Source organism: Psammomys obesus, unplaced genomic scaffold (genome assembly GCF_907164565.1).
Source record: "Psammomys obesus unplaced genomic scaffold, mPsaObe1.curated_primary_1811, whole genome shotgun sequence".
Taxonomy (NCBI): Eukaryota; Metazoa; Chordata; class Mammalia; order Rodentia; family Muridae; genus Psammomys; species Psammomys obesus.
Genome location: NW_026596079.1, coordinates 28087168 through 28159256, shown reverse-complemented (window position 1 = coordinate 28159256; position 72089 = coordinate 28087168).

Genomic DNA, 72089 nt, shown 5'->3' with positions numbered 1-72089 from the left:
CTCTAATGGAGGGAAGGCTCCGCCAACTCACCTGCAAAACTTTAACCCAAAATTTACACTGCCTATAAGATGGGCAGGGATAAAGATGTAGCAGAGTTTGAAGAAATAGCCAACCAATAATTACCCCAACTTGAGACGTACACCATAGAAGAGAGCTAACCCTGTCACTATTAATGACACTCTGCTTGGCTTGGACACATGAACCAAGCTAAATGTCCTCTGAGAAGCTCAACCCCGCAGATGATCAAAACAATTGCTGAGACGCACAGCCAAACATTAGACAGAGATCTGGGGATGTTGGGGAAGAGTTAGAGGGAAGAGTTGTGGAAGGATAGAGGGCACCAAAGCGGACAAGAATACCACAAGAACAAGAGAGTCAACTTATCTAGGCCCACAGGGGCTCACAGAGACTGAATCAGCAACCTACGTACATAGGAGCTGAATGGACAGCTCAGTCTTCATGTGGGTCCCTTAGCAACTGGAAAGGAGGCTGTCGGTGACATGGAATCAGCTGTCTGCTATTGGATCATTTCCTTTTTTCTGGGCAGCCTTGTCTAGCCTCAGTGGAGGAAGATGTGCTTAGTCCAAATGCTCCATTAAGTGGTTGGTTGAGATTGCACATGGTGAGGGTGGGGAGAAAGTTGGAGGATGGTACTGGGAGAAGAGGGGGGATGGGGATGCAATTGGTATGTAAACTAACTAACTAACTAACGAACTAACTAACTAACTAACTAAATAAATAAATAAATAAATAAATAAATAAATAAAAGAGAAGAAGAAAATAGTATAAGAATATAAGTTTTGAGATAAGAGTTATCACTTAGTCAAGGATAAGCAGTTGAGACAGAACAAACCCTTGCCCTCTCTCGACATCATTCTCAGACTTCTTCCTTAGAAAGAATGAATTAAATTTGAGATTTTTTAGGATAATTAATTCTATACAAATTTTATACACTTGTTCTAAACTTTTGTATTTTTTGTTTTAAATTATAGAAATAATTTGCCTAATAACATTAGACTAACAAGTGATAGTACCCATTAAACACATCAACTCCTCTTGCAACTCTTTCCTTCAACCCTCCTGCAACTCTTTCCTTCTTTAATCCTTGGCTTTCTTCTTTTTAAAACCTTATTCTATCACTTCCTTAACACTTATCTATAGACATAAGGGTATTGTGTAATTCAAATGCTGATTTCTGTGCCCTTCCCCATATCTGGTTGCAATTTCTATTCTAAGAATCTTCTGTCTCAATGTTGTGTAAACACTGCTCCCCAGTTTCCCCTGATATGACAATAGAGCAGCTTACACCCAATCGCTGAGCAGGGGAGAGAATAGGGCTGGACTTCCTGCTAGTCAGGAAAGTGGGAGTTGGAGGGAGAAGAGAAGTCAATTATGGGCAGATGTCCAAGAGGGATGAGGAGAGAGACCTCAGCAAAAGCAGGTACAAAGTGCAAGGTACATCTCTGGGATGTATGCTGGGAGGAACCGAAAGTAACTTAGAGGGTTAAGAAAGAGTAGTACTCCTGAGTTTTTGTGCTATAAAGCTTGTTAAAATAATATAATAGAGTCTCAATTATTTATGTAATAGCTGGGTTAAGAAAGAAACTGAAAACCAAGCACAGTGTTATAAAAATAACTTTAACACTTATTCCTTATTTTCTTTTCCATTTATTTTATAGATTTTCTTGCCTCTCTCCCTTTTCTACTTCCTTCATTATTATTTCTGAATATATATGAATATATTGTCATGTAAGAATCAACATCATAAATATTATTTAGACTAGCAGACTTTTGCCTTGTGAAATAGGAACCAAATCAGTGATTTAACTCATGATTACATTGTTACCCCTTTTCTTTCCTTCTTCCGCCTTTTCTAATGTACCATGTCTTGCTCTTTCTTAAATGCATTACCTCTATTTCCTTAACTTTCATAACCTAAATATATATACTTATTTACCCTAGACAAAGAAAAGGGGCAATTAACAACTTCTGCGGGCAGGAGAACTATTAGTCTTACAAGTTGAAGAGGCCCCACTAGATATTAAGACAATACCAAGAGGTCAGTTCTGAAATCATATGAAAACAATGTATATTATACGTAATGAGTAGGTTGTATTTGTATATTTAAGGAAAATTCACTTTTTTTTTGTTTGTTTTTAAGACAGGGTTTCTCTGTGTAGACTTGGCTGTCCTGGACTCACTTTGTAGACCAGGCTGGCCTCAAACTCACAGATATTCACCTGGTTTGCTTCCCTACATTCTGGGATTACTGATTTATACTTTCAATCCAAGACTAACCTGAAAGGTTATTGCAATAATTTTAATGAAATAATTTGTTGAAATTGCTATTAAAGCGTTAAATATATCTTGTTTTTCAGTTGTCCTTTTATGTATACGGGTGTTTTACCTTGCATGTCTATCAGTGCACCACCTGTCTGCAATAGACTTGGAAACAGAAGAGTGTTGGATCTGCCTTGGGCTGGAGTCACTGAAGGTGATGATCAGCACTGTGGGCTCTGAGGATCAAGTCAGGTGCTCTGGAAAAACAAGCAGTGCTCTCAAGAATCTCTTGAGCCTTCAGATTTGCTCTTTATATATTGTTTTTTATATCTTCCACATATTCATTTGTACAGAAGCAATTTTTCTAATTGATAAGGTAGCAGTATAAGTATGTCTCCTTCATTATTCCCTGATTTATCTTCTTCATTATAATCATCACAAATACTGTGTGTGTGTGGAGGGTGTGTGTTCTTGAGGTCAATCCCTGGACCTCATAAATACTAAACATGCACTATTCCACTGATCCACTTCAAACCTTTAATTGAGACACCCTTAGTCATTATCTTTCTTATTTTAATTTTCTTCCAAGTGAAATGTAAACTTAAGAAGACCGGGGACTTATAAGTATTTTATCTTTCAGACTGCTGACTCTTAGAATTCTGAATAAATCATAATTGGATGAATAAATAAATGATTATACAATTTTAAATTCCCTATGAATTATAAATGAATTAGTGGTTTTAAATGAGCAACAAACTCAAACTCTTGTCTTGCTGTATGGTTTCACTACCAGAGACCCTTGTATTAGTTTTTAAAACTTTATTTCTTTCAAGAGAGTAAGCTTTTTCAGTGGTGACAGCTTTCTGTGGTCGTGTAAGAGCGGCAGATGCAAGGATAAACTTTCAATCCCTTTATAGACACTTTTATTTATATATAAATATTTTATTTCATCAAGGTTTCACTTTGATATTTGACTGAATAGCATGAATACATTTTTTAAAAGCTAGCATTAATATTTAATGTTCCACCAGCAATATTTCTTCACAATAAACATATATTCACATAACAACTCTTTTGTTTTTTTTTTCTTTTAAAACTTATACTCTAGGTTTTTCAGTTTTGATTTCTAACAGTTTTCTTTCCCAACATTTTTTAGCTGAACAAGTTCCTGTATAGATTTTAGCACAGGTCTTTGTTTTTATTTGGGTAGAATCTTTGATTTGCTTAAAAAAATCAAGTTCAAATGCCATGGCCATATATATATATATATATATATATATATATATATATATATATACTTTTATAATCTGTAGACATTTTCAGTACTTTCAGACATTTTTTTTTCAGCTTTTAGCAGTGTGATTAACTAGTTTCCACGGTGGCCTATGATCAGCTCATAAAGATTACTGAGTATGTTTCCTTCCAGTCTGTGAAGTTAGAAAATCTTAGGAGTTCCTAGTCAGACTACTCAGACTAGATGACTGTGCCTGTTCTGCTTATGTCAGCTCTAGGACCTAGGGGCTTTTGATAAAGCTTTTGAAAAGCCAGCCAAGGGTATACAAAAATTGTAATGTTTATTTTATCAGTATAGATTTAATCATTTGTGAATGCTGTTCTTCCTTTGATAATTTATCTCAAATTCTTTTTCCAATTCCCAAATAAATTTTTCTAGAGTACTTCATGGTATTCATTTTGTACCTTCAACTAATGTAATTGTCCATAGATTTCTTTTTCAGAGAAACTACTCCTAATAGCTTTAATGGTACACAAACTCACTGGCTGCCAATTTTATACAATACCTGCAGGATACTGAGTAAATGTGTGATTACAATCTCATTCTTTTTGTGTTGCTTTATAGCAGATCATCTGGCGTTGTGAAATATCTCTTTGATTAGGTAAGGCAGCATTTTACCTAAGCTCCATGATGATTTCAGATACTTGCTGTGTGTTAAAACAGAAATTTAGGAGATACACATGTCTAGGGTTAAATGGAAATAGCTGGAATGTAGAATAGTTTAATAAAAGTGGAAAGTCTGTAGATTTTCTGTTCTATCTTTGTTCTCTCTTACACATCAAGACAACATAAATTCAATCTCTTTGACAAAACAGTATCATCTTAGTTAGGGTTACCGGTACTGTGATGAAACACCCTAACTAAAAGCAAGGTAGGAAGGAAAGGGCTTATTTGGCTTGCACTTCCACATTGTAATCCATCACTGAAGGAAGTCTGGACTGAAACTCAAACAGGGTTAGATCCTGGAGGTAGGCACTGATGCAGATGACATTGAAGGGTGTTGCTTATTAGTTTTTATCCTCATGGCTTGATCAGCCTGCTTTCTTATACAACCAAGAGCCAAAATACCAGGAATAGAACTACCCACAGTGGGCTGGGCCCTCCCCATTAATCACTAATTAGGCAAATGCCCTACAGACTGTACTACAGTCCATTCTTAAAAAGGCATTTCCTTAACTGAAGCTTCCTCCCCCCTTTTGACTTTAGCTTGTGGCAAGTTGACACAAAATTATCCTGCACAACTTGTACAAATACACCACCATTAAGCCATGTGGTTTCATTTCTCATCCACTCCCAAGTTCTCACATTAAAATTAAATAACTTTAGAAGGTGATAGTCTTTACAAATTTAAACATATTAAATGTTCAGTCCTGTCAAATATATCTATCTTTAAGAACCCGAAATCTCTTTTCAAAGTTCAAAATCTCTCAACTGTAGGTCCTATAAAATTTTAAATTAAATTAAATGCTTTGTACTTAAAGAGGGAAAAACTCAGCCACAATGTCAATCAGATCAAATCAAAACCAAACTCCCAACAGTGTAAATAACACAATGTCCAATGTCTGGGATCCACTCACCATCCTCTGGGCTTCTCCAAAGTGTTTGGGTCACTTTTCCAGCTCTGCCCACATACAGCTAGTCTTCTAGGCTCCATCTGGCTCTGCACCATTGCTGCTGCTGTTCTTCGTGGTCATCCCTTGGTACTAGGTTCAACAACATGATGGGGTCTTTCACTGAAACTGAGCCTCAGTTTCAGATTTTCCTGGGAAATTTTCATGATGCCAAAGCTTCAACTTCTATTCATGATCCTTTCAATCCTGGGGCTTCAACTGCTACTCAGGCTGTACTTTCACCTAGGGTTTACTGTGGCCTTTCACAGTGCCAAGCGTCATCTGCTCTCCATGACCCTTTCGTGCTTTCAAAACCATTATCACCTGGTAGTTGAGTCATCTTGTAGACTCTTGGACAGTACCAAGTTCAGCTGTCAGCACAAGGTACAACCTAGGCTACCTCTAGAACATAGTCTTTGTGGGCTTAATATGAGGAACCACTACCTAGAAGACTTCTCTTCAATAATAGTGGACTCTTCCTAATCACACCTGGTTCTTCTGCCCCATCTGACCAACACACATTGTTCCAGCAAAGCAAATGTTTTATTTTAGTGGTTCTGGTCTCTTAATCACTAATACAAACCACATGGAGCATGCTGCTTGCTGGTTTTCTCCCTCTGGTTTGTTCAGCCTGCTTTCTTATGGAACACAGTACCACCATCCAGAGATGTCCCTACCCACAATGGGGTGGAGCCTCGCCCATCAATCACTAATTAAGAAAATGCCCTACAGTCTTGCCTACAGCCCAACCACAGCCATTTTCTCAATTGAAGCGTCCTCTTCTCTGATGACTTTAGCTTCTGACAAGTTGACATAAAACTACTCAGCACTATTAACAGGATAACCATGCTACAATCCACAGGCCCAAAGAAACAGAGGAGGGCCCAGGTGAACATGCTGAATCTGTCTCAGAACAGAAAATAAACTAGACATCTGAAGTAGATGGAGGGGGGAATAACAGGGGTGAGGAACAGGTGTGTGGAGAGCAAGGGTGGGGAATTGTGGGAGGAACAGGAGAGAAAATGAGAATTGGGGGCGGAGCATCACTGGGCAGGGGAGGCTCCAGGAGTCTTTGGGAGTGACCCTAGCTGAGACTGCTAGCAGCTAGGTTTAAGAAGCCTGAAGTGGCCACCCTCTTTTGCCAGGTAGGCCTTTCATTGGAAGGAGGCAGACGCCACCCATGAAATCTTAGACCTAAAATTTGTCTTGCCTACAAGAAGTATAGGGGTAAAGACGGACCATAGATGGAGAAAATAGCAAACGAATGACTGACTCAACTTGATACCCACCACATGGGAGAGAGCCAACCTGTCACTATTCATGATACTCCGCTATGCTTTCAGACAGGAGCGTAGTGTTAACTGTCTTCTGAGAGGCTTTATCCAGCAGCTGATAGAAACAGATGCAGAGACCCACAACCAAACAATAGGCTGAGCTCATGGAGTTCTGTGGAAGAGTAGGAGGAAAGATGGAGGAAGCTGTAGGGGTTAAGGACACCTTTTGAGAAGACCTACAGAATCAATGAACCTGGACCCATTGGGGCTCACAGAGATTGAACCACCAGCGAAAGAGCATGCATGGACTGGACCTAGATGCCCTACACATATGTAATAGATGTTCAGCCTAGTCAACATGTGGGTCCCCTAACAATGGGAATAGTGGCGGTCTCTGACTCTGTTGCCTACCACTGGATCTCGTTCCACTTGCTGGGCTGCCTTGTCAGGCCAAAGTGGGAGAGTATTCGCTTAGTCCTGCTATGACTTGAGATGCCTTGGTGGGTTGATACCCCTTGGGGACCTCCCCTTCTTTGAGAAAAAAGTAAAGTGGAATGAGGAAGAGGGCATGAGGTTAGGACTGAGAGGAGAGGAGGGAGGAAGCTAGGACTAGGCTGGAAAAAGACTAAATTAATAAATAAATGTAGAACACCATTCAGCACAATTATCTATCATAATAATAAATGCTAAAGAGACAGGAAGGTAAAATCAGTTTCAGATGGATATATGTTGTCATTTAGGTGATTAAACTTTATTGTTTATCATGATTTTATATGAGCTGAAGAAGGAAGTGGTGACCTTAATATTATATCTCATTTCTCCATTTTATAAAGATCAAATTAAGCAACAGGCTTTACACTAGAAGATGTGTAACAAATGATATTGATTGGGGCCTATTCAAAGCTTGCACTTTAGCATCTTAATTACCTGTTCCTCATTTGTTGCATACTGGTTCACTATGATAAAAAAAAAGATGTTTTTTTGTTTGTTTGTTTGTTTGTTTTTACCCAGAAATGTGATTGCTTATGCCTCCTCACTTTAGTTATGTATTCTTGACAATATGAAAAGTTAAACATATTCTCACATCATCATCTCATTAAATGATTTGAATTTGTTGATAACTACAGTTATGATTTTAAATAACTGTCCTATGAATCATAGTAGGTTGTTTTACAGCAGTGTACCTTCAATTGTTACATTAGGGGTGTGTGTGTTTTGTGTGTGTGTGTATTTCTTCCTCTTGATTTCCTTATTATAATGTTTCACAACAAAACTTAGAGTTTATTTCTTACTAGTTGAACTATTGCTTCTACTGTGTAATGTATCACATCATGAAACATAATTCTTGTTTTTATCTATTATTCTTCTATTTCCACTACATTCCCATGGTATCTCTGCTATGAGTAACGATGACAAAAGTTTTGAAAGATAAGCAGCTTACACAATATCCCCTGATAAAAACAGGCAATGCATAGTGTCCCATACATTTTTAACTAAAAAATAAATTTTAAAATGCATAAAAAGATTAAAAATCATCTTCTGTATAATACAGAGATTAATCCAACTCTTCACTTGGGAAAAATACAGAAATAAAGCATAGATTATGCAATATCTAGGCGTTAGTGTAATCTTAAGTAGCTATACAGAATGGGATTGTTGAACAGTGAGTAACAATTTGAAAAAAATGGCTTATAAAATTATCTTTATAAAGTGTCCTTCCATGAAGCTATGTTATTAAAGGATTAATAAAAAGATAGTCATTGCATATACCATTAATAACTATGTTTATTTTTATAAAGCTTAACTTTCTAAATTAAAAAATTTACAATTATTAGAAGGAATTTTAAAAATTTTATTCATATAACATTATTCAAGTGACAAATTTATACTACATGTATAAAATATGTACAATAATCATATCTTGGGGGGTAACATTAGATTGAATTACAGTTTAATGCCTTAAAAATAAAAATAATTTTGAAATCTCAGCATCCTATAGGCTATGTTACATGTAGCTTAATAAAACTTTAAACATGATACTTATATTAACAAGAAAGTATTATCAGTTCCAATGTACAATAAACACAGAAATTGTCATTTTGTATAAAATAAGAAAACTGTCCAATAGTGTAAAGATATTTAAAAATAACATTGTTGATAATTTTAAGTACGATCAATAATAATGAATTATAACAAAATAATTTTCTATGAAGAATCATGTGATGCATATCTTTAGTTCTGAAAAATCTTTAATAACGTCTAAAGAAAATAATCATTAAACTTTTTATTTTGCCTAACATTTTTCCGTACAAAGCATGATTTACTCAATCAAACAAAAGGCAGTTTAACAAGAAAAGTCCTGTTATTTGAGTTTTTCATGAAATAAGTATGTAAATTAGGATTTTCAAAGTAATAAAACATGACTACTACAATTAGGTAGTCTTTTAAATAAATTACTGAACTTATGAAAACAGTAATGCCTCTTCTATATCAGGACATACGATTTACAGTTGGGTTCAAAATCTATGCTTCAAATGACTATTTTGTCAGTATCATGTCCTTAGTGTAGTGCTGGACTGTTTGTATGCTCTGAAATTCATAGCTTAAAACAATAGCCTCAGTGTTACAGTGATAGGGATAGGGTTTCTGCCTTCATGAGAAAAGTTTTCATATTGGGATCAGTGGCTTTATACAAGGGAACTACAGGAAGCTTTTGCAACCTCTTTCAGCCTTCTGAGAAGTCAAGGCAAAGGTGATTTACAGCCTAAATGAAGATACTCGCTAGAACATATTATTGCTGCATGGTGCTTTTGTGCTTGCAACCTTCAGACTGATTCATATAATTATTTTTCTCTTCAACTCTCCTTTTCCCCTTTCTCATAAAGTTGCTATGTTGCTTTGTTGTCTCGAACAAAATATATTTGTTAGTTTGTAATATTGCCCCATTTCTCCACTTTATCTCTCCTCATCAGAGAGATTATAAGTTGAACCACCAGATCTGGGTAGTTATATCACATGCCTTTAATCCCAGCACTCAAGAGACAGGCAGGTGGGATATCTGAGTTCAAGGCCAGCTTGGTCTCCAAAGTGAGGTCCAACAGCTTGGGCTACAGAAAGAGACTCTCTTGGGGGAAAGAAGAAGAGGAGGAGGAGGAAAGACAGAATTTTAACTTTTCTCCTAACACACATACAAACACTTAAATTACTTCTTTAAAAGGAAGTAGCATTTAAACAAAATCTTAACACCTAGAAGCATATACTGTGTTCACTGCTGGAAACTTTCATCTATATTGAGCCTGTATAGAACCTTCTATAGCACCTTGTATCTTCCCTAAACCTTCAGTCTCTGGAACTATGTGGATTCTTATGTAACAAAACTGTTTTTATATAAGCAGGACTAGGCGAAGATGGTCTTTTGGTAGTAGATAAGTTTCTATTTATTATTTCAGAGTGGACAGGGATGATGTGGGTTCTATAATCTTCTAATTGTTATTTCACTGTAGTATCACCAGTAATATTAGGCAATATTTAACATTTGTGCTACATCATCTGAACTTTGTGTTTTAATATGAACATGCCACCTTAAGGATGAAGTATTATTATTCATATATATACAACATGTAAGGCAACATGCCCATAACACCTGTAAATAAGGAAGAACGTGTTTGATTCTATCAAGTTATTAGTAAAAAAAAAATCATTCAGTTAAAAAGATCAGTCTTATTAGTACTGAATGCTGTTTATTTACACGGAGTTAAAAAAAACTCATTAGAATTTTGGTTTGGGCTACATGCAAGAGAAAAGAGCAAATCATGTTGAGTAGAAAATGATGGTTTTTTATCTACAACGTTTCTGTCACTTCAACAACAACTGGCAATCAAAGACCACTCATCCAGAGCTTAATTCAAATAGGCCCTTGCAAGATTGCATCTCAAAGGAAAAAACAATCCTTTTGTGAACACAAGTGGCATCCATAAAAACTAGCTCTGTGTTGTGGATGGGAAAAAAATAAAGGAGAATGGTATTCAAATATAAGAAAAAAAACATATAAAATTAAAGTCCAAATATTAAAGCATAATTTTCCATAAAGAAATGGATTCAGGTGTTCATTTAACAAGATCATTAAGGGATTGTAAGCAAAGAAGCCCATTTAACACCATTCAAATGAACAAATGCACTTGGACCACTCTGCTAAAATACATTGTAACGATTTGTTTTCTGTTTACAAATACTTTTAAGATTTACTTTTAACTTTATGTGTGTGAATGTTTAGCTGGCATGTATGTGTGTGCACAAGTGGGAGTTGTGTCTGCAGATGTAAGGAGGGCGTCAGGGCTCCTGGTCTGCAGTTACTGATGGCAGTGAACCACCAGGGAGGGGCTGGGAACTCAATCCAGATGAATTTCCAGAGCAGCAGTTGCTCTTAACCACTAATCTATTTCTATATTTCACAGCTTTTCAGCCGTTTTATGTTTTCCTTTCCCCCCCCCGCTACTATAATTACTTTTAACATTATGAAATTGTCTGATTCTTTTATAATTTGAAGTTCTTGCTCATAGAAAACCCTTCTTTGTGTAAACTGATTCAAATATCAAAATATATTCAACACCAAAATCTCTCTATTAACTTAACATATTCTACTGCAGGAATTCCTCTGTGCTAGACAAATGAAGCTTTTGTTGTGTTTGTTTGTTTGATTTGTTTTGCTTTGGTTGCCCAATAAAATCTGGGGTAAGGTGAAGACTACTTCTCTTGCCTTCAACATTTCTTAGTTCTGTGTAGTTCTTTGTCTAGGGGTGGGTCCCTGTGTGATTTCACCTCTATGTAATAACACGCCTATTGGTGGTGTTCCTGTTATGTAGCCATAATTTTGATTTATCATGGGAATATTTCCGTATGACTTCTACAAGACAGATTCTCGGCCCATGTTTTCATCCCCTGCCATTTAGAATCTCATCATTCACAGTTCCATGATATTTCCTCTTAAACCTTGAATGGAGGAGTTATGTCGTAGGTGTATCAGGTTCGATCTGATATCGCACATCCCGCAATCCCTTGTTCTCTGTATTTTAAAGTTCACATTGAAGTTTCATGGAAAAGGGATGAAAAGTTCACTTATCTGTCTTCATGAGGTTCAGCATGAAGTTAGAGCATGGTTTTTTGGTAAATAGAATCTACGAGAAAAGACTATACTCTAAGATCTATCCCACCATCCCAGTGAGCAAACCCTTCTGTTGAGCTGCCTGTAAGTTCACTTAGAAAGCATCTGTCATCACTAAGTTATCAGTGCCTCCACTGCACCTTTAGGAATTTCTCGTCATTTTGATCACTTCTGTGGTTTATAGGCATCAAACCTAGATAGGTTATTTACTGTTTCTCTCCATTGGAACTTGCTTTGCGCTTTGCGGTTCTGTGATAGCTTATGGAGGAAGCTTTCAGCTCAGACACAGCTTATATGCCCAGAATCCTGTTTTTGAAGTGTATGGTTTCTTCAGAATTTGTGCTTACCACTCACCTCTTTGAGACAGATAACAAGAGCAACAATGATAGCCTGTAGTGTTTGAAATTGGATACCCTAGTCACAATGGCAAAATTCATCAAAGTAGCCATGAAAGTGCTGTTTGATTAAAAAAAAAAATCACATTATTTGTGGGACTGCAAATTAGCGCAGTCACTGTAAGTCAGTGTTGACAGTTTTTAAAAAGCTAAAATAAACCTTCCATATGATGCAGCTCCACCACTCCTTAGAATATGCTCAAATGACTCAAAATCATAACCCACAGATACTTGCTCAGACATGTTCATTGATGCTCCATTCAATAAAAACAATGTATTTATTTCTTTTATTGAAAGTAGATATTTCCTTCCTATAATATATCTGATTATAGTCCTATCTCTACTCCTCTCATTTCTTCTTCACCTCCCTTTCCATTTAGATCCACTATCTTTCTGTTTATGATTTAAAAACAAACAGGCTTCTAAAGGATAGTAACAAAGCAAAGTAAAATAAAATACACTAAAATAAAAACCATCACCTGTTGAACAAGACAAAACAAAATGAAAAATAAAAGCAAATGAGACCAAAGGAATGCACATTTGCTCATACATTCAGAAATCTCATAAAAACACTAAGCCGGAAGCCATAATACATATACAGAGGACAGAATGCAGAACCCTGTAGGCTCTGGGCATACTGCCTCACTCAGGGAGTTCAGATGTGCTTTAATAATGTTAAATTACAGAGCTTTGTTTTCCTGGTGTCCTCTCTCCCCTCTGGCTCTTATGCCTTTCTGTTTCCTCTTCCCTGGAGTTTCGTGAGTCCCAAGGGATGGACTGTAGGGAGACTCCCAATTTAGAGCAGAGTGTAGCCTCTCTTTCTGTGTAATATCTGTCTGTGGGTCTCTGTATTTGTTTCTAGTTGCGATAGGAGGAAGCTTCTCTGATGAGCTGAGCAGGGCACTGATCTATCAGTACAGCAGAATATCATTAGGAATATCTTCATGGTATGGGTACATGTTTTTCAAAAAATGGAATTTAGTTTTACCCTGGGATCTTGATCAGGTTGGGTATGTATTTTATCTATAAGAGCTGGCCTTAAGCCAAATCAGATATTGGTTGGGTACTCCCTTAAGCTTTGTGCCACCATTACACTAGAATATTTTGCAGGCAGAACACCAGTGAGTTTGTGGCTGAACTGTTGTTTATGTTTCTCTCTTGGTAGTCAAGAGAACCTTCCTGTTCAAAAGACTCTAGCTGTGAAGGCTTTATTTGGATACTCATTCAACTTCTCTGTTTAATGAGTTCTGTTTACATGTTGTTTTCTGCAATGTAGAAGGCAAATGCTTTGTCTTCAGTTGTGGAGATCAACCTATTGTTTCAGCAACTGCTTGGGTTTGTTTGGGATTCCTGTGGGACTCCTTTGGCCAAAAAGTTAATATGATGTAATCCAGTCCATGTACTAGATGTTTCATTTGATAACAAGAGATGGACAGATGGTACTCTTTCTTCCCAATTATTTGGTGATTTCATTTAGATCACCTTCATATGTGTATATATTTCCTGAGGCTTTTACTGTATTAGGTTTCTTCAGATGGCTCTAAATTCCGACTGTCTCTCCCACTAATCACTACCCTGCTCTCTCTCACCATCTTCTCCCCACTTCATCCATCTATTCTGGTCCTTCCCTTATTCATCCATAACTATCTATTCTATTTCCCTTTACTAATGAGATCCATCTATAACCTCTAGTACCTTATTCTATATCTAACCTTTGTGGTTCTATGATTGTAAATTGATTATCACTAACTTAATAGAAAATATCTACTTATAAGCAAATACATCCCATATTTGTCTTCCTGCATCTGAGTTACCGCACTCAGGATAATATTTTTCTAGTTCCATCTGTTAGTCAATGTGTACATATACCACAATTTTTTTTTTTTCATTTTGCTTTCAAGGGACATCATGGTTGTTTCCAATCTCTGGCTATTATGAGTAGAGCAGCAAAGAAAATAGTTGAGCAAATGTATCTCTGGTAGACTGAAGGATCCTTTAGGTGGAATAGCTTGACCTTGAGGTAAATTAACTTCCATCTTCCTGAGAACTGCCACACCAATTTCCACACTGGTTGTAAAAGTTTGCACTGCCACTAGCAATCAATGAGTGTTTCCTTTTCTCCACACCCTTGCTATCATGAGTTGTCGCTTGTTTTATTGATCATAGCCATTCTGAAGATAAAATTTCAAAGTAATTTTGACTTGTATTTGCCTAATGGTTAAAGGTGTTGAACATTTCTTTAAGTGTTTTCAGCTATTTGAGTTTCTTCTATTGAGAATTTTCTATTTAGATCTATATTCCATTTCTGATAATGTTAATTGTTTTATTGACACATCATTTTTGTGTTCTTTATATACTGTGGCTATTAGCACTCTATTGTATGTATAGTTGGTAAAAATTCTTTTCTTTTAAGTAGAATGCTTTTTTGTTTGAATGACAGTGTCTTTGCTGTGCAGAAACTTCTCAGTTTTATAAGGCTCCTGAAATGGAAACGATTTAAAATCATTCTATTAGTAAATGAATAATGAAAACATGATGCATATACACTACAGAATTCTACTCAGCCTTAAGAAAAAGATGAAATAAGAAATTGGCAGATAAGTGATGGAAGTAGAAAATATTTTATTAAGTGAGGTGACACCGAGCCAGAAAATCAAATGATACCTGTTCTCTTTCATCTATGGTTTGTAGATCCAAACATTTTTCATGTAAATGGCTAACCTGTAGTAACTGTAGAAACCAGAAATGTTAAAATAATACCAGTAGAAGAAGCAGCACTGGAGAGGGTAACAACATAATGCCACTGACATGAATGAGTAAATGAGTAAACCATTGGGTGAGGCTTTGGTTGGGGAAGGGAGATCAAGCTCAATACAGAAAAAAAAAAAAAAAAAAAAAAAGAAAGGAAGAAAAAAACCCCAGAGATTTCAAAATATCCATGAGTAAAAATTATTTTTAAGTGTGTGTCTGTACATATGTACTTTAAATGAAGTTATGGCATTTATTCTGGCACCTCTCCTCAAAGAGCCATAAGCTAACTAAAAAAAACCTCCAGACCAAGCATGAAAAACCTCTTAACTTGATAATCAGAGTAATCCAAGAAAATTCCCCTCAAATAATTAATTTAATTGCTTGTAAATAAACATAAGCATTTGCACATTACTGTTTTGCAATGGAGTTTTAATTAATATTAAAAGAACTGTATAATATTAGCTCTAATAATTCAATTTACCTGATATAATGATTTCACATTTAATCTTGGCTTTATTATTTCTAGTCATTTAGAATATAGCTTTTTTCGTATATATTATATATATTATTTAGGCATTTCTAAATAAGCATAAAAAGTATGTGTAGGACCAAATTAAATAATGACAATTATGTGCACAGCAGATTTTATATGAAGAGATTTATTAGATGGAATTGAAGAAAGAGATACAGAAGACTAGATACAGAAGCACTAGACATGATAGAGGGAAGTTGGGGGGGACGCCCTAACAGAGAAAGGGGAGAGGGTAAGAGCCAAGAAAGAGACAAAGTGGCAGGTTGATCCTTTTAAGGAGCAACATAACCATGTCTGCCAGGTGTGGCTACCTGGCTGGGGACACATGATGACATCATAGGTTGCTAGGCAACCCAGAAGCAAGCTGCCAAAATACTAACAGTATATTTCTCTATGGATGTTTTAGTTTTCCAAGTCCACTGGTAGGGGAGGTCCTCTTCCCCTTCCATCTGACCCTAGTTAGCAGTGGACTTGAAAAGGTGCAGGGAGGAGATGAGGGAGGAAGAGTGGGATTGGGAGGGAATAAGAGAGCAGGCTACAGCTGGGATACAAAGTTAAATAAGGGATATCACACAAATGTTAAATAAGATTAATAATAATAACAACAACAACAATAATAATATGTGCTAGAGAAGTCTCTAATTTCTGAAGTCAATATCTATGAGATGCCTTATGTTTCAGTTTCAACTTTGGGTCAGATCAGTAAGACTGGTTATATGTTAAGAAATGTGTATGTTTGGAAGCACTTTAGCACATTAGTCTTCAAATGTATTTTAAATACCAATCTATACTATTCATGCAAAATGAAGTAGACACATGTACTGGCCATTTTGAAGTTCATAAATTCTGTTTTATAGATTTGTTTTATGGCCATTGCAACCGCTTCATTCAACAAACTAACATTACATCCCCAACTCTTATACATCAGCAAAATGCCAATTCAATGGCATATGCTTCACTGGGACAAAACTTGATGTAGAAGAGGACAAACAAGCCTAAAAGCTTCATTTTTAATAGATTCAATAGTTAATGAGAGTTAACTGTGGAATCTGTGTTTTCTTTTTAATACTGTTTTATAATATTGACATTAAAGATGATCTTGCTTTATACATCTTCAGCTGAGAAACTTACAAGAAAAATGTTATAAATAGAAAGAAATTCATTATATTTTTACGTGAAAAAAAATGACAATCAGGGAAGCTAGATGGCATTATGCCTGGGCTGGAAATGTCTTCGCAGATGAAATAATAAGGGGTTCACATTCAAAATTAAATGGATAATAAAAATGAGTGAAGCTTTTGTGTGTCATCAATGACACAGTTATTCTATCATTTTGGCTTTGGAAATTCTGTATTTACTACATATTCCAGCAATTTTAACTGATACATTTTACGTGAATCATCTTAGGACTTCTGCATGATTTACAATAACCTCTATCCCTTCATTTTTTCATTTACATAGTATAAGAATTTGTTTAACTTTATTATTTTTTGTAATTTTACCATATTCTAAATAGTTTATATTTTTTTCTTTCAAAATTCTCCATACATCTTTTAATATTATTTCCCCAAAGTTTCTTGGTTGATTTTTTTCTGAACTTGACACAAACTACACTTCTGTAAGAAGAGGAATTTCAGTTGAAAAATTCCTCCATAAAACTAGCCTATAGATAAGTGTGTTAGATATTTTATTGATTAATGATTGATACCGTCTTACTGCACCATAGATGGTGCTAACCCTGGGAAGTTGGTCCTAAGTGTTCGAGAAAGCAGGATGAGTCTCTGGTTCCCCAATGCAACACCTCTTTCATTCCCAGCTTTGCAGCAAAGTACCCATGGAAGCATTCCCTAAAATCCTGGTCCCATTTCCTGTGAATTATACAGATTTTCCCCTTTTAAGCCCTTGTTCCCACTCTTTGCTTTGTCCCAGACCCCAACCCCAGCAGGCACTGGGATCTTAACCCCTCTAAGGAAACAAGTAGGCTGAAGGCAGATCCACACATCTCCTACTGTTTGAGATCCATTTTCTCCCCACTCCCTACTGCCCACCCAAGTCACATTCCCAGGTCTGAAGCAGTAAACCAGCTGCAGTCAGTCTACCTTTCCTTTCTGACAACACACTTGATGAATCACAAAGACCTTCTCCCCTGCATTCCTTTTTCTAATTCATTACACTATCGTAGCCTCCAACACCAGCCAGCATCTATTGGGAACACATCAGCTAAGTCCACAGGGAAAAGGCAAGCAATCACTGGGGACAAATCAGCTAAGCAGAACAGGGAAATGAATTAACTAATTAAAGGCCATCACCACTCCTCTCTCCCCTGCAAATCTAATCTCCCCATCTAGTCCAGAGCACCGCAACAGAACACCAGCTGCAGCCTTCCTTCTACTCTGTTTACATCTCTTGTGGATTCCACAAGAGATCCATCTCCGTTTAATCTCCCTCCCTAAATTTGGCTGCTTTATCTCAACAGGCAAATTCAACAGGCACCCGGCACTAACTCAGAGGTCATTCCTGCCAGAAAATCAGGTAGATTGCTGTATACCTTCTCTTTCCCACTCTGTTATTCAAGGTTCAATCCCCCAGTCTCATGCCCATCTCTGTAGCAGAACACCCTTGGTTGTCTGTCCTTACACCTGTTTCCATCTTCCCATCTTTGGGTCCCACAAAATTTCCCCTTCAAATGTTCATCACTGCATTTATTGTTTTTAACAAGACTATAACCCCAGCAGGCATCCGGATTAACCTAAGGGGCACTCCTCCCAGGGAACAAAAACTAAGATAAAGGCAGAACCACACCTCTCTTACTGTTTCTGAAATCCAGTTCTCACAGAGTCACGGTCTGTTCTGTAGCAAGAACCCCACTGTGGTTCCTGCACCTAGACCCATAATCATCCCAAACCAAGATGCCTATTTGACAGTGTAAAAACACAATGAATAACAGCCAGGACAATATGCCTCCACTTGAACCGAGGTTATCAGAGCAGGCCCCAAATATTCCAACATAACTGAAGCTTAGGAACATAATCTTAAAGCTCAAAATAATATGATGATAGAAGTCCTTAAAGAAGAAATGAATAAATTCTTTTTTTTTCAAAAACCAGGAAACTACTGGAATAAATGAATGAATCTCCTAAAGAAAGCCAAAATACACAGTTGAAGAAAACAAAACTGTTCAAGCTCTGAAAATGGAAATACAAAAAATAAAGAAAACTCAAACTGGGGGAATTTAGGCATCTGAACAATTAATACAGATGCAAGCTTCACCAACAGAATACAAAAGATGGAAGAATCTCATGCGTTGAAGATAGGATAAAAGAGATGGATACATAGACTAAAGAAAATGCTCAATCCCCCCAAAAAAATTGATACCAAATGTCCAGCATATAGGAGACATGATGAAAAGACCAAACAAAAGAATAATAAAAATAGAGAAAGGAGAAGAAACCCAGCTCAAAGGCCCAGAAAACCTTTTCAACAAAATCATAGAAGAAAAAAATTTCCCAACCTAAAGAAAGAGATGCCCATAAAAGCATAAAAATAAAGAACAACACTTAGATTTGACCAGAAAAGGAAGTCCTCTCACTAAATAACAATCAAAACATTATACACATTTAATAAAGGAAATATTAAAAGCTGAAAGGAAAAAGACCAAGCACATTTGACTACTCAATGGAGACTCTAAAGGCCAGAAGAGCCTAGAATGATGTGCTACAGACTCAAAGAGACCACACATGGCAGCCCAGACTACTATCCTCCGCAAAACTTTCAACCACCATAAATAGAGTGTTAAAATTTAGGCAGCCTGGTTCTGGATCGCCTAGCAACCTGTCATGTCATCATGTGTTGCCGGCCAGGTAGCCACACATGGCAGGCACGGTTACATTGCTCATTAAAAGGACCAACCTACCATTTTGTTTCTCTCTTGCCCCCTCTTGCCCTCTCCTCTCCTGCTTTCTCCCCTTTCTTTGTCAGGGGGCCCCCTATCTTCCCCCAATCATGCCTTGCTCTCCTCCCATCTCTCTCTTCATCTCCATCTAATAAACCTCTTTCATATAGAATCTGCTGAGCACATCATCATCAATTATTTGGTCCTAACATAGAGAAAAAAATATCCAGTAATAAAGCCAAAATTATGGAATATCCATCATCAAATCTAGCTCTATTGAAGATCCTAAAAGGAAAACTTCAAGATAAAATACACCCATGAAAACACAGCAGATAATCTCAGATCAGCAAAATCATAAGAAGGAAAGCACACACACACACACACACACACACACACACGCACACATGCACACACGCACTCTCTCTCTTACACACATAGTACCACGACCATGAAAAACAACAAAAATAATATAACAGCAATCAACAATTATTACACATTCATATCTCTCACTATTGATGATCTCAACTGCACAATAAAGAGACACAGACAAGCAGAGGGATGTAAAAACAGGATCCATATCTTCACTACATCTAACACCACACCACAACATCAAGGTTAAATATTTCCTCAAAAAAAGTGAGGAGGACAGTTGGGAAAAGATATTCCAAGCAAATGGACCTAAGAAAGAAGCTGGTGTAGCTATTTTAATATATAACAAAATAGACTTCAAACCAAAACTAAAATAATAAGAGATAGAAAAGGATACTACATATTCATTAAAGGGAAAATTTCAACAGAGGAAAAATCAAGATGTTATTTCAATTCATCACATCTATGTTCCAAACACAAGGACATTCAAGTTTGTAAAAGAAATACTACTACATCTACTTTGTAGTAAATCATATGTTAACCCTCACATACTGATTGTGTGAGATTTCAATAACCCATTTTCACCAATGAACAGGTCATCCAGACAAAAACTACACAAATAAATACTGGAGCTGAGAGACATTATTAACCAAAAGGACATCCCAAATATTTACAGAACATTTTACCCAAACACAAGTAATATATATTCTTCTCTGTACCTCCTAGAACCTTCTCCAAAACTGACTCTGACTGAACTTGGACACAAAGCAAGACTCAGAAGATGCAAGAAAATGAAAATTTCCTGCATTTTATCAGAACACCACAATTGAGTGTAGGTATCAACAACAATAGGTACAATAGAATGCTTATAAACTTGTGGAAACTGAACAAGTCACTCCTATAATTCCAGCACTTGGGGAGGTAGAGCCAGGCAGATCTCTGTGAGTTTGAGGCCATCCTGGTCTACAAAGTGAGTACAGGATTACCAAGGCTACACAGAGGAAACCTGTCTTAAAAAAAAAAGTCTTTACTGAATAAAAAAAATGAGTCAAAACAGAAATAAAGAAATAAACACTTTCTAAAATTCAATGAAAATGAATACTCAACATATCAAAACTATAGCATCCAATAAAAGCAGCACTTAGAGTAAAGTTTATAGCACTAAATGCCTACAAAAAAAGAGTTCTCATATACTTGCAAACTGAATCCAAGAACAAAGCTAAAAGATCATCCACCATAATCGAGGAAGCTTTATCCCAGAGACAGAGGAATGGTTCAATACATGAAAATCAATAAATGTTATCCATCATATAAATAAATTGAAAGAAAGAAATTCACAGGATTATCTTATTAGATGCAGAAAAGCAATTTGACGAAACTGCAACACCCTTTAATGATAAATGCCATGGAGTGACCAGGGGTAAAAGAGACATACCTAAATAAAATGAAAGGAATTTACAGCAAGCAAGCAAGCGAGCGAGCGAGCAAGCGAGCGAGCAAGCATATAGTTTACATCAAAATAAATGGAGAGAAACTCTGGGCTGGAGGGAATGGCTCAGCTGTTAAAAGCACTGAATTCTTTCAGAAGACCTGGGTTTAATTCCCAAAACCCACATAGCAGCTCACAACTATCTGAAACTCTAGTTCCAAAAGATCTGATACCTCAACCAATAGACACAAAATAAAATTAAATAAATCATTAAAAAAAAAAAAAAAAAGCTGGTCACAATGTAATCAAACCTCTAATCCCAGCACTTGGAGAGGCAGAGGCAGGTGGATTTCTTTGCGTTTAAGGCCAGACTGGTCTACTCATATGCTGGCCCTCAAGCTTGTCAAAGATCTGTGGAATATGACATTTTAAGATGTGTTAAACTTACTAAGACAGAGAGTCCCAAAATCCTGGCAGTAGCTACCCAAAGTCTCCGAGAAGATTTGGGCATAATGATGGATGACTTTGACTCTGGATTGTGGTATGTTAACCACTGGGCCACAATGCCCCAACTGGCCCATCTCTAGGACCCAGTCTACACTGTGGACAATGCTGTGGACACCTGGAAAATCATTGTTTTATGTTGAGGTCAAGTGAGTTGAGGTGAGATCAGTCTCTCATGTTCTTTTTCCACAGAAACAGTTTCTCATCTTCTGTGCCTCGTGACCTGACTGTCTCTGCTCATGATGCCATGAGACCACAGGAGCCAGGGACAACTGCCAAGGTGGTGGACTAACCAGTCAACTCTATCATTTTGATTGATACAGAGATTTATTTAGCTTACAATTTATCCTTCTCCTGTCTCTGATCACATTGATGGCTAAGCTATGCTAATGGTAGCTTTGTAGCTAAAGATCAGACAAGTAGATCCACTGTTAGTTCATTGGTCATTTCTTTAGCTAGTAAGAACTACTAGGTATTAGATCTTTTAGTTACAAAGGCAAAAAGGTTTTCCTAGCTTACAGACTTCCTGTTAATTGCATGTGTCTTACGTTGAATAACTGAAAGATGTAAAGTTTATGTTAGGTCTGAGGATATGAAAGTTTTAGTCATAAGGATCTAAAAAAAAGGTTGAGTGTCTAAGAAAATGTTTCAAAGTTGGTTAATACAGGAAAGATTGGAGGGTCTATATAAATATTTAAAGAAATATAAATGTATAAAATTGTAATGATATAAGAAGGTAATTTAAGGCATATTAAAAATAGGCAATATTTTAGATTTCTCCCCCTCTCTACTACTGTTGTGCTTAAGTTGTTACAAGATTTCAGAAGTTCAGAATTATGACATTGATCAGTAGAGTTCTAATAAGCTGATAGAGCACTGACTGCCTGTTATCTAGTCACAAGCTCAATATTTTAATTTCCTGTTGGTTATCTTCGGGAGACTTAAAGGTGCTTCTCATTATGCTAAAAACATCTCTGTCTAATATGTTTATCTCTGACCCCAAAGCCATAGCTTTCATTAAGTCTTAATGGCATGAGTCTACTCTTGCTGTCTTGTAGACACCTGTTCCTTGCTTTTTCTAAAGTATGGATCTTAATACAATGGTAATACTAATATACTTCCTTTTGTAAACTAAAAATTCATATGAGTTGCAGGAAATCAAAGTCATGAGACCTGGATCTGGCATAGCTCAAAAAGATCCCAGATGAGTTCCTCACTTTTTCCATTTACTAGACAAATTTTAACTTCTGTCTCTAGTCTGATTTTGTCTCAGCAGATTTTCACCCGACTGACAGACCCTATTCAGGGACTGGCTATAGGCTTCAAGCTGAAATATGGACTTGCTGAAAGATTAAGTAAAACAGTCCAGTGAAAGTGATGTCTCCCTGTCTCTTCAACTGGATCACCTATTAGATGGTGCTCTGTTGCCTAGCCTTTGACTTTTCAGCCTTCCAGAGTCCCCAATGTCTCTGCCCCAATGTCAGCCTAAAGAAATTACAAAAGAAAGATTCATTGACCTTTATCCTACCTAACAGGCTGAAATGCTAATTCAAAAAGGGGCTCCCTGACATTAGCTTATTGTCTTGGGGACCTGCTTAGCTGGAGCAGAAACTGGTATTGCACCACTGGCTTTACAAAGCTAGAATTACAACAGCTTAAGATATTGAGGAAGATATTCAATGCCTTGGGAATTCGTTCACCCATTTAGAAAAGAATGTTGATTCCCTGGCAGAAATAATGTTGCAAAACAGAAGGGACTTGGATCTATTGTTTTTACAGCAGGGTCAGCTATGTGCAGCCTTCAAAGAAGAATGTTGTTTTTACACTGACAACTTGGGAATAGTCAGAGAATCCTTGGCTAAGGTTAGAGAAAACCTGGGTAAATATAAAAAGAGTACAAAGCAAACCAAAACTGGTTGAAATCTTGGTTTAGTGCTTCCCTTTGGTTTACTATTTGTTTTCTGCCTTAATAGGACCCTTGCTAATATTGTTACTTATGCTTACCCTTGGCCTCTACATATTAAATAGATTGATTGCCTTTATTAAAAAGGTTGGGAACTATTCAGTTAATGGTATTGAGATCCCAATATCAACAACTCAATACTCAGCTATCAGATCTTTAAGGTACACAAGATTCGCCTCCATAGTCACTAGAAAAATGGGGGAATGAAGTAACTGAAGATAATAGGGCTAATTCTATTTTGTCTTTCAGACTCTATCTTAAATTGACTGTTCTTAGCGTGATTTGGCCCCCACCTTAGGGTTCCAGAGAAAAACCACCTGGCCTTCCACCCCACAGACTGTAATGAATACCACAAAATGTGTTAATAGATAACTAAAGTCAGGCCTCATAAATACCACAGAATGTGTTAATGGGTCCTCCACCCAGCAGGCTGTCATACCGATACCTTGCGTTTTGACCAGGTGGCTCAGACCAATCAGCTAAAGGTCACCTGGATGAACCCTTACCCAATTTTACCTAATCTGTTGGAATTCCCCACTTGCAGTTTTTCCCTTTAAGATCTCTGCCTTCCTGAGACTCAGGGATGCTCTTTTCTGAGCTGCTGCATCAGGGATGATAGACAGACCAAGCTTGAACTTGAATAAAGACCCTTGTGTGTTTGAATCAAACTCCTGTTCCAAGTGGTCTCTTTGGTGTCTCATGATCTAGGCATAAGAGATCTGTAGCAAAAGCCACAGGGAATTTGCATAAAAACAGAAAAATTGATCAATAGAATCAAATTAAAGACCCAGACATAAATGGAAAAAACAATGAACACCTAAGTTTTGATGAAATCAGAAATACACACTGAAAAAAAGTAAGCATCTTCAACAATCAGTGCTGCTCAAACTGTACTTTTGCATATAAAAGAATGCAAAGGCCTCAACATAAAGTCAAATACACTGAACCTGATAGAAGAGAAAAGTAGGGAATAGACTTGAATGTATTGGCATAGGAGACAACTTCTTGAATAGAACACTGATAGATAGTTCAGGCACTAAGATCAATTAGTAAATTGAAAATCTTTTGTAAGGCAAAGGTCACTGACATTGGACCAAGGCTGCAAGTGACAGAATGGGAAAGATTTCTTAATTAATTAAATAATTATTTGTTTTTACCAACTCCATTTCTGATGGATGGCTAATATCCAAAATATATAGCAAATTCAAGAAACTAGATATTATAAAATCAAACAGTTCAATTTAATAAAGGGGAACAGATCTAAAAAGAGAATTCTCAACAGAGGAGTCTCAAATTACTGAGAAATGTTGAAAGAAATGTTCAACATTTCTTAGTCATCAGGCAAATGCAAATCAAAGCTACTGTGAGATTCCATCTTATGCCTCATGGAAGGTCAGTAACATAGGTGACAACTTATGCTAATGAGGATGTGTAACAAGGGAAATACTCTTCCATTCTACGTGGGGCTACAAACTTGTACAACCACTATGGAAATCAATAGAAATTTCCTCAGAAAGTTAGGAATCAATCTATCATAAGATCTAGCTATACCATCTTTGGGCATATACCTAAAGAACACTCATCCATTCTACCAGGAAACTTGCTCAACTTTGTTCGTTGTTGTTTTATCTATAATAGCTAGAAACTGGGAACAACTTACTTGTCCCTAAACAGAAGAATGCAAAAGAAAATGTACTACACTTTTTACAATGGATTATTACCCAAGTTTTTAAGAAAATGACAGCATAAAATTTGCAGGGAAATCAACAGAACTAAATAAAACAAACCATCCTGATGAGGTAACAAAGACACAGAAAAGTAAATATTGCATATATTCACTTATAAGCAGGTATTAGCTCTTAAGTAAATGATAGCCAAGGTACAATCCATAGACCTAGAAAGTTAAGGTAAGGAGGAGAGATCTAGGAGGGATGCATGGACCTCCCTGGGAGGAGAAAACAGAACAGATTGTATGTAGGCTAGGAATGGTAACATGGGCATCAGTTTCGGGGAGATGTGTGGAACAAGAGAGTATAGGAGAGATGGCTGGGATGGGGGGAACATTTGGGCAATGTGAAAAGTTATTATAATGTAAACCTCCTGGAATCTACTAATGTAATCCTAATGAGGATTCCTAATAATGGGAAATGTGTAGTCTCACTTGACCATCTCTTTTTTTGATCACAGGAGTCTTCCAGTGGTTTAACTGGGCTACATTCAAGTTGTTAGCCAAGGCTGTCCTGTGAAAGCTCCAAACAAACTAGACAGTTTCTAAGGACAAGGGTTGCTCCAAGGAGAACATTCACACACTTCATTGAACATGAAGAAGTCGAGCTGATGCCTGCATGGAACGTTCACCACTAGGGTCTTTGGTGTGGGAAGATACTCTGCAGGCTATTGAAAGAGAAATGTTGACACTACCTGCTCACAAACCCTTTGACCTGCAATCTGCCCAGCCTGTAAAATATGCTAAGACAATGGTGTCACAGTCCTTGTGGGGGCTGCCAAACAATGTATGATCTGACATAAGGCCCACTCCATGAGAAGGAGGCCATACCCGACAGTGCTTGAATAACCAGGAACCACTAATAGAAAGCCCAGAGACCAAGTATAAAACCAAACACCAGATCCTTCACAGACCTGTCATTCTGGTCATCTTGCTGTATGAAACTGAACTCCTATCTTCTGGCTTCAGCCTGGAAGATCCCCAGACGCATGCTAACTGGATTTACAGAATGATCAAGCTTGGTCTAGGTATTGATGAGAATGATTCCACTGTGGATGACAGCAGTGCTGCTGTAACTGAAGAAATGCCACCCCTGGAAGGAGACGATGACACATCACACATGGAAGAAGTAGACTAAGCCTCACCAGAAGAACTATGTGTTTATACTTACCCTCATTCCTTCTGATAATATATTTTCCAGAATTTTTGTTTATTTTTGTTAACATTTAAAGCACCTATGGCATAAAAAACTAAGGGAAGATAAAATTCCTTTTTACTTGTAATACTGTAATACTATAGGCTTGATTCTACAGGTTAATAGAATGTTTAAGACATAATGTGCCCTACTTTTTGGTCTGAAGTGTTTGGCTGTTGAGCTGGATTCCTTAGTAGACCAAATCATTTGTCACTTTAAGTGTTCTGAGATACACATGTTTAGAAAGAACAAAAATTAAGATGGCTTAGGTTTTATCTTATAATTTTTTTCATCCCCTATAGTTTTAATTCTGCATGTACTAGTCTTAGAAGAACAGAAGTTAAAACAACTTGACAGTAATTCCTCTTGTGGCTTGTGTTTTAAAGTACTGAGAACAAATTCTAAGCTTCTTCCCTAGGTCTTGTAACTCAGCAAGGTTTGTGAATGGAAATAGTGCCCAACCACATTCTGCTTTAAAAGGTAAACACAGACTGGATTAAAAACAAAAACAAAAACAACACAACTGCAAATCTTAAAAAAAAAAACCTTATCAATGAAATGACTTCTAATGATTTAATGCTATACTCACAGATCTAGTCATTTTCAGAGAGCTTCTCTGACTGAGATAGGAATTGAAGCAGAGACTCACAGCTATACATTATATAGAAGAGAGTCTAAATGAGAGGTCTCTATAAAGTCCCTCACAACAGAATTCATGGAATCACATACAAGAGGAACAACAAAGGTTTAAAAAGTCAGAGGGAATAAAGAATACCAGAACAAAGCCCTCTGAATTAACTAATCAAGGCATGTATGAGTTCACAGAGACTAAAGCAGCAAGCACAGGGTCTACATGAGTCTGTACTAGGTCTTCTGCATATATATCATAGCTATTTGTTTGTTATCTTTATGGGAATCATTACCATGAGAAAGAATGGGTCTGTGTTTCTTCTTTGTACTCTTGGGACTTTTCTCTTCCTGTTGGGTTACCATGTCCAATGTCAATATGATAGACTTTGCTTCATATTATTTTATTTTGTCATGTTCAGTTGTTGTCTCTTTTCTAATAAGAAAAAGAAATGAAGTTTATTCAGTGGGAACTTGAGAAGAAACTTGGAGGGTTAGAGAAAAGGAAGAATATAATCAGAATATATTGCATAGGAAAAAAAATCTATTTTTAATAAAAGAAAAACAAAAAAAATAAGGGAAGGAATGAAGAAGGAAAGAAAGAAGAAAGGTGGCAAGGAAAGAAAGAAGGAAAGAAGGAAGCAAGGAAGAAAGAAAGGAAATTGGCTGAAAGAAAACCAAGAGGAAGAAGTGAGTATGCAGAATTTCTCCAGAAATTGTGTTCTCCTTCAGTTTCTGCCTACAGTTCTGTCTGACTTCCACCAATGATGGACTAAGATTGTTAAATGCAAGCCAAATAAACCCTTTATTAGTTACTATTTTATTGCTGTGAAGTGACACCATGACTAAGGCAACCTATTAAAAAAAAGAGTTAATGGGAGTTACAGTACCAGAGGGAGATTTTATGACAATCATAGTTGAGACCATGACACCCGATAGGACTGTAGCCTGAAACCTCCTTGAAATCTTATTTACATGAACTTTGATTTGTTACATTTCTTTGTTGAATAAGACTTTCTTTGTTTTAAGAGTGGATATTATTTAGGTATTTCCTATTTATATATTTGAAGTTTAGCTAGATGGCGTCTTGGACTGAAGGCACAACTCTTTATTTCGTTTGAATCTTTAAACCTCTCATCCTATTGAGCACAGGACTTGGCTCCAACATTAAATTTCCTGGTGCTCTCTTCCTCTTCAAATTTTGCATTTTGATTTCTTCTTTTCCTTATTGATCTTTTCTTTGTAGGTCTACATAAGAGTAATTACTAATAATTATGAGACAGAATCAATATTAAGCTGTCTTGGAATCTCTGCCAATAGAAACAGTTCATAATTTTTTAGCTTAGCATCAGGCATATTCTTAGGATGAGGACAAAACACAGCCACATTCTTTGCTAATATATCATAAGAATGGTCTCTAGCCCAGTTACTATGGTTTCCTCCTGAAACCTTTTGAGCTGGCCTTAGCCTACATTTCTCTCACCATGCTTGTCTTCCAGTATCAAGTACGATGTTGTTTTAAGCCACAGTTAGACTACTAAAATGCTTTTCTTGTCCAAAGTCCTAAAGTCTTTCACTTGTCTCCCAAGAACAGCATAGTTATGCCTCTAACAACAATAACCCACACTCAGTTACAAACTTCTGCCTTAGTTACCTTTGTATTGCTGTGAATAAATACTGTGATAAACAGAACTTGAGGAGTAGAGTTCATTTGGACCTTTCAGTTTAAGAGGGCTAATCTATGATTATCTTCGTGCTGATGATGGCATTAGGGAGGCCAGCAGGCAGTCTTTGGATCAGTCACTGAGAATGTATACATTGAAAACTTACACAAACCAAGAGAGGGAGAGTGAAAGGAAGAAGGGGAAGAAGAGAGGGTATTTATGAGAGAGAGGCCTGACATGAGCTTCTGAAGCTTCAAAGCCTTCAAAGAGAGAAAGCATAATTCAGAAGGGCATGGACTATGGACTGTAGAAACCTAAAAGCCCACTCAGGTGACAGACCTCTTCCAACAACGCTACAGCTAACTTCACCAAGTGGTAACCAAGTCTGTGGTCACATATATGAGCCCATGAGGCAGCCAACAACCTTTCATCCCGAAGGTGTTTTGGTCTTGCTTTTTTTAAACAATAGGAATCCTAACTATATTACAATGCCTATTGTAAAACACTTAACATTTAGACAAAAACACAAACAGCATTCTAGGATAATTGCACCCTTTACTATTATTCTCATGTATTAAAAGCAACATAGATCACTGTTAGGGCACCAACATTCTTGGCAATATAACATATAAACCTTGAAGTGTATATTATACATAAATTTAAATGAGTGTCTTTTGTAGTGATATTTTCACCATTGCTCTCATTAAATTCTGTCATAATTTAAAAACATGTCAATCATGGTGGCACATACCTTTAATCCCAGCATTAATAAAGGTATTTTTCACTACATTTATCAGAATATTTTAGTTATTTTGTGATCTTTATTTTTCCAGTTTTCTGAAAGGCATAACTTACATACATAAGTCAAGTGATTTTTTTTTTTGAATGTATGTCTGTAAGTCTCTATTCTCTAGTAATATTTGTGTGTGTGTGTGTGTGTGTGTGTGTGTGTGTGCATTTGTTATCACTTAATTAGTACCTGTTCTTTGGACTCTGACTTTTTAATTCATAAAACACTTGACTTTGGTCAACCATGTAATACTTGTCTTTGCCAATATATCTCACTTGTTCTCTACTTATTGATTTTTCTCCTTTGAAGAACTTAATTTGTGCCAAAAAGTTAATGGTTTAAAATCAGTGCATTAAGATATTCAGATAAACTCTCAATTTTCTCATCATGTTAAGTACCTACTTAGCACTTTTCCAATAAAATCAAATTATATCTTAAAAACTAACTTGATATCTAAAAGGAAGGCATGCAATAGATAATTTTGGAGTTTATACTAATATGCCAATAAACATCAGAGTAAGTATCTTGAGTAGTGAGATGAAAACTATAAGAAATCCAAGATATAGAGTAAGAAGACAAAAATTGATAAGAAATCACGAGCATAGCTTTCTTTCAGTCCTTTTGATAATTGTCCATTTGTATCCCCATTCATTGTTGCCTTCCATATACTAAGGACATAGATTGTTAAAGTTGTAGTGACTAGACATACTTTCTGTAAAAAAAAAAACAAAACAAAACAAACAAACAAAAAACCCTGCTATGCTTTGAATAGACCATTGATTGTTTCCTCATACAGTCCAGAACCACCTGCTTAGGCAGTGGTACCAACAACAGTGTGATGGATCCTGCTACCTCAATACAGTCAAGACAATTCCCACTCCATGGTCATGTCCAAAGGCCAATATAATTGGGTATTTTCAGGTGGCACTTGACTGTGTGGAGTTGTTGGTTTACTCTAACTAGGACAATACATATACAATGTGAATATGTTTATCCTGTGGAAATTTTCATTTGAGGCAAATTTCTTATCTGGTTTGAATATAGAAAAATACAACTTTACAAATTGTTTCTATCTTTCTCTCTGTCTCTTGATGTGACTTATTTTCTTTTTGTCTCTTGTATATGTGCAGATACAAAATTTTTTACACTTCCAAAATTATGAAAAAATTGTTTATATGTGACCCTAATTTTACACAATGTATTGAATATATTGATGTGGTGGTTAGAAAATGCAGAAACTGAAAAAAAATGCACAGAAAAATCTCCAATTCTTATGACTTCAGGTTGGACAGTGGTAGCAATAAAAAAAAGTGTTTTTCTCAGCATTTACCTTGTAAATGTCAAGTAAAAAGGATTTGGAGTGTCAGCACCTGATTAACCCAGGCTGTCTGCATTGTAATCTCTAAATGTCTGCTGTGTTCTGCTTTCTTCACTAAGAATAAAATGTTCCAGGTTTGGTGTGTCCGTCTAATTTTTTCCTGTGGTCATGAATAGATTCGTATCATCTATTGCTATAGCTTAAATATCTCTGTTATTATGTTTCAAAACTGTTCTCTTAGTACTCTTTGATTTTATCTTGTTATTTCTTCTAAAGAAAAACTTTCCCTTAGTTCATTGAGAGGAATGAACATCATAGGAAAACAGTGGCCAAATTCCAGAAAACTGATGGAGTGAAATTTGTAAATTTAGTTTAACAGAATACCTCACCCAGTAGAATAGACTTTTATTCAAATCTATTGATGTGTTATCTTCTCTATGTTGTTAAAATAACTAAAGATTAATTTGCACTGAGTTAATAAGAATTGTCTTCTTTGCTTATGAATAAAATTGGTCATATAAAGTAAATAAAATATTTAATGTGTTCTTTTAAAAATTAAAAAAAAAACAAAACAGGGAGAAATATGCTTTTCCCACAAAGTTTCACACACAGAAATTCCACTATCTTTGTTTCTTTTGTTATTAGTAGCTATTACCTTTATGAAGTATTTTGAAATGGCTATAAAAGGATTTGATAGTATTAATCCAAAAATAAGAAATTTATGACTAATTATGCTGTATCTTAAAATTTTTAAAAGTTATTTTAGTGAATTATTTTTAGTGTTGTAATTCCCTATATTTAGCTCTTTCTATAATTGATTTTGCTGTTTCCCAAATATCTCTGTTTTCAGAATACCCTCTTCTGACAGATAGTAATGTCTGGGATGTGATTCAACTCATTTCAATCCCCAAATCAGCTCTATCTCAGCAGTTCTTTATTTATACTGTGAATAAAATAAGGGAAAAAAAAACCACAGAAAATGCTGGACTTCAGTGAAGCATGAGTGATGTAGGTTAGATAGGAAGAATTCCTGACAAAGGATTTTAAAACCTTGCCATGTGTTATAAAGAAGAGTTATGCAATCTCTCTTAGATTGAGGTCTTTAAAAATAAAATACACTTGCTATTTTAGTGCATGGTCTAAGACTTTCTTGCTGAATACAGATGGTCTTGAATATGCCCTCCAAAGCTACATAATTCATTTTTAAGTTATGATTTCCATTTAAGAAGAGTGAGTTTGTATTATTAGTTCTACTGCTGGTTACTTATATTTATAATATAATTGTGTCCGAAAATGTCATCTATTTTATGACGATTACAATGGCTGCTAAAGATGTGTATGTTTAATGTGTGAGTAGAACACATTGTAGATGTCTATTATGCCATTTGATCTATTATGTCCTTAAATTATAATGCTTATTTATTAATAATTTGTCCAGTTACTTAGTGTGGAAAATATAAAATCCAATTCGCCCTCTTGTACTACATTTGAGGTAATTTGATAGCATAAATTTAGTTGCATTTGTTTAATAAAATTTGATAAACCTGAAAAAAAAAGAAAATACTATTTTGGGGGTGATAGAATTTATGCTCTAAATATCATTTCTGATGCTTTTTTGCTGGACGTGTTATTTTTCAAATGATCCATTCACATCTCAACTAGCAGTGTTTTCAAAGCATATACAAATACTCATAACCACACCTTTGGAAGAGTTCAGGAAATCATATGAAAGAAGGGGAGTTAGTATGATGGGGAAAGGATAGGAGCTCCACAAGGGTGAAATATATCTGGGCACAGGGTCTTTTCAGAGACTGACATTCAACCAAGGATCATGTATAGATATAACCTAGAACCTCTGCTCAGATGTAGCCCGTGGTAGTTCAGTAACCAATTGGTTTCCCATAGTAGGGGAACAAGGACTATTTATTTTTTTTTTAATTTTATTTTTTTTCTTATCAGTTACATCTTATTAACTCTGTATCCCAGCCATGTCCTGATCCCTCATTCCCTCCCAGTCCCTTCCTCCCTCCCTCATCTCCACCATGCCCCTTGCCAAGTCCACTAATAGGGGGGACCTCCTCTCCATTCATCTGATCCTGTTTTAACAGGTAACTTCAGGACTGGCTGCAAAGCTCTCCTCTGTGGCCTAACAGGACTGCTCCTCCCTTGGGGGGTGGGGAGGCCAAAGAGCCAGTCATTGACTTCCTGTTAGAAATAGTCCTTGTTCCCCTCACTATGGGAAACCAATTGGTTACTGAGCTACCACAGGCTACATCTGAGCAGAGGTTCTAGGTTACATTCATACATGGTCCTTGGTTGCATGTCAGTCTCAGAAAAGACCCTGTGCCCGGATATATTTGGTCCTTCTGGAGCTCCTATCCTTTCCTCATCAGACTAACTCCCCGTCTTTCTTATGATTCCCTGTACTCTGCCAAAGGTTTGGTCATGAGTCTTTGCTTTGAAAACACTGCTAGTTAGAGTCTTTCAAATGCGCTCAGTAGACTCCTGTCATATGTTCAATGCGCATCCCATCTGTCTTTCTAAATGAGGATTGATAATCTTACCCCATGGCCGCTCTCTTGATTATCTTTTTTAGGTGTATAGATTTCATTATGTTTATCATATCTTATAGGTCTATATAAGTGAGTATATACCATGTTTGTCTTTCTCCTTCTGGGATATTTCACTCAGGATGATCTTTTCTAGATCCCACCATTTGCCTGCAAATTTCATGATTTCCTCCTTTTTGATTGCTGAGTAGTATTCCATTGTGTAAAAATACCACAATTTCTGTACCCATTCCTTCGTTGATGGACATCTGGGTTGTTTCCAGGTTCTGTTTATTACAAATAATGCTGCTAGAAACATGGTTGAGCAATCAGGAATACAAGGCACATATCTAAACATAGTAAAGGCAATATACAGCAAGCCTATAGCCAACATCAAACTCAATGGAGAGAAACTTAAATCAATCAAACTGTAATCAGGGACAAGACAAGGTTGCCCACTCTCTCCCTACCTCTTCAACATTGTACTTGAACTCCTAGCTAGAGCAATAAGACAACTAAAGGAGATCAAGGGGATACAAATCGGAAAGGAAGAGGTCAAAGTGTCATTATTCGCAGATGATATGACAGTATATATGAGCGACCCCAAAAATTCAACCAGAGAACTCCTCCAGCTGATAAACACCTTCAGCAAAGTGGCAGGATACAAAATCAACTCAAAAAAATCAGAAGCCCTCCTGTATACCAAAGACAAAAGGGCTGAGAAAGAAATTAGGGAAACAACACCCTTCACAATAGCCACTAATAACATAAAGTACCTTGGGGTGACACTAACCAAGCAAGTGAAAGACCTGTTTGAGAAAAACTTCAAGTCTCTGAAGAAAGAAATTGAAGAAGATCTTCGAAGATGGAAAGATCTCCCGTGCTCATGGATTGGTAGGATTAACATTGTGAAAATGGCCATCCTGCCAAAAGCAATCTACTGATTCAATGCAATTCCCATCAAAATACCAACTCAATTCTTTACAGACCTTGAAAAAAAGATTCTCAGCTTCATATGGAGAAGCAAAAAACCCAGAATCTCCAAAACAATCCTGTACAACAACAGATCATCTGGAAGTATCTCTATCCCTGATCTCAAGTTGTACTACAGACCAATAGTAATAAAAACTGCATGGTATTGGCATAAAAACAGAAAGGAGGATCAATGGAACCACATAGAAGACCCAGAAATAAACCCACACACCTATGAATACTCGATTTTTGACAAAGAAGCCAAAACCATTCAATGGAAAAAAGACAGCATCTTCAACAAATGTTGCTGGTCCAACTGGATGTCCACATGCAGGACTATTTCTAACAGGAACTCAATGGCTGGCTCTTTGACCTTCCCACCCCCGAAGGGAGGAGCAGTCCTGCTAGGCCACAGAGGAGGACTTTGCAGCCAGTTCTGAAGATACCTGATAAAACAGGATCAGATGAATGGGGAGGAGGTCCCCCCCTATCAGTGGACTTGGAAAGGGGCAGGGTGGAGAGGAGGGAAAGAGGGGGAAGGAATGAGGGAGCGGCTGGGATACAGAGTTAATAAAATATAACTGATAAGAAAAAATAAAAATTAAAAAAATAAAAGAAAAAATAATAAAATAAAAAAAATTACTAATATGAATTTTATAATTTATCAGGGAAAAATATAACTCATAAACCATGGAAATTGTCCACTGTGATTTTTGTGACCTGTACATTTTATGAATAATTTGCAGAAGTTTATTTAATAATTACTTTAGTGTTATAATAGAAAGTTATATAACTGTAGTAGCAACAGAAATGTAGCAGGGATATTTACTTTGATATACTAAGAGAATTATCACTTTTCTGGGATTCGAGAATTTACAGTGAAAGTGTTGCTGAGTAAGGCAAACTCTAAATCTGTTATGCTCCATGATGCCCTGTTATTTAAAAATCAAAGAGTTAATAAATTCTTGGCTAGAACAAAAATTTTAATTCTGTCCCTCTATTCTATCAGTGATTGTTCTGCTTCATATTTGAAACTCAACGATACATGAAGCAAATAACTATAAAGTACTAATTGCTCCCTTTCATTCCTCATACGATGTAAATGGCATACAGTTGAGTTTATGTACTATAGAAACTGTGAGAATTGTTACTTAAGTCATCAGTTGTTAATAACCAAGTGCATTTTTTATCATGCAGGCATTTTCATATAATTAGAATTTTCTCACAGTGTATTATTCAATGAGTAATTCAAATATACTGATAATAATTAAGCAATATGAAATTTAATAATATAAATACTGAGACCAGGTATTATTTTTTGTTCATTTAAGTATAGAAATATAACAAATTTAATATTAAGAAAACATCGACCAAGTCGTAGTTTTTCTTCATTTTTACTTGGAATAAATGGAAAAGGTAAGTTAAACCTATATATACTCATCATACCTATGTATATACATTCATCCACAAATGGATGCAACAAAGGGTTTTTTTTAAATTTTTTAAAATTTTTCTTATTAGTTACATTTTGTTAACTCTGTATGCCAGCTGTATCCTGCTCCTCATTCCCTCCCAATCCCACACTCCCTCCCTCATCTCCTCCCTGCCCCTTTCCAAGTCCATTGATAGGGGAGGACCTCCTCCCCTTTCATCTGACCCTGTTTTATCAGGTATCTTCAGGACTGGCTGCAAAATCCTCTTCTGTGGCCTAACAGGACTGCTCCTCCCTTGGGGAGTGGGGAGTTCAAAGAGCCAGCCATTGAGTTCCTGTTAGAAATAGTCCTTGTTCCCCTTACTATGGGAAACCAATTGGTTACTGAGCTACCATGGGCTACATCTGAGCAGAGGTTCTAGTTTATATCCATACATGGTCCTTGGTTTAGTGTCAGTCTCAGAAAAGACCCTGTGCCCAGATATATTTGGTCCTTCTGGAGCTCCTATCCTTTCCCCATCATACTAACTCCCCTTCTTTCATATGATTCCCTGTACTCTGCCAAAGGTTTGGTTATGAGTCCTATTGTCTGCTTTGAAATACTGCTAGGTAGACTCTTTCAGGTGCCTTCTGCGGTAGACTCCTGTCATATGTTTAATGCACATCCCATTTGTCTTTCTAAATGAGGACTGAACATCTTACCCCGGGTCTATTTTCTTGATTATCTTTTTTAGGTGTATAGATTTCATTATTTTTATCATATTTTATAGGTCTACATAAGCGAGTATATACCATGTTTGTCTTTCTCCTTCTGGGATACTTCACTCAGAATGACCTTTTCTAGATCCCACCATTTGCCTGCAAATTTCATAATTTCCTCCTTTTTGATTGCTGAGTAGTATTCCATTGTGTAAAAATACCACAATTTCTGTATCCATTCTGTATCCATGTTGATGGACATCTGGGTTGTTTCCAGGTTCTGGCTATTACAAATAAAGCTGCTATAAACATGTTTGAGCAAATGTCCTTGTTGTATACTTGAACAAATTTTGGGTATATACCTAGCAGTGGTATAGCTGGGTCTTGAGGAAGCACTATTCCTAATTATCTGAGAAAGTGCCAGATAGACTTCCAAAGTGGTTGTACCAGTTCACATTCCCACCAGCAGTGGAGGAGGGTTCCCCTTTCTCCACAACCTCTCCAGCATGTGTTGTCACTTGAGTTTTTCATCTTGGCCATTTTGATAGGTGTAAAGTGAAATCTCAGGGTTGTTTTGATTTGCATTTCCCTAATGGCTAATGAGGTTGAGCATTTCTTTAAGTGTTTCTCTGCCATTCAATATTCCTCTATGGAGAATACTCTGTTTAGCTCTGTTCCCCCTTTTTTAATTGGATTACTTGGTTTGTTGCTTTTCAGCTTCTTTAGTTCTTTATATGTACTGGATATTAGCCCTGTCAGATAAAGGGTTCGTGAAGATTCTTTCCCAATCTGTAGGCAGTCGTTTTCTTTTGATGATGGTGTCCTTTTCTTTACAGAAGCTTTTCAGTTTCATGAGGTCCCATTTATTGATTGTTGCTCTTAGATCCTGTGCTGTTGGTGTTCTGTTCAGGAAGTTGTCTCCTGTACCAATGACTTCTAGGTTCTTCCCCACTTTTTCTTCTAACCGATTTAATGTGTCGGGTTTTAAGTTGAAGTCTTTGATCCACTGGTACTTTAGTTTTGTGCAGGGTAATAAGTATGGATCTATTTGCTTTTTTGTATATGGAGATATCCAGTTAGACCATCACCATTTGTTGAAGATGTGTTTCTTTTTCTTTCGATATTCCTCTGTTGAGAATTCTCTGTTTATCTCTTTATCCCATTTTTAAAATTGGATTACTTAGTTTGATGGGGCTTACCTTCTTCACTTCTTTATTAGCCCTCTGTCAGATATAGGGAAGGTGAAGATCCTTTCCCAGACTGTAGGCTGTCACTTTGTTCTGATGACATTGTCCTTTGTTTCACAGAAGTTTTTCCATTTCATGAGGTCCCATTTCTTGATTGTTGACCTTAGAACCTGTGTTGTTGGTGTTCTGTTCAGGAAGTTGTCTCCTTTCTAATCAGGTCAAGGTTCTTCCTCACTCTTTCTTCTAAGAGATTTAGCATGTCTGGTTTTATGTTGAGGTCTTTGATCCACTTAGACTTTAGTTTTGTCCAGGATGATAAGTATAGATCTTTTTGTGTTTTTGTACATGTAGCATGTAGATATCCAGTTAGACCAGCACCATTGTTGAAGATGCTATCCTTTTCCATTGTATGGTTTTGGCCTCTTTGTCAAAAATTAAGCATGTAGGTGTGTGAATTTATTTCTGGGTCTTCTTTTTTATTCCATTGATCCACCGGTCTTTTTCTATGCCAGTTCCATGCTGGTTTTATTACTGTTGCTTTATAGTACAGCTTGATACCTGGGATGTAGAAACCTCCAGAAGATCTTTTATTGTACAGGATTTTATTTTTTTCAATTCTAGGGGTTTTTTTTTGTTTTTCCATATGAAATTGAGGATTGTTCTTTGATGGGTCTATAAAAAAATGGTATTTTGATGGGAATTGCATTGAATTTGTAGATTGCTTTTGGCAGGTTGGCCGTTTTCACTATGTTAATCCTACTGATCCATGAGCGAGGGAAATCTTTCCATCTTCTGATATCTTCTTCAATTTTTTTCTTCAGACGTGAAATTTTTTTCATGCAGGTTTTTCACTTGCTTTGTTAGATTCAAACCAAAGTACTTTATGCTATTGGTGGCTATTGTGAAGGGTGTAGTTTCCCTAAATTCTTCTCAGCCTGTTTGTTTTCTTTATACAGGAGGGCTTCAGATTTTATTAAGTTAATTTTATACCTAGCCACATTGCTGAAGGTGTTTATCAGCTGAAGCAGTTCTCTGCTAGAATTTTTGGGGTCATTCATGCATACTATCATACCATCTGTGAATAGTGATACTTTGACTTCTTCCTTTATTGTTTGTATTCCAGTGATCTCCTTCATTTGTCTTATTGCTCTAGCTAGGATATCAAGCACTATGTTGAAGAGATACGGAGAGACTGGGCAGCCTTGCCTTGTTCCTGATTTTAGTGAGACTGATTTAAGTTTCTCTCCATTTAGTTTGATGGTGGCTATAGGCTTCCTGTAGATTGCTTATACTATGTTTAGGTATGTGGCTTGTATTGAGAAACCAAAGAATTGGAAATTGATTTTGTTTTGCTTGATATTGATATGGGTTTGGAGCAGAAGCCCATACAAAGGCCAGTCAGATGGAGACATGTCCAGCCACCTGGGGAGAGGAACTACTTCCTGAACAGAACACCAATAGCACAGGCTCTAAGATCAACAATCAATAAATGGGACCTCATGAAACTAAAAAGCTTCTGCAAAGCTAAGGATACTGTTGTAAAAACAAATGACAGCTTACATACTGGGAAAGTATCTTCACCAACCCTATATCTGACAGATGGCTAATATCCAGAATATTTAAAGAACTAAAAAAGTTAATAAGCAACAAATCAAGCAATCCAATAAAAAAAATGGGGTATGGAGCTAAACAGAGAATTCTCTATAGAGGAATATAAAATGGCAGAGAAACACTAATAGATATGCTAATCATCTTTACTGCTTTCTTGTCCTGCCCACTAGAGATTCAGTTGCTAGGAAACTATCCCAGATGGCCAGGCAGAATCCTGTGTGTACTTGGCACCTAAAGTAAGCCAATCATTTCAAAAGTCAGTTTTCCTTACCCAATCATATAACACCAAGGCATGTAATCTGTCCCTTGTGGTTTTGCCCTTTAAAAACCTTGTTCCCCTAGATAGGGGGACAGACTCCTCCTCTTCAACCAGAGAGGTTGCTGTGACCTGGGCTCGAGCTTGTAATAAAAAGATCCTCATGTGTTTTGCAAAGATTTGACTTCTGGGGATCTTTTAGGGTCTCGTGATCTGGATACAACAATTGGAGGTCCCACCAAGATTCTGGGACCCCCCACAGAAACCCAGAACCTCGGTCCAGATGGTCCAGTACTGGCCAATGAATGTGTGTTGTCTCAGCGTCTCTGTGCAGTGTCCTGGTGTGTCTCTGAAAAAAATACCCTCAAAGGTGTTGGTTTATAAGGCAAGACATGACCACAATTGGATGGTTTCAGGGTTCACAACTGTTAGAGACCTGGGGGAACCCCCTGGCCTGGGGTGGTTGACGGAGGAGTCCACTTGCCAATTGGAGAGTTTTGGTGGACGTAGAATCCCACCATCTGCTCTCCTCTCTGTGCTTTTGGCTTCTGTGTCCAGGAAACCAGAGGAGAGATCTGTTGTGCCTTTCCTGTTGGAGGAACAACCTGTTTCCATGTGCATTTGTCTGTTTTTTTTTTTTCCCTCTCCCTCTCCATTTCCACATCCTGCTGCAATGAAATCTGATGCTCTGGTGGATGGTGGGAGGGAATGCAAGGGTAGGGCTGGAATAAAATTGTCTGGGACTACTCCACTGATCATGGAAGTGGCAGCTGGCCCATGGTGGTGGCAGTGTGCCAAGGTGATCATGACCTCAGATCAACTGTTCTGACAGAATGACAGGCTGCCATTTCAGGCTGGTATAATCTAAAGGAACCCACCTCTGGGAAGGATGGGAAAGCCCAGTTGGGGAAGGTGGCTGGAGAGGAGGTGGTGTCACCCCTGGCACCAGATCATCCTGCCTAGAGTATTGTAGCCCTTCGGCAAGCAGTGCTTGCTGAATCCTGGAGCACACCTTCACCATTGTAGAGTGAGCAGAGCAAGCTCGCCCAGGCTGAAGGGTGCATTTCCACCTAGAGTGCAGAAGGAGGGAACTCTCCCTACTTAGAAGAGTTCCCCTTGTGCCAGCCTGACTTCTGGAAGGGAAATGACAACTCTTCCAGGGTCAGCAGAAGGAGGGCATAGGTGGGGAAGTAGGCCAGGGCTGGCTGCATTGTGTGGCACCCTGGAAACACTGCTGGCAAGTCCTCAAATCCAAGGGCAGGGCAGGCTATGTGCTTGCCCAGGCTGATGGGACAAAGTGGTTGAAATTATGGCTGGATCAAGTAAGAAAAGTTTTGTCTGTCTTTTTAAATGTATGTATGGCTATTACATGTTTGTTTTTTGACTGATAAATGGTTAATATGCTCTATATGTCTTGGTTATAGATGTTATAGATTAAGAGTTATTGGATATGTTCAAAGGTTAAATTCAAACTTTTGGTTAGAACATTTATATGTGTGCATATATGTTTGTGAAATCTATAGAACCACATATGTTTGTAAATACTGACTGCTTATTATTCACTCACAAGCTTGAGATTTTAATTTCCTTTTGGTTATCTTCTGGAGACTTAAATGTGCTTCTCATAATGATGAAAACATTTGTCTAATGTGTATATCTGACCCAAAAGCCATAGCTCTTTCACTAGGTCTTAATGGCATGAGTCTATTTCTGTTGTGTTATAGACACCTGTTAACTGCTTTTTCTAAAGTGTGGATCTCAATACAATGGTGATACTATTATACTTCCTTTTGTAAAACTAAAGTTCATGAGTTTCAGGAAACCAAAAAGTCAGAAGACCTGGATTTGGCATAGCTCAAATAGATCCCAGATGAGTTTTTCCCTTGGTCTTGGAATTCCTCACTTGCTCTAATTACTAAATTTTAACTTCTGTCTCTAGTCTGAATTTGTCTCAGCAGATTTTCACCTGGTTGACTTTATTCAGGGATCAACTATGGACTGCAAGCTGAAATCTGGACTTGCTGAAAACTGATATGATTTCTCTTTGCCTGTTCAGGTGGATCAACTAACCAGACGCTTCTAAGGACTGCTCAATTGCCCATTTGGCAAGCATTTCAGTCTTCCTAGCCCCTTGATATCAACAGCCCCATGGTCAGCACTGAAGCAGTTTCAGAAGAGTCCACCGTCTATAATCACACCTAGTGGGCTGAAATGCTAAGTCAAAAGGGACTCCCTGACATTAGTTATTATCTTGTGGACTTGCTTAGCTGAAGTAGGAACTGGAATTGCAGCACTGAATGTACAAAGCCAGAATAATAACAGCTTAAAGGCAGATATTGATAAAGATATTCAATGTCTTGAGAACTCAATCACCCATTTTGAAGATAATGTTGATTCCCTGGTAGAAGTAGTGTTGCAAAACAGAAGGGGCTTAGATCTGTTGTTTTTACAGCAGAGCAGGCTGTGTGCAGCCCTTAGAGAGAAATGTTGTTTTTCTGTAAACCAGTCAGGAATGATTAGGAAATCCTTAACAAGAATAACAATTCTCTTTTTCCAGCCTGAAGAGAGGCTGGAAAAAGAGAATTCCGAAGATGGTATAAATTGTGATATAATACTCCTCCTTTGTTTATTGCCCTTATATCCACACTGAAGTGACCCCTGCTCATTTCGATTTTTACCTTTGGGTCTTGTATTTTAAATTGCTTCAGGGCTTTCGTGAAGGAATGCTTGAGAGCAATACAGTAATGGTACTCAGATCTCATTATGGAAAGGTAAATCTGGAGGAAACCAGGGGTCATATCTGGAAGACCCAAGATTGGGTCTTCAAATGATCATGTGAAGGGGGAAATGAGAGACCAAAGAAATTTATTTATTTATTTATTCTTTTGGTATTGGTTTGGGGTTTGGAGCATAAGCCTGAACAAAGGCCAGTGGAGACATGTCCAGCCACCTGGGAGAGGAACTATCTTTACTGCTTTCTTTCCCTACCTACTAGAGATATAGTTGCTAAGAAACTGACCCAGATGGCCAGGTGGACTTTGCGCCTAAAGTAAACCAATCATTCCAAAAGTCAGTTTCCTTCACCTATTCATGTAACGCAAGGCATGTAACCTGCACCTTGCGGTTTTGCCTTTTAAAAACCTTGTTTCCCTGGATAGTGGGATATACTCCTCCTCCTCAACCAGGGAGGTTGCTGCAACCTGTGTTTGAGCTTGTGATAAAAAGATCCTCATGTGTTTGCAACAGACTTGACTTCTTGTGGTCTTTTGGGGTCTCACTATCTAGGTACAGTAGTATCCTTGATCTCTCCAAAACTTTACACATGAATGGGTATTGGATTTTCTCAAATGCTTTTTTGGCATCTAAGGAAATGATCTTTTTTTTTTCTTTCAGTTTGTTTACATAATCAATCACATTGATGAATTTCATATGTTGAACCACCCCTGCATACCTTGGATGAAGCCTTTTTGCTTGTGATGGATGATATCTTTTATGTATTCTTAGATTTGTTTAGAGAGTATTTTATTCAGTATTTTTGCTTCAATATTCATAAGTGAAAGTTGTCTGAAGTTCTCTTTCATTGTTGGGTCTTTGTGTGGTTTAGGTATGAAGATGACTGTGGCCTCATAGAATGAGTTTGGTAATATTTCTTTTATTTCTATTTTGTAGAATATTTCTAATTTGAAGAGTATTGGTATTAGCTCGTATTAGCTCTTCTTTGAAGGTCAGGTAAAATTCTGCACTGAAACCATCTGGCCCTGTGTTTTTTGTTTTTTGTTTTTGTTTTTTTTTTTTGGATGGGAGATTTCATTGACAGCCTCTATTTCTTTATAAGATATAGGACAGTTTAAGTTATTTACTTGATCTTGATTCACCTTTGTTAAATGGAATCTATAAAGAAAAGTGTCCATTTCATTTACATTTTCAAATTTTGTTGCATATAAACTTTTGAAGTATGATCTAATGATTTTTTTTTTTTTGGATTTCCTCAGTGTCTGTTGTTATATCCCCCTTTTCATTTATGATTTTGTTGTTTTGGGTAGTAGTCCCCTGCTTTTTATTTAGTTTGTCTAAGGGTTTGTCTATCTTGTTGATTTTCTTCAAGAATCAGCTCTTGGTTTTGTTAATTCTCTGAATTGTTCTCTTTGTTTCTAATGTGTTGATTTCAGCCCTGAGTTTGATTATTTCTAGCAGTCTACTCAACTTGGGTGTGTCTGCTTCTTTTCTTTCTAGTACTTTCAGGTATGAAATTAAGTAGCTTTTATGAGATGTTTCAAATTTCTTTGTGAAGGTACTTAGTGCTATGAGCTTTCCTCTTTGCACTGCTTTCATTGTGTCCCATAATTTTAGGTAAGTTGTATCTTCATTTCCATTGAATTCTAGGAAGTCTTTAATTTCTTTCTTTATTTCCTCCCTAATCCAGTTGTCATTGAGCAGAGAGCTGTTCAGTTTCCCTCTGTGTGTAGGCTTTTTGTTATTTCTGTTATTGTTGAGGTATAGTTTTAGACCATGGTGGTCTGATATGACACAAGGGATTATTTCAGTCTTCTTGTATCTGTTGAGGCTTGCTTTGTGCCAGGCTATATGGTCAATTTTGGAGAAGGTTCCATGAAGTACTGAGAAGAAGGTATACTCTTGAGTTTGGATGAAAAGTTCTTTAGACATCTACTAAGTCCATTTTATTTAAGACTTCTGTCAGTGTCAGCATTTCTCTGTTTAGCTTCTCTCTCAATGATCTGTTCTTTGAAAAGAGTGGGTTGCTGAAGTCTCCCACTATTAAGGTGTTGGGATCAATGTGTTATTTAAGCTTTAATAATGCTTCTTTGACAAGTACAGGATCCCTTGTGTTTGGTGTTCAGGATTATGTCTTCCTGGTGGATATTTCCTTTAATGAGAAAGAAGTGTCCCTCTCCATGTCTTTTGATGAATCCAGCTTGCTTTTTGTGTCCATTTGCTTGGAAAACCTTTTCCAGCCCTGAGGTAGTGTCTATCTTTGTTGCAGAAATGTGTTTCTTGAATGCAGCAGAATGTTGCATTCAACATTCTGGTTGAACAGAATAGTTCAACCATTCTGTTAGTCTGTGTGTTTTAATTGGATAGTTGAGACCATCTATGTTAGTAGATACGTGACCAATGTTTGTTAGTTCCTGTTATTGTTGGTGATTGTGTGTTTGTGTGCTTATTTTCTTTTGCTTTTTTGATGTCTTTTATTTATTTTTTTTTGATGTCTTTTCCTTTTTTGGTGTCTTTTTCCTGTGTTTTTTGGGTGTAGTTTTTCTCATTGGATTGATGTTTTCCTTCTAGTATCTTCTGTAGGGCTCAATTGATATGTATATATTGTTTAAATTTAGTTATGTCATGGAATATTTTGTTTTCTTGGTCTATGTTGATTGAAAGTTTTGCTGGATCTGGTAGTCTGGGTTCACATCTGTGGTCTCTAATCTTCTGCGTGATATTAGCCCAGGCCCTTCTTGTTGGGATCAGTAACCAGGAATCTCTAAGTCCAGCCCTAAAGGACCTGACAAACTGGTTATCAGGCATTGTGAAGCCACCAAGAAGACCACCTGCTAATCATCTGAAACTACCTGCGCATACCCTGAGTCACCTTATAAGAGAACTCCTGGAGCCCCCCCATCTCTTCCGCCTCGTCTCTCTGCGACCCCCTTTCCTTTTCCCTAATAAACCTCCCACGTGGAACCAGTCTCGTGGTGTGATTTGTGAACCCGTTGTGTAACCTTTACAGATGCACGTTTTCTAACATTTCTGAATTTCATAGTCTATGTTGCGAAGTCTGGTGTGATTCTGATAGGTTTGCCTTTACATGTTACTTGGGCCTTTTCTCTTGCTGCTTTTAATATTTTTCTTTTTTCTGTAGATTTAGTATTTTGATTATTATGTGATGAGAGGTTTTTTTTTTTTCTGATCTGTTTGATTTGGTGTTCTGTAGGCCTCTTGTATGCTTATGGGTATCTTTTTCCTAAGGTTGAGGAAATTTTTTCCTATAATTTTCTTGAAAATATTTTCTGGGCCTTGAAGCCTGGAGTCTTCTTTTTCATCTATTTCTATTATTCTTAGGCTTTGTCTTTTCATGGTTCCTTGATTTCTTAGATTTTTTTGTGTTTTAGACTTTTCTGATTTTATTTTTTTCTTTGAGAGATGTATCAATTTCTGTAATTGTAGCTTCAGCATCTGAGATTCTCTTTTCCATCTCTTTTATTCTGTTGGTGATGCTTACCTTTATGGTTCTTGAGCTCTTCCCTAAATTTTCCAGCTCCAGAGTTTTCTCTGTTTGTGCTTTCTTTATTGATTCTAATTCTGTTTTCATGTTTGCACCATTGAATTCATCTGTTTGAATGTGGATTCCTGTCTTTCCATGATGGCCTCTATTTTTGTTCCTTTGTTTGGCTGTATTTGCCTGCATTTCTTTGAGAGCCTTTGTTCTTTTCCTCTTTATGTGTGCCTCTATTTTTTTTTTTTGCTATAGTTGCCTGTGTTTCTTTGAGAGCTTTGTTTGTTTTACTCTTTATGTGCCTCTAATAACTGGATAAGCATAGAGTTAAAATCATTTTTCTGTATTTCCGATGAATTAAAATATCCATTGATTACTGATAAAGAGATGATATCTTGATTTATGTTGAATGTTTTCTCATGTCAGCCTCTAGCCATTTGATGGTCTGTAGCCTTTGCTGTTTGTTCCTGGAAACTGTATAGCAGACTGTCTCTGGAGTCTGGAGTGTTCTTCAGGAAGGTGAGAGAAGTCTACCAGCTTGAGAGTGGGTGTTGGTGTTTCTGATGCAGCTAAGGGAGGAAGGTTGCAGGTGCATGTGCGCAAGCAGGGAGTGTGTGGAAGTGTGCCTTGTAGGACTGGGTGCTAGTATACATAGATGCCTGGAAGGGTGGAGCTTAAGAACAGGCTGTGGTGCTGGCAGGTTTCGCAGGCACAGTGTGCATGTGCAGTACGCTGAATGGCTAAGTGGCCCACCAACCTGTTGTGGTATTGTGTTCTAGGCACTCAGATCTGTGTGGGCTGCCCCATCTTGGCTCCAGGAATTGTTTCCAGGAATTGTTTGGCTGGACTCCACTGGGACACCCACGGAACAGGGGCTTCAAGGTTTAGAAGGCTTTTCCAGGGATCCCTGTGTTGTCCACAGTGGAGGTGTGGGTGGGAGGGATCCAATGTCTGTGGGCTAGTGTAGAGGGACCCAGATCTGGGGCTCTGTATGCACTCTTCCTCCAAAGCACTCACTAGCAGGTGTACGCTGGAAGCCCAGAGGGCACACGGCTTTATGCTCTCAGATTTGGGTCCCCTATTTTGCCATTAGAGTAAGCAGACCCCATACTTGGGGTTACGCACTCCCTGCTGCCACCGGTGCTGCTGCCTCTTCAGTTGCTGCTTGCGCTGATGCAGGAGCAAGCGAAAGTGCAGGGGGTTGATAGTTAGCTACTCTCAGACCCCAGAGATGGGGCCTGGTTCCAAACTGTCCCAGCTCACAGCTGGTCCCCTTCAGCCAGGAAATCCTCAAAATTGATGCTCTGGCTTCAGCCATCCATCCATTCACCAGTTTTGGAGTTTTGGATACTCTGCCACTCACAAACGGTGTACACTAGTTGCCGCCATCTTGGACACCCCCTCAATTCAGAAATGTTGGTTTTGTTTTTTTGTGTTCATTATTATTTTTAATTTGTTTTAAAAATTTATTACAATTTATTCACTTTGTATCCAGCTGTAGCCCCCATCCTCTACCAATCACACCTTCCATTACTCTTCTCTACCCATGCCCCTCTCCAAGCCCAGTGATAGGGGAGGTCCTCCTGACCCTAGTGTATCAGGTCTCATCGGTATAGACTGCATTGTCTTCCTCTGTGGCGTGTTAAGGCTGCTCTTCCTTAGGGGAAGGTGATCAAATAGCCAGCCACTGAGTTCATGTCAGAGACAGTTCCTGTTGCCATTACTAGGGAACCCACTTGGAGACTGAGCTGCCATGGGCTACATCTGTGCAGGGGTTCTAGGTTATCTCCGTGAATGGTCCTTGGTTGTAGTATCAGTCTCAGAAAACACCCCTGGGCCCAGATTTTTTGGTTCTGTTGCTTTCCCCTTCAGGTCTTTCTATCTCCCCCTACTTTTCTAAGATTCCCTGCACTCTGCCCAAAGTCTGGCTATGAGTCTCAGCATCTTCTTTGCCTCCTTGCTGGGTAGAGTTTTTCAGAGGTCCTCTGTGGTAGCCTACCACAGAAATGTTTTTTAATAAGAGACTATTTTAAAACTTTGAGATGACAAGTCCTTAAGTGTTTGTTTTTTTTTTTCTGTATAAAATATTTTTGCCAATTTCTAAATTCCTAAGATGGAAAATTTTAGTACAGTAAGAACTTCTTTGGTTTGGTTGTTTTTGTTGTTGTTATTGTTGTTTTGGTTTCTTGACAGAGGATTACATTAAAAACTTTTTAACATGCATATTTATTTTTTTTCGAGGAAATAATTAGAAATTGGAGAAAATAAGAAACGGAGGAATAAGAAATGGGTAAATAGTTCAGTAAATAAAGTGACTGCCAGGCAAGCACTAGGATCTGAGTTCAGATATCTATCACCCAAACAGTCAGGTCCATGAAAATGCCTCTGCAGTCCAAGTACTGAAAAGGTAAAGATGGAAAGATCATTAAAGAAAGGCTAGGAAAAATGATTAGTTGTAGGTTTAGTTAGAGATCTTGTGTCAAACAATAAGACAGAAGTAGTTATGGCAAATAACTTTAACCACTGCTTTCCACGTGCCTGTGTGTGCATGCACATAAACAGGTAGAAACACATAAACATGTGCATATAATACACACATTAATACACAAAGATGTTTTGAAGAAACAAACTACCATGGTCTTGGAAGCAATTTACTCAAGGAATAAACTACATTTAAAATTACATATAATGTTTTTCGATGTTGATGAAATCAAGAAATTGAATGTTATGACTTCTAGAAAAGACAAATAATAAAGAACAAAAATACTTTTGAGGGTGATGCTCAGGATTTATTTAATGACAAACAATTTTCAAGGATGTCTATTTATATTTATGAAGGCACTTTTTAATACTCTCTTAGTTTTGGTTAGATGTTACAAATTAATCAATAACTGAATTTTTCCAATAACTCACATGACACACTAAATAAGAAATAACTCAAGAGCTAAAGTTTCTTGTTCAGTCTGCAACAAAAAACACTATGGGTAAACTTCACATTCTCTAGTACCCAACAATTGTTCCCTGAATATAAAATATAGACACAGTAAAATACCAAGTAAGAGTTTTAAACACCAAGTTTAGTTTAAGACTTGGCAGCATAACTCATTAGCTGTGAGATTCTGGACCACATATAAAGCCTTTCAAATTCTTTGAAAAAATGGGACTGATCATGAAAACCAACGTTCAATTGCTATAACTATAAAGGACATGTTACTGATAAAAATCCTGGTTGGTATATTATGTGTCACATAATGATTGGTCTTTAATATTACTGAATGTCATGATTATAATAATTATATTTGAATAATTACTATACCTTATATTAATTATATCATAGTAAGACAATGTTATTAATTACATTGGTAATATAATCATCACTGTCAAATAGTCAAATGTGTAGGGAATTTGATGTCTAAATACCTTCTCAGATCACAGGACAGAAAAATAAATAGATTTCCTGTGTTACATCAGGGCACCTGATTCCAGATACAATGACAGAAGTTCAAACCTGTCAGAACTGGCATGTATTACTCTTATGTGCAGATGACCATCAAAGTATGATTCCTCCACTTGCAATGGCAGTCCTGTCAGCAGATATCAGGCAAGACATATGATTCTGTCATTGGCGTAGAGAGCAGAACTTTATTATCGAGTTATAATGCTGAGGTTAGACAGCAGGAAAAAGGCCTGTGTAATGGACAGCATAGGAAGCAGGACAGAAATGTTTGCATTGATATTCTTCATTTTAACAGTTTCCTAAACATACCTTGCCGCTATTTACCATAGCAATGAATAGTATTATGGCAGGGAAATAGTTTGGCCAACATTAGAATTTATTTAAATTTAAATTTTATATTGCAAATTGGATTTAATTCATAGAAAAACTGAGTGAAGTTCCCACACATTCAACCCCTTAATACTAAAATATGGAATTAGTGTGGATCCTGTAGGGACATCTGATTATTAGAGTCAATAGTTTACATTAAGAAACAGCATGGAGATGGGTGGGTAGGCACTTTCTGTGAGGAGGTGGGGGTAAAAGAAATTCATAATTGGAATATACTGTGTGATTTTTTCAATAAAAGAAATTTCAACAAATAATCACTCTTTGTTATACATTTGTATAGGGTATAACATATACTTAAGGGTTTTGAGGCATAATGCAATGTATTTGCTGTTTCCAGATCATATTAAATAGCTTAATTAACCTAAACAGCTCTTTATTTAAGTTATTACACATAAATTCATCCCTGCCAAACCTTAGCTGTCACTAGTTTCTTTTATATTACTTACCTTTTACAGATTGTTGTCCAGCTCAAATTTAAAAAATATATGATCTTTCAGACTGGCTTCTTTTTTTAACCTTCCTTTATGTTTTCTTTGTGGCTGTGGTTTGATAGTTCACAGTTTCTTCCTCCTCCTCCTTGTCTTCCTCTTCTTTCTTCTCTAGTGTGTATATTATGTGTATTCTCCTCCATCCACATGAGTGCGCATGTGCATTCACTGATGCCTGTTCATGTGAAGGCCTTGCTAGGAGGGAGGTGGCTAGTTATATATTTTCCTCTATTGTTTTCTGTCTTATCATTCAAGAGAACTTCCATCACTGACCCAGAAGTCCAGAGCTTGGCTAGGAAGGATGACTAGTGAACTCCCAAGATCACCTGTCACTGATATCAAAATGCTGTACAGTCTCATAAAGCCTTGCTTGCCTTTTAATGCATATCCTTTCTCACATTTTAACTCAGGTCTTCATTCTGTCCAACCAAGTCAACTCCCCCACCCCATGTTTCTTTTTTTGATGAGTAGTGTTGTATTGTCTAGACATACCACAATTTATACATTCACTTATGGGCAGTTATATTATGGAAATAATTCCTACCATCAGGAAATATATTCTATAATGTCACAGATGAAGTAACACCAACACAGGAATAGTACAACAATGTTAATGGAGACTGCTGGCTAATGAGTGACTAAAGGAGGAAGAGTATGCAATGTGGACTATTGAGCAAAGGGATAATTCGGAACCCAGGCTGTAGAGAGCAGTCTATTGTGAGATTGTTATTATGCTCTTCAGAATTGTACAATTTTTCATTTAGTGTTTTCAGAAGACTATTGATCTCAGAGAGCAAAAATATAGAGAGCAAAACCAGTGAATAAAGACTAGCTTGTTCTTCCCTTATCAGTGGGGGAGGGGCATGGGAGGAGAAGAGAGAGTGAGGGTGGGATTGGAAGTGGATGAGGAAGGGGGCTACAGCTGGGAAACTAATATAAAAATAAAAATTAAAATTAAAAAGTGACTTTCTCTCAGCAGTCATTAACTGAAAAAATTTTCAGCTTCAAATGGGACCATAAGAGCCCTGTCTTGCTTCATATTGTATATTTTAAAAAACTGGATTGATCTTCAGTTCTTGCTCAGGTGACATAACTGCTGTGTAGTCACCTATGCAACAACCATATCTTGAGCAGAAAAGAGCATTTCACAGCAGTCTTTCTCACCTTCCTACCTTCTTCCAACACTCCCTTCTATAATATTCTTATTTATAATGAATTCAAAGTAATGCTCTTATTTTTTTGTAACAGCAATATATCTAAATAATAAAAATACATAACTGTTATATATTAAAGGAAACATAAGTGCAGTTCTGTGCCTCATCGATATTTGAAAGACAAGAAAAAAGTCAATAGGAGATTTAGCTCTGTGATATTATAGTCACTAATTAGAGAGATGATTATCAAATTCTATCAATACAGAAGTTAAAACTTAGAGCACCTGATGCTCAGATTGCTTTGCATTCATTATATCTTCCAGCATCAAGCTTTCATGATAAATGCATTCCAAAATATGCCAAGATGCACATTAAGGTCACCCAAGGGAGCTTGTAGAGGCAGCATTGCTATCTCCAACCAGATGTTTAACCTCTGACAGTGGGGCCTTGGATTCAGATACTGAGAACTTGTAACTTTAACTTATGTTTCATCAACCAACTGTAGAACCAAATCTGGGCAAGTGACGTGGCAAGTGACGTTCATTTCGTAACAATCTGTAAACAGATTTTAACTCAGGTCTTAAACAGATTGTTACGAAATGAACTGAAATGAACGTAAACAGATTGTTACGAAATGAACTGTGCGAGACTGAAAGCTGCTTCGTCATGACCATGAGAAAAATATGAATTTCCTACTAATATTTCAACATTTGATCAGAAATCATCAGCTAAGAAAGACAGAGATGATAAAAACTGGACTATGTATCTATAGTATAGTCTAGTTTTTGTTTTTCATTCTTCAGAGAGAATCTTGTCCTTTTAAATTGCATTGAAAGTTATATCATTACTTCCAGTGAATACTGAATTAAATTATCATTTTCTCAAGATGTATTTATATCTTTTCTTCAGTCTATAAATGCTTGTATGTTCTGTCAGCAAAAATGCAAATATTATTTCCAGTGGCAACACACTTACATTTCATGTCCATTATGCTAGAAGCCATAAATCAGTGTGCATTGACAGTACATGTCACATTTTCTCTATGGCACATACTTTTACGAAGGACATTCTACACCACATATGGTTTCATTATGAAAAACAACAAGGCCTCATGGGAGTTTAAATCATGAATGTGATAATATTAAATGATAGAAGCAGGGAGCCAAATGTCAAGAAAAAAGAAAAAAAAATCATTATTAAGTTTTCAAATTATATGAGAAAAAGTGAGATGTTACAGAATTTCCTTAAAAGTTTAAGCTAGTGCCCTTGAATGTACTTTTTGAAAGCAAATAATTTTTGTCATTTGAATTACAAATGAAGTTTTGACAAAATTGGACTGATAGAGGCAATTATTATTGTAGTCTCAAGGCTGATAAGAATGCCTAATCTCCCACTAACTGGGGAACATGCCAGCTGGTTAGTGCCACACAAGTTGAAATTTTACACCTATGCTGGAATGCTTATAGATGCCAATGTGAGAAGCTCTGTCCTGGCGTCTCTTGGGTCTTATTATTTTTGTATTAGTAACAGATGTCTTCAAGAACAGTAAAACATTTTGAAGCAACTTCCTAGAACCCATCATGTGTTGCTCTGCATAAACCACACAGGAAAATATTAATATTCGCAGTGTCTGGTTACTATCACCGTGTGAAGTGTTTAAACCTCAAAAAATATTTATTTTTATTTATTTGGGTATTTTTGCTGCATGTATTTCTTTGCACCATTTTTGTGCAGTGTCTTCAGAGCCCAGAAGAAGGCATAAAATCCTCTGGGGCTAGAGGTAGCTGCCATGTAGCTCTAGGTATTGAACCAGGTCCTCTGGAAGAGTAACCAGTGTTCTTAGTCACTGAGCCATTCTCTAACCCCATGAACTATGATAATTTAGTGTAAGTTCTCTATAAAGCAGTTTAAAAAACGCAGACTAACACCAAACAGGTTGCCCAAAGAAAACAGTAGACCCTATAATCCCACTTCATCAAGAGTTCTTTAAAAATACCCTTTATTTTATTTAGAATTCAGTGTCAGTAATATCCATATATTATGTGTTGATAGATATTATGAGTACACGATTATGACAATATGGTTGATTTGCAAAAATAACAATCAGTATTTGCTGTCTTGGCCCAGTAGGTTCTCCATTTCGTGAAGCTGATTTTCAATTTGAAACAGAAATATGGAATGGATGGACTAAAAATATATAACATAACCGATGTCACACAATTTCAGAAAGAAAACCTACCTGTTCTCTCTGATCTGCCAAGGCGAAATATATATACTAACATGTAGAAAGAAAAATTAAGGTTAAATATTAGAGGATGAGAAAGTATTGAATGAAATTAATGGATATTTTAGTAGCGAGAGGATAACTGCATGACTTTTTTCTTTTTTTTGGTGGTGGTTAAGTAAATATATATATATATTTGATAGTGAAAGTCTAAAAGCCAACATGAAATCCAACATCTTGAGAATGCCAGGTCTACCCATATAGAGCTGTGCTTCTCAAGCGCTCTAATATTGCAACCGTTTCATAAAGTTCCTCATGATGTTATGACCCCAGCAAAAAGTTTTTTATTGCTACCTCATGAATGTAATTTTGTCCTATTCTGAATTGTAATGTAAATAGCTGTGTTTTCTGATGGTCTTAGGCAATCCCTATGCCAGGGTCATCTGAGGGTCTTGACCTACAAGTTGAGAATCACTGGTATTGAGATTTGTTGAGATAAAACAAGGTTAATAATGCTAAAAAAGTACTGATGAAAAGAGGAGATTAGACAGATGTACTGCGAATTCATATCCTACCATGAAAAAAATGTGATTGTGAAAATGATGTTTTAATTACAGTTTTGAAGAATCCTCTCACATTCTATCTTTTCACAAGTCAATTATAAAACAAACGTCACTTTCTAGAATTAAAAAACAAACTGAATGAAGATGGAATTGGAGTTGATATTCTCCAGCACTTACAGATCACATATTGTTCTTTTATTTTTTGTCACAAATAATGATTTTCAATGTTTATTTTTATCTTCTGCTCTAAATCACATATTTTGTAATTTTCATTTAAATATTGGTCTAGACCTCCCGGAAATGTATTCCTTTTCTGTAACTTGAAATCATAAAATAATTAAAAATAAAGCACTATTTTTGTGTATATAAAATAGTTATGATGTGTTTATGTTCCTTAAAGATATCCTTAAAACATCTACATAGAAATGAAATAAATAAAACTGTGAGTAAGATCCATGTTTCTTTGGACTGTGGCAGGAGAATTAATAGTTTGTAACTCTGTATCAAAAAGAAAATAAATTATTTCTTTTAAGAAGTCATAAAGTTAGGATAGGGATGTTGTGAGGTGTTTTTTTTTTTTGGAGGAGTTATAAAGTGGAAGAAAGCAGAATAATATATATATATTATTTATTATTATGATATAAATTAATTGTGTCTATATATGAACATACCAAAGAAAAATTTATAAATTAAAAAAGAAATAAATAAAAATATCATTTCTCCTTTAAAATATATTATATATTTTTTTTAATTAAAGTGCAGTTTTATTATTTTCAATTACTCTTACCAACTCCTCTTCTGTCTCCTCCTGGCTTCCCCTCTTAATTTTTATATAAATAGGAACAAAACCACAATAACACATATACAAATAATACATATGTAAATACAACTTACTGGGTACATTTTGTAGCTTGTATGTATATGTTTTAGATTGACCAACTGGAATTTGATAACAAGTCAGAGAACTCATCCCCAGGAAAAAATAATGATCTCTAATCAATCACTAATTGCCTCCAGATTTTCATCTACGATTCTGGCCTATTAAAAATTTCTTCACCCCAGTAAGCATAACAATTGGTACAATCAGTGTTCAGGTATTTCTTGTTTATGCAGCTATACAGTTGAGATTTTATGGTTGGCTCCCTGTCATATATAGAAACACAATCTTTAATCAAACTTCCGCGTCCTCTGGTTCTTACAATCTTTCAGCCATCACCACTTTTGATTATATGTCATTCTCTCTACTTATCCCCAACTTCTTTGTAACAAATTGTTTACTACACAAAAATATCTTATGAAATCATTTTTTTTTCTAGCAAGTTATATATCACAAAATCCAGTAGTATAGGATGTGGACAATGAAATCCAAGCAACCAGAAGACAGATTCTCTAAAATTAATCTCAGGTTAACTCATCTCGGTAGTTTCTTCCTCCACAAACTGGGAAGAATAATAGATGCTGCTCATCGTATTTTTAAAATCAATCAAAACTTTCATCTAGAGGCTTTAGAACTGTCTAATACACAATGATCACTGAACAGTGGGCACCCTTATGATGACTTCTACATTTTCTGCACGGCAATTTTAGCATTCTCCGGGTTTTACTGTTATGATTTGAAGAGTCCTAAGATCAGGATGATGAATACAGTAGGATTGTGAGCCATTTAGAGTATTTCTGGCTAATGACTGACTGTGCTTCTTCTAGGTTTTTTGAGATCCAAATTAGTTATGATTTTTATCATTTTTTAATTTTAAAATTAAATGTTTTAGTCATAATTTTGAATAAAATGTTTTTCTACATTATGGTTATAAAATCCCACTGATAAAGCCAGAGTAAAGAATGGTGGAAATATAGATTCTCTGTTTTTAATCTCATTATTAATTATTGACATTGCCTATTGTAATGTTCTTTTTCCTTTAAATGTAATGTAGAGATACTGTTTGCGGTTGTAGTTTGTCCCTTTCCCTCAGACTATCAAACACATAGCTTGTCCAATAGTCTTGTTCAGTGATACCAGAGACCGTCACAGAGAGTGCCCCACGTCAGTCATGTTATAACCTTCCTGCTAATGAATCACCAACAGCTCCTCAGTACTGAAATAACTGCGGTAGCCACCCATAAAGCCAGAGCTCCTTCATTAGTCTATTTACTTTGCACAGGAAATTTAAATTCCTGTGAAATAAATGACAGTCCCTATTAGAAATAGCAATTCAATTCTCTCTATGTATTTCTCCTTTTCTACACTGAAATCAGGATTAAGCTACGTTCAATAGACTTAGCAATACAAACTAAAATAAATCTGAAACCTTTTCCTGATGAAAAGTATTAGGTTAATTAAGACTCCCATTTTTTTTTATGTTCAGAATGGGTTAAAATATGAATACAAAAGACCTGCCACATAAAATATATGTTCCCATGCCATACTGGGAAAACATGATGTTTTTGTATTACAATGCTGAGGACTACACGCCAGGCCTGTTGCTTGGTTGGGAATTGTACTACTACTGAGCTTAAGCCCCAGGCTCTTGTTTTATTGATAGCCTTGTATTTTAAAGTTAGTTTCCCTTGAGCTGTGTTTAGTAATGCTTTCTACGGGGAATTATTAGTTATTCTCTGTCTGAGGACCGTGCTTTTATGAGTATAGTGCAGTTTAATCTTAAAAGCCACTTACTGACATCTTAGAAGAAGAAGTATTACACAGAATGCAATTTTTAAATTCTCTTGATATTTTTGCTTATTTATTTTGAGACAAGACATCTGTATGGTATCCAAATTATTCTCGCATGCCTGTATTTATTTGAGCCTCCTGTTTCAGCTTCCTCGAGTGGCATTACTAAAGGTGCATACCTACACACTGCTCTACTCTTACACTGCCCGTTTCCCAAAGTTCACCACCAACAGTGTGTTCTAATGAGCCACCATAGTGCTTACCTCTGTATCACTCTGTCTAAATACCGTGATCAGTTCAGTACAACATATAGGACATAAAAATTTTGACTCTGTATGAAAAAAATCTTGTGAATGATATAATACACATATCGAAAGAAAAAAAAAACAAAGAAAAAATTTAATTAGTGTCAAAAAATAAAACATGGTTTCACTGAGTTTGTTTAAACCTTACCTCACTATTCTGTAACAGGAATATAATACTGGCTTGAGAATGAACAAACATAAGCATGACTCAGTTGTTTATACAGTATATAGATTGCCTTGCAGCATATTGTCTTATTAAATATTAGCATGCTAATAAGTAGAGCATTTTCACTATGAGTCTTTTTTAAGTGTAATTATTGTGAAAGAAAGGATTGAATCAAGTAATGCTAAATAGAAATAAACAAGGATATTTTTGTTTGTATTTTCAAAATTTCTAGATAATTGGCATAGTTTTAAAGAGTTAGTTTTAATTATATTAAATCAGATGTGTGTGTTGTGTGTGTGTGGGCATACAGGTGCCCACAAAGACCACCATGGCAGATCCCTTGGTGCTAGAGTTACAGGTAGTTGTCAACCATGACAGTTACGTGCTGAGTATCACATACATGTCCTCTTAGCATGTGCTCTTAGCCCCCCAGTCATCTTGACAACCCCCAGTGTGATTTGATATATATAATGACTCTTCAGTCCTTTAAGACCAGAGACTAAACTTAACAAGATTTTTGTGAATTTTGGAAATATTAAGAAATTTTGTGTGTAAATAAAATCTGCACAGGATTAACTTTTAAAATTAGAGAAGCATATGTTTTTCTTTCTAAAGCTAGAAATACTAAGTTTTTGTGATTTTTATGAACATCAAAAAAACAGCTTGGTTAAAATTTAATAATACTGCATTCAAACTATGCTCAGTCCCATCAAACTTCTTTTCATATTTGATCTCCAAAAATTGTCTAACAGCTATAAATACTTCTGTGCTGAGGTACAATCAACTGACATTAACTCTTCATTTGCAGTGCATTAATAGTCTGGAAAACTACAGAAAATGGGTTAATAATTTTTGAAAATTTAAGCTCCCAAAACTCTCTTAGAGGTTTTTGTAGCAGCCTTCGGCTGCTCCATAATACATGCACTTAAACCTTTAAATGTGATCAAGTGCTTGACAGGACAGGACCTTTGATAAGACATAGAGGATTTTTTCTTTATTTATTAAAGTTAAATATTACTAAGCTACATTATACAATAGGAAATCTACAACTAAATTCACAAACACAAACAAAACTAAAAGCTGGAAACTTAATCCTTCTTTAATGCTGACTATATGTGAGTCAAATAGTCAATATTTATTTTTGACTATTATGGCCACACTAGAGAATAAAGACCAGACTGTTTCTTTTTTTTTTTCCTGATTTACATTTTTTCTTTTTTTAAAATTTTATTTTATTAATTACACTTTATTCACTTTGAATCCCCCATAAGCTCCTCCCTCCCCCTTCTTCACGCATGCCCTTCCCAAAGTCCACTGATAAGGGAGGTCCTCCTCTCCTTCCTTCTAATCTTAGTCTATCAGATCATATTAGGAGTGGCTGCATTGTCATCTTCTGTGGCCTGGTAAGGCTGCTGCCCCCTCAGGGGGAGGTGATCAAAGAGCAGGCCAATCAGTTTATGTCAGAGGCAGTCCCTCTTCTCATTGCTATGTAACCTACTTGGACACTAAACTGCCATGAGCTATATCTGTGCAGGGGTTCTAGGTTATCTCCATGCACTTGGTTGGAGTGTGAGTCTCTGGGAAGACCCCTGTGTTCAAATTTTCTGGTTCTGTTGCTGTCCTTGTGAAGTTCCTGTCTTCTCCAGCTCTTGTTATTCCCCACTTCTTACATAAGATTCCATGCACTCTGCCCAACAATTGGCCATAAGTCTCAGCGTCTGCTTTGATAGTCTGCAGGGCAGAGCCTTTCAGAGGTCCTCTGTGGCTGGTTCCTAGGTTGTTTCCTGCTTTCTTCTTCTTCTGAAGTCCATCCTTTTTGCCTTTCGGGATGGGGATTGAGCGTTTTAGTCAGGGTCCTCTCTCTTGATTAGTTTATTTAGATGTACAGATTTTAGTAGGTTTATCTTATATTATATGTCTATATAAGTGAGTATATACCGTGTGTGTCTTTCTGTTTCTGGGATGGCTCACTCAGGATGATCTTTTCCAGGTCCCACCATTTACTTACAAATTTCATGATTTCCTTATTTTTCATTGCAGAGTAATACTCCATTGTGTAGATGTACCACAATTTCTGCTTCCATTCCAGATGTTGAGGGGCATCTGTTTCTGGTTATTACAAATAAAGCTGCTACAAACATGGTTGAGCAAATGTTCTTAATGTGTACTTGAGCCTCTTTTGGATATATGCCTAGGAGTTGTATGGCATATACAACTATTCCTAATTGTCTGAGAAAGCACCAGATTGCTTTCCAGAGTGGTTGTACAAGTTTACATTCCCACCAGCAGTGGAGGAGGGTTCCCCTTTCTCCACAACCTCTCCAGAAGGTGTTGTCACTTGAGTTTTTCATCTTGGCCATTCTGATTGGTGTAAGGTGAAATCTCAGGGTTGTTTTTATTTGCATTTCCCTAATGGCTAATGATGTTGAGCATTTCTTTAAGTGTTTCTCTGTCATTCAATATTCCTCTACAGAGAGTTCTCTGTTTAGCTCTGTTCCCCATTTTTTAATTGGATTACTTGGTTTGCTGCTTTTTATGTAGAAAAATGTAAATAGATCCATACTTATCACCTTGCACAAAACTAAAGTCCAAGTGGATCAAAGACCTCAAAATAAAACCAGACACATTAAATTGGTTAGAAGAAAAAGTGGGGAAAACCCTAGAACTCATTGGTACAGGAGACAATTTCTTGAAAAGAACACCAACAGCACAGGCTCTTAGAGCACCAATCAATAAATGGGGCCTCATGAAACTGAAAAGTTTATGTAAAGCAAAGGACACCGTCATCAAAACAAAACGACTGCCTACAGGTTGGGAAAGAATCTTCACCAACCCTTTATTGGACAAAGGACTAATATCCAATATATATAAAGAACTAAAGAAGCTGAAAACCAGCATTTTTTTTTTCATTTTAAAAAGTAATTTTTTATTTTTTTTCTTTCTACTTACTCTTTTTTCATGTATTGTATCCCAACTACAGTTATTCCTCCCTGCACTCCCTCCATTTGTCTCCTCTACCTCCTTCTCCTGAGAAGGGCTCACTCTTCCTTCACTTCCCTTTAGGAAAAAACAGGCCTCCCAGGGATATCAACAAAACATGATATAACAAGATACACTAAAACTAGGTACAAATCCTCATATCAAGGCTGGACAAGGCAACCCAGTAGGAGGAAAAGGGTCCCAAAAGCAAGCAAAGGAGTCAGAGACAACTGCCCCCCTCCACTCCCACTGTTATGAGTCCCACAGAACTGCTAAGCTACACAACCATATCATATAGGCAGAGGACCTGGTGCAGACCCATGCGCTCTCTAGGATTGTTGCTTCAGTCTCTGTTCGCCCCTTTGAGCCCTGCTAAGCTGACTGTGGGCAATGTCCTCCTGGTGTCCTTAAGCTCTCTGGCTTCCACACTCCTTCCTTCCCTCTTGTGCGGGGTTCCTGAACTCTGTCTAACGTTTAGTTGTGAGTCTCTGTATCTGCTCCCATCAGCCGTAAGAGGAAGCCTTTCTGATGTTGTCAGATTATTATTGTTGTCAATTGTTATTGGGATCGACACCTATCTACAAGCATCATATAAAACAAAATAAAATATTCAATTGGCTAGAATTTGTTTTTCTTTCTTTCTCCTCCTCCACCCTCTCCTTTTCTTCATTTTTTCTTCTTTTCAATACAAAGTTTCTTTGTGTAGCCTTGGCTGTCCTTAAACTATCTCTGTAGACCAGACTGACCTTAAACTCAGAGATATATGACTACTTCTGCTTTCTGAGTGCTGGGATTAAAGGCATGTGCCACGACCACCACCACCTGTTTTTCCTTCTTTGTTTCTTTGTTTCTTTCAAGTTAGAACCAAGACAGTTTGCTAGATAAAGTGTGAGAACATTTTTAAAGCAAGATTTAAGGACAAGATGTAGGGACAATTTAAAGGAAATAACCGTTAATAATTAAATTAATTCAAGGAGTTAGGCATGGCATTGTTTGAAAGAAGGTATATCAAGTCATTATCTTTCTATCCATCTCAGTAATTATATCTTTGTGATTTGCTGTTTGTAGTAATAATGATAAAATTCTCACCAACTACATTAAGCAAGGTTTGAATGATGAAAAATTATTTGAGATTCTAAACTTGAAGACATTATAATAACATTTATAATTTCAAACATTTTTTAATTACAATGAGAATGCACTAATGATATTTAAATTAATTTTAGTGCTATCGTTATTCTACTTAGAAAATTTTAATGGTCATAGAAGATGCATTAGTTGTAATGAAATTGACATGGTATGGTTATTAGATGTATGAAGAAGTTTTTATTTATAGTTAATTTGATGTAACCCTTTCCTTTAATATTAATATTTACAAATATTAAAAATAGTTTTACAAATTAAGAAAAAAAAGTCCAACCCAGTTCTATTTAGGGTCATCATTCTTAAATTCATGAACCATTTTACAAGAATTTTAAGCAGAGAAAAGGGGTGTTAACACTTAATGCATGTGTGAAGAGATCAGACAATATGTCATAATTCCAAAGGACCTTGGGGATGGGATGGTGTCCCCTCAGTGTTTGGATTCCCAGGACCAGTGTAAAGGTGGGCATTGCAGCGCCAGTACTAACGTGACTGAGACACATTACCCTGGAGTTCAGCGGGCTGCAAGTCATGGGACCCAGTTAAGTGAGAAATCCTATCTTTAGAAAAGGTATGTGAGACAGAAGGTAATAAAGAAAGAGCCAGCACTGACCTCTAGCCTTTCCTTATATGCACATGCCTGTTTACCCACACTCATACATGCATGCACATACTCACAAGAATATGTATGTACAAAACACAAACACACACAAATTTCCATAAGCTCTCTAATGAAAAGATGTTACCATAATGAGGACACCAGAATAAAACCACCCTGTGCGAAGCAATAGGATGAAATGGCTACACCTTCCATTAGTTTGAGACTAAAGCTCTCCAATTAGTGTCATAATCATGCAAAGAATGTTCTTACCAGGCTGTGACTCTTAAACCAAATATATTTTCAGAAGTAACCTGTAATTAATGACAATACTTAATTTCTTTAAATTTATTTTTATAATCAATAGTTTTAAAATTAAATTGCCAAAATTAATTAACTCTCTCACACTCACCTTGATGTTTTATATTGCAGTAACTTTGTATTTGAGGTTTAGGATGTCCAAGTTTTTTCTTTAACATTTCTACTCATGCAGAAATATGTTTTAGAAAAGCCTTAAACTAATTAAGTCATTATTATTAAAAATCCTGACAATAACTAGTGCCTGTCTGTACCCTCCTTTTCTATATTATAAACTTATTTATAAATTTTATTGAATTATGCAAAATAACTTCTATGACCATGTCATTTGCAGTGCCATACAAATTTCAGCCATTTAAATATTTTTAAATTTATTACTTGAATATTTTAGACACAGCTTAAATATTCTATATACATTATGTAAGTTTCTGAGCATTTTAAAGAAGTGTGCTGTTTTTATATACCTTAGGAAGTATATCTAATGATTTTATGTGACATACATAAATTAAAATTTTAATCAATAATGTATTCTAAAGTATTTGCTATGATACATTGAAGAAATATAAAATATTCATATCTCATATTCATGGCACTAACTATGAAAAAATGTATCTAGTATATGTGAGATGGACTCTGGATGCTTCAGAAAGAGAATGAGGGCTTTAGTCTTAAAGGGTGATTACATACTCTACTCAGAGTTTAAGAATTTAGATAAGTTGTGCATTTTAAAAAGTGTATGAGAGCACTGGATAGAAACTTAGTGATCATAGATAATATGCAATTAGATATCCATAAAGAAAAAGTTATTTTATTTTTTTGAATTAATTTCACTTTATTTGCTTTGTATCCCAGATGTAGCCTCCCCCCTCATTCCCTCCCAATCACATCCTCCCTCACTCTTCTCCTCCCAAGGCCCTCTCCAAGTCCACTGATGGGGGAGGTCCTCCTCCCCTTCCATCTGGCCCTAGCTTATCAGGTCTCAGCAGGATTGGCTTCATTGTCCTCCACTGTGGCCTGGCAAGGTTGTTCCCTCCTTAGGGGGAGTTAGTCAAAGAGCCAGCCAGAGAGTTCATGTCAGAGACAGTCCCTCTTCTCATTACTAGGGAACTCACTTGAATACTGAACTGCCATGTGCTACATCTGAGCAGGGGTTCTAGGTAATATCCAAGATTGGTCCTTGGTTGGAGTATCATTCTCAGAAAAGACCCCTGTGCCCAGATATTTTGGTTCTGTTGTTCTCCTTGTAGAGCTCTTGCCCTCTCCAGGTCTTACTAACTCCCTTTGGAAATCAATCTGGTGCTTTCTCAGACAGTAAGGAATTGTGCTTTCTCAAGATCCAGCTATGCCACTCCTATTCATATATCTAAAACACGCTCAAGTACACAATAAGTACATCTGTTCTAACATGTTTGTAGCAGCTTTATTCGTAATAGCCAAAACCTGGAAACAACCCAGATGCTCCTCAGTTAAGAAATAGATACAGAAATTGTGGTACATTTATACAATGGAATACTACTCAGCAATTAATAATAAAAAAAAAAAAAAAAAAAAAAAAAAAGGAAATCATGAAATTTGCAGGCAAATGGTGGGGTCTAGAAAAGATCATCCTGAGTGAGGTATCCCAGAAACAGAAAGACACACATGGTATATACTCACTTATAATTGGCTACTAGACTATAAGATAGGATAAGCATACTAAAATCTGTACACCTAAAGAAGCTAAACAAGAAGGGGGACCTGGGTAAGTTGGTCAATCCTCACTTAGACAAATGGGACAGATATCAGAAGAGGGAGAAAACAGGAAACGGGACAGGAGCCTACCACAGAGGGAATCTGAAAGACTTTACCCAGCAGTGTATCAAAGGAGCTGCTGAGATGCATAACCAAACTTTGGGCAGAGTGCAGGGAATCTTATGAAAGAAGGCGAAGTTATTTTATTTTTACTATACAAACTTGGAGGTTTAAAAATGAATATATATATATATATATATATATATATATATATAATGTATATCACATATATTCAGACTAGAAATTTAATAAAAATATAAAAGAAATTAAAACCTCATTAAATTGATCTTTACAAACATTGTTGCTAAGAGAGGGGCATGGGAGGAGATAAGGGAGGGAGTGTGGGATTAGGAGGGAATGAGGGATGGGGCTACAGAAGAGATACAAAGAGAATACAATATTATTAATATAAAAATAAAAATTTAATTAAAACAAAACAAACAAACAAAAACATTGTTACTTGAAACTGAGTGAGACTTTTGAGACCTTTCTTCCAGAAAACAAGGACTTGGTTGTCAGGCCTATACTTGGTCTGGCCCTTTGTGCCATGTATTTGTACTTAAAAATGTTTCAGTGGAAAGTATCTTAATGATTGAAACTTTTAGTACAATTGGCAGTTCTTCCATTTGAAAAATGTGGTATTTGCATGGAATTGTTTGGATCTTGTTTTCTAATATCTGCTCTTTTTGCATCATCACCCTCAAAGTCTAGTTGGAAGGAAGTTTTTATCTCTTGATAAAGGAACTAAATATTGAACATCTTCCTTGTAAATTGATAGCTAGTAACTGGTGGTAAATTTAAAAAGGTAAAATTCTTTATAGCCTGATCCTAGGTAGGAAAATATGTATCAATTATTTTTGAACCTGTGTTCACCTTGTCTTTTCAGAATACTTTAGTTATAGTTTCTTTTTCAGAGCTGCTTAGTTTGGGACTGCTTTTTTTTTAATTTAATTGAGGCGTAATTCATAAAAGGCTACATCATTTTGGTAAGACTTTTTTTTTAGATTTACTTTTATAGTCATAGTTCAGCAGCATTTGATGGAGGATCTTTTATACATTTGTAAAAGGTAGAAATAAACCATATTGCAATTTCTAGTTGTTTTTTTTTAAATTGTATACCATGTACCACATTTATGGAGAAGGTTGTATAGGTTAAATTAAACATAATTTCATTCTATTAACCAATATTAGTGTATTTCTTATGCATATAGTTACATTAAAATAAAGTTCTAAAATGTAAAAACAAAGAAACAAACAAATAAATGAATGAGTACCAAGCTAATCAGAGAATCTTCAACATAGGAATCTCTAATGGCTGAGAAACACTTAAAGAAATGTTCAACATCCTTAGTCATCAGGGAAATGCAAATCAAAATGACTCTGAGATTCCATCTTAGACCCATCAAAATGGCTAAGATAAAAAACAAAACAAAACTAAACTAAAAAAAAAAAAAAAACAAAGTTACAGCACTTGCTGGTGAGGATGTGGAGAAAGAATAACATTCTTCCATTGTTTGTGGAAGTACAAACTTGTACAACTACTCTGCAAATCAATCTGGCACTATCTCAGAAAACTGGGCTTAGCTCTACTTCAAGACCCAGCTATACCATTACTGGGTATATACCCAAAAGATGGTCGACTATACAACAAGGACATTTGCTCAGTTATGTTTATAGCAGCTTTATTTGTAATAGCCAGGATCTGGAAAAAAGATAGGTGTCCCTCAACAGAAGAATAGATAAAGAAATTGTTACATTATACAACAAAATACTATCCAGCAATTAAAAACAAGGAAATCATGAAATTTGAAAGCAAATTCATAGAACTAGAAAATATCATCCTGAGTGAGGTAACCCAGATACAGAAAAACACACATAGTATATGCTCATTTATAAGTGGATTGTAGCCAGATAGTACAGGATAGACATACTTCAATTCACAGAACCAAAGAAGAAAACTAACAAGGAGGATCGAAAGGAGGATGTTTACTTTCTACTCAAAAGTGGAAATAAAATATACAACAGATGTGGTTGAAGAGGGGAACAGGGTTACAGGGGGAGCATGGGGAGATTTAAGGGTCTATATCAGAACTTGGGAGAGCAGGGGCAGGAAGACCGAGGGCTTGCAGAGAGAAGAGAAACCTTGGGCTGGGACTTCTTTGTGACCAGTTGGAGACCTAGCACGGGGTAGGCTTCTACGGTGATATAAGAGTGACTCTAGCTGAGACACCTAGTAACAGGGGTCATGGAGACTAAAGAAGCTACCCTCTAACTGGTCAGGACTCCTAGTGAAGGAAGGGGAGCACCAATCCACCCACAAATACTTTGACCCAAAATTTACCCTGCCTACAGGATGGACACGAGCAAAAATAAAGCAGAGACTGAGGGATTGTCCAACCAGTGACTGGCCCAACCTGAGCCTCACCCCACGGGAGGCAGCCAACTGCTGACATGATTAACTTAATGATACTCTGTTTTACTTGCAGATGTTAGCCAAGCATAGGTGTTCTCTGTGTGGCTCCACCCAACACCTGATGGAAACAGATGTAGAGACCCACAACCAAACATTGGGTGGAACACAAGGAGGCTTGTGGAAGAATGTGGCTAAGGATAGAAGGACCCAGAGGAGACAGGAGCTCCACAAGAGGGCCAACTAACCAGAGCCTATGCGGTTCCTGTAGAGACTGAAGCACCAACCATGGACCATGCGTGGACTGAACCTAGATCGCCTACACGGAGGTAGTTGATGGCCAGTTTAGTTCTCACATGGGTTACCTAGTAAGAAGAATAGGAGCTGGTTCTGACATGGACTCTGTTGCCTACTTTTTGATCATTTTCTTCTGGCAGGGCTACCTCACCAGGCCACATGGGAAGAGTATGCATTCAGTTCTGATGTGACTTGATATGTTGGGGTGGGTGGATGGGTGGGGCTTCCCTTCTCTAAGGAACAGGTGGGGATAGGGGATAGGGTGAGTGGGGATAGGGGAAACATGGAGAGAAGGTGGGACTGGGAGGAGAGGAGGGAGGGTGCTAGACTTGGATGTAAAATAAATAGATATTAATTAATAACAAAATTTAACTCCATCATGTTTTGTTTATACTATGCTGTTTTCCATCATGTTCCCTTGGAACTGATACATCCAGATCCTCTCTGTCTTACTAGGGTCTCTTGACTGCATGTTTTAAAGTTTGACCTTCATACTTGCCTGTGATTTTTTTCCCCTATAGATTACAACCTTTTGCTTTAGAATAAACTTAAGCGAGTCACTTTTCTGATTTTATACTAACATGCTACTTTGATCGCAGTCATCACAATATGCTGCTTAACCTGAGCCCTTTGATACTGCTGCAGGCTCAACTGCACTTTCAGTCATTGTCACTGTAAGTCTCTTCAATTATGCTCTTTGTTACTGATTCACTGCTTATTCAAAATATTGAGCTCAAATATGTTATGTTTTAAATCAACAAGCTGATTGACTCTATAGTTCAGATCACAGAAGAAAGTGACAATGAATAGTCTTCTCAGCTTCCAGGTGTTGAGGTGGAAAATTCAGACAATGAGGCAAGCTGCAGGGAACAACAGGGCTTTATTCCCTGTCCATGTCAATCTAGCACAAAGTAAAAAGAAAGGTATCAGCTTTCCTTTGTTCTCTTTGCCTCCACAAACTGGCAGTGGGCATGGATTAGAATAGTTTTATCTTAAAGGGCTATAGTCAAATGCTCGTCTGTGGCTGGGACCAGGCTATGAACAGAGATACTGAGTCAAGGTAGTAATAGTTGCTATAAGTAAGAACACTGGTGAGTTGCAGGTGCTTGTGCCAGAGATTCACAGATGTGTATGACCTGCCTGACCCGTGAGACTTATGCCCTCACTGCGACTCCCTCTAGAATACTGTTGTGCTCTAATGATCCATAATGCCAGCCACTGGGACAGATTCCCTACAAGAGGCTTTGTGGTGAAGCATGGAAAATATTAGGATCGCAGCTCTGTTCCATGAGCATGCAAGACAGATGCCCTGCCATTGAACTAAGCTTCTTACGCATCAAATTTGGATAACAAATATTTTTGGGAAATAGTTTCCAAAGAGTACTTTAAATCATCCTGAAATCCTATACGTATTTTCAGATTAAAGGAGATTAACATCACTGTACATTGCTCTGCTGCTGAGGCATTCACATTCCCTAACATCGCTCTAAGTGACAATGATGATTAGCTCCACAACCTGAAGAAGGCTTAAAAAAAAGACTGCAAAGAGAAAAAGTACAATGTAAAATTTGGTTTATACTCACATTGGATAATTCAACACTTCTAAAGTTTCGTAGAGCTAAAGAAAGTTGTAAATTTCCCAGAAGAAAAGCAATATTTCAATCTAAGTACAGCATGTCTTTTTGTAACCCTCTACTTTGACTTTTTTCTTTAACTTTGAGGAAGTTTAAAATTAAATCTTAAAGTTTGTTCTAATAAAACCTTCCTGTGGTTTATATAAGTACTTTTAAATCCTATGAAAGTACTTTTTCAGTTATTAATTTTCCTTGGTAAAGGCTTATTATTTATTAATCATGCTTTCTATTTTATTATGTATATCTTTGGAACTTCAAATATTATATAGAAAGAGGTGAAATAAACATCTTTTTAAAAAATTAAAACAAAAGTTTTAGTTCATTCAGAAAAACTTTTAGCAACATAATATTCTTTATCTAAAAAGCAATTAATTCTACAGTACCTAAAACTTTGATTGTTATATAAAAGTTTTCTAAAAGAATATCTTAAATTCTTAAATGTTTTACCAAAAAAATAATTACCATGTGGAATTTACTTTTATTATATGAAAAGGATAACACGATAATTATTACAAATAAGTGAACTAAATATTTAAAAGCTGTGGGATATTTTTAAGTCTCATTATTTTAATTAGTTTTTATGTGTCGGTGAAATAGCCATTAATTATTAATCATACTCAAAACAAGACTTGCCCTAATTACATACCCAGAGTCACAACAAAGACAGACTTGATGTTGTAGATACTCAGTGACCTTGAACATGTGAATATGAAGGTGATGTTCAGTGTTTCCTTCATGGAAAAGTGAAAAAAAGCACAGAATTGAGAAAAATCTTGGTCGATTTTTCTTTTGATATGTACGAAGTGTCCTTTCCCATCTCTTTTGATTAATTTTAGTAGAAAGTCTATATTATTAGATATTAGAATAGTTACTCCAGCTTGTTTCTGTGTCCATTTGGTTGGAAAACCTTTTTCCAGCCCTTCATTCTGAGGTCATGCCTATCATTTTTGCTGAGGTGTGTTTTTTTTTTTTTGAATTTTATTTTTTTCTTATCAGCTACATTTTATTAACTCTGTATCCCAACCGTGTCCCGATCCCTCATTCCCTCCCAGTCCCTCCCTCCCTCCCTCATCTCCACCCTGCCCCTTGCCAAGTCCACTGATAGGGGGGCTGAGGTGTGTTCTTATATTCAAGAGAATGATGGGTTGTTTACACATCCATTCTGTTAGCGTGTGCCTTTTTTGGGGGGACTGAGGCCATAGATGTCGGGAGATATTAGTGACCAGTGGTGGTTGTTAATTCACTGCACTGTATGCAATGTATGCGAGGTACGGCTTTATGGTGGTGGTGGAGACTGTGTGTGTGCTTCCTTTCTTTCGGTTTTGCAGTTGGGGGGCTATTTGTTTCCTGTATTTTCCTGGGTATAGTTAGCCTCCTTGTGTTGGAGTTTTCTTTCTAGTACCCTCTGTAGGGCTGGGTTTGTGGCTAGGCACTGTTTAAACTTGGTTTTGTCATGGAATATCTTGTTTTCTTCATGTATGGTGATTGAAAGTTTTGCTGGGTACAGTAGTCTGGGTTGACATCTGTGCTTTCTTAGTGTCTTCATGACATCAGTCTAGGCTCTTATGGCTTTCATAGTCTCTGTTGAGAAGTCAGGTATAATTCTGATAGGTTAGCTTTTTTTAAATTAAATTAAATTTTTTTATTATTGGTTATATTTATTATTATTATCATTATTATTATTATTATTTACATTTTATTAACTCTGTATCCCACTCCCTCATTCCCTCCCAACCCCACCCTCCCTCCCTCATTTCCTCCCTGTCCCTTTCCAAGTCCACTGATTGGGGAGGACCACCTCCCCTTTCATCTGACCCTGTTTTATCAGGTATCTTCAGGACTGGCTGCAATGTCCTCCTCTGTGGCCTAGCAGGACTGCTCCTCCCTTGGGGGGTAGGAAGGTCAAAGAGCCTGCCATTGAGTTTCTGACAGAAATAGTCCCTGTTCCCCTTACTATGGGAAACCAATTGGTTGCTGAGCTACCACGGGCTTCATCCAAAGGTTCTAGGTTATATCTATACATGGTCCTTGTTGGAGTGTCAGTCTCAGAAAAGACCCCTGTGCCCAGATATATTTGGCCCTTGTGGAGCTCCTATCCTTTCCACTTCATACTAACTCCCCTTCTGCCAAAGATTTGGTTGTGAGTCTTAGTGTCTGTTTTGAAGCACTGCTAGGTAGAGTCTTTCAGGTGCCTTCTACGGTAGACTACTGTCATATGTCCAATGCACATCCCATTTGTCTTTCTAAGTGAGGATTGATCTTTTTACCCCATGTCTGCTTTCTTGTTTATCTTCTTTAGGTGTATAGATTTCACTATGTTTATCATATTTTGTAGGTCTATATAAGCAAGTAAATACCATAAGGTTTGCTATTACATGTGACTTGGCCTTTTTCCTGTGCTGCTTTTAATATTCCTTCTTTTTTTCTGTACATTTAGTGTTTTAATTATTATATGATGGGAGGATTTTCTTTTCTGGTCCAATCTATTTGGTATTCTATAGGCTTCTTGCATGTTTATAGTCATTTCTTTCTTTAGGTTGGGGAAGTTTTCCTCTCTGATTTAGTTGAAAATATTTTCTGGGCCTTGGAGTTTGGAGTCTTCTTCTTCTATTCCCATTATTTTTATTATTATTATTATTAATTACACTTTATTCATTTTGTATCTCCCCATAAGCCCCTCCCTCCTCCCCTCCCGATTCTACCCTACCTCCTCTTTCTTCATGCATGCTCCTCCCCACGTCCACTGATAGGGGAGATCCTCCTCTCCTTCCTTCTGATCTTAGTCTATCATATCACATCAGGAATGGCTGCATTGTCTTCTTCTGTGGCCTGGTAAGGCTGTTCCCCCCTCAGGAGGAGGTGATCAAAGAGCAGGCCAATCAGTTTATGTCAGAGGCAGTCCCTCTTCCCATCACTATGTAAGCCACTTGGACACTAAACTGCCATGGGCTACATCTGTGCAGGGGTTCTAGGTTATCTCCATGAATAGTCCTTGGTTGGAGTATGAGTCTTTGGGAAGTTCCCTGTGTTCAAATTTTCTTGTTCTGTTTTTCTCCTTGTGGAGTTCCTGTCCTCTCCAGCTCTTGCTATTCCCCACTTCTTACATAAAATTCCATTCACTCTGCCCACCAGTTGGCCATTTGGCTCAGCATCTGTTTTGATAGTCTGCAGGGCAGAGGCTTTCAGATGCCCTCTGTGGCAGGTTCCTAGGTTGTTTGTAGCTGCTTTATTTGTAATAGCCAGAAGCTGGAGACAGCCCAGATGCCCCTCAACTGAAGAATGGATGCAGAAATTGTGGTACATCTATACAATGGAGTATTACTCAGCAATGAAAAATAAGGAAATCATGAAATTTGCAGGTAAATGGTAGGACCTGGAAAGGATCATCCTGAGTGAGTTGTCCCAGAAGCAAAAAGACACACACAGTATATACTCACTCATATAAACATACAACATAGGATAAACCCACTAAAATCGGTACATCTAAACAAACTAAGCAAAAGAGAGGACCCTCACTAAAACGCTCAATCCCCATCCTGAAAGGCAAAGAGGATGGACATCAGAAGAAGAAGAAAACAGGAAACAACCTATTCCCATTATTTTTAAGTTTGGTCTTTCCAATTATCTCAAATTTCTTGGATGTTTTGTGTCAGGAACTTTTTAGATTTAACTTTTTTTAACTGATGTATTTCTATCTATCTATCTATCTATCTATCTATCTATCTATCTATCTATCTATCTATCTATCCTTTTTTTGAGACAGGTTTCTCTGTGTATACTTGGCTGTCCTCAAC